We start from the raw sequence: 72,089 nt of genomic DNA on the forward strand, positions 1-72,089 counted from the left end.
GTATTCAGAACGTGAGTTATGCGCGAAAGTGCAAACTTATGCACTTTTTGACACTTTTAGTCCCTGAATGATCCAAAAGTTTGTTTTAGCATACCAAACCCCTCAAAGCCTATTTCTAAGCTATGTAAAGGATATATATGGTATGTTTAACTTATGGACATGTTCCGGAATGTTCGTTACAGTTCAAATTGGCATACTTTCGCAGTTTGTCAAGTTTAGTCCCTGTAAGCGAATTAACTTGTTTTTGCCATACCAAAGCCTTCAAAACTTATTTCTAAGTTATGTAAAGGTTATTTAAGGTATGTTAAGTGTATGATGGTCTCCCGGAGTATTTGTCGCATTAAACTGAGTACGTTTATGCACCAGTTTGCGTATAATTCTCCAGAAAGCGTTGTAGAGTATGAAATTGAACAAGAATTGATATGTGCAAAGCATACACATATTTATACAAATCCCAAGTATGAAATACAATATTTCCTTGGTTTGGCATTTGTTTGATGGTTGGAGTGACACATGTGTCACAGTCTCCCCTACTTTAGGAAATTTCGTCCCGAAATTTAATCCTAGAGGAAACTCGTGAGGACAGCTGTGAAGGTTTCGCCTTATAATAGATCCATTGAACCCTTAGGTAAAACCCTGGGCCATGTTAGGATTCTTAGCGAATTTGTTAACCCTCAGAGTGAATTCCTTGAAATAGTAAAACATGAAATTTTGAACTACTGATTGACGAACGTTTCTTATGAAGGCTTATCATAGGAAAACTTGGTGTGTGATTGAGATCAGAATTGGGGGAGTGTGAGAATAAATGACATTGGTCGAGGTCCGAGACTTCTCCCGTATCATTATTCTTGTCACTAGGTCTTAACACATGATGAAACTTCCTGTGGTTCCTGTGCACTGGATTCCATAATTATGTAGGCCTCCATAATAACGTAATTCCTTGCACAGTCCGCACAGTCCATTTCATAATCCGTAGGAAAAATTTCTTGAATAAATATGAAGCGATTTGACTAGACCACCAAAGGATCCTTTTAATTCGATCAACGAACGATCTTTTTAACTAGATCAACACATGATCTTCTTAACTAGACCGTCGTACGATCTCTTTAAATAGACCGCTTAAGGGATCATTTTTATATCATCACATGATATTTCTAATCAGATTTTCAAAATCAATCTGTTTAAGCAGACCTTTCAAGAGGTCCAATTATAGAACAATACTTTATAACCCGAGTGACTTAACTACACTGTTGAAATCCATTGAGGGTTTAAGATAGTATCTTTGGATATCCCATTATGAATCTCTCGTATGAAGAAATGAAAGATTCTATGAGGATTTGGATGGATCACATACAACCACAAAACATGTAAGAAAATACATAAGCACAAATTTAGTTAACTTGATTCTTTATTTTGTTATCCTTAGGTATGGATATTAAGGCATACTAGGAATCCAACCTATGGATTTCATTTGGCACTTTAACGATTTATGAAGATCTATCTATAAAGATAGAGGGATTCTCAATAAGTGTTTGACTTTGTTTCTTAAAAGAAACGAGAGTTTAAGGTTCTTGGGGAGATCACAAGTGATCATAATATGACAGAACCATACGAGTAGTTTGTTTTTGGGTTGACATCATAAAGTTGCATCAAGCATTCACACAAACGCATAAATTTTGCATAAATAAAAACAACAAATCTTTATTTATGTAGCAACGGGTTTGTCTTGAAGTGTCAAAAGATAGCAACTAAGGAAATACAAAACACTAATTGTTCACTGCTGCCTTATTGTTCATGTTTGCCTCATTGATGTTGAACACTCGTCCACGCGCTGGAGGTATGTTAACAAGCCTTGGGCAATTGTTTCTGTAGTGGGTAAGGTCACCACAGTTATAACATGACCCTGGAGGGAACCGTGCTTGAACAGCAGCAGGGTTTGCAGCAGTTTGATTTGCATAACGACAAACATTGATCAAATGTCCCAACCGCCCACAGTGGGTACATTTGTGACACTGCTCTTGCTCTAGATGATGACGGTTGCACTTGTTGCACAAAGGTGCGGTACCAACATAGTTTTGTCTTTTACGAGGTTGTGCTGGCTGGTTTGGTGCAACTTGTTTGTCTTGAGCAGTTACAGCGTAGCTTTGAGAGTGTTGGTGCATTACGTCTATTGACTTCGTCTTGTATTATGTTATAGGATAGGATAGGTTAGAATAACCATTGCACGAGGTTCGAGAAACGAGAAGTGGTTAACTAGCATATTGGACCGCTTATATGGACATTGTCCATAAAAGCGATCCACACTATCTTACCTGGATCGCTTTTGTGACAGTCCATATTAGCGGTTCCAGATCACTATATATAGGTGCTTGGTTATTTCATTTGTAACGGTTCGGAACTTGTAACGAAGTGCTGCCGATTTGCTTCCAGGTTGTAAACATTGCTAAAATCAATAAAGTGAAGCATTATATTTAGTTTGAGCGTCTAATTCACTGATTCCGCCTTTGAATTGGAAAACGACTCTTCTGATCGACTCATTCAGGGTCAACGACGATCCTACAAGTGGTATCAGAGCACAGGAAGAAGAGTTCAGCTCAAACTTGATCCGTTTTCTGTCTTCTACACCTTCTTTTTCAATCTAGACAAGTTTCCACGGTTAAAATTGGACGAATTTTTCACAGGACGTGTATTATTGGACAATAATAAACCCTTGAAAGTTTCAGACTTAAATTCAATCTAAAAACAGATCAAAACATGTTCGAAGTATGGATCGATCATATGACATCATCATGAACCGCCTTTAGGACACATCTTGGACCGCTTTTTCGTACACATTTGGTCCTGGTTCGCTCCAAAGACAACTCGGACCGCTCGAAATCAAGTCTTGAATCGCTCGAAATTACATTTTAGGGCCGCTTTTCTGAACATTATGAACCGCTTTTTCGGACAATATTACTGTTAGGATCGCTCGAGTGTACATCTCTGAACCGCTCGTTTGTACATTGTTTGGACCGCTCATATAAACAATCTTGGACCGCTTATATAGACAATTTCTGGATCGCTCGAGTGACAATTTTTGGCTCGCTTATTTGGTCCAATCTAGTTCGCTCATTTGTCAAATTGTTGATTCGCTCATTTGTCAAAATATTTGGTCCGCTTATTTGACCAATCTGGTTTCGCTCATTCGTTCAATCTGGTTTTTGTCCAAGTGTCAAGATTATTTCACGACAATCGAGTGTTAGTGTATTCCAAGTTACTTGATACTGTTTAAACTGATTGAGTTTGTTTGTTTGCTTCCAGGTCATTGGTTTCAAGTGATTAAAGATGTCAGATTTTGGAGAAGAGTTTTACAACACATTTTACAATGCATTTACTTCGGAAGATGTACCAATTACTCCAAAGAATGCTACAAAAGTGATATCGGAAAGCTTGAGTTACGATAATGTGTACGGGAATCATCAAAGATCACCAAAGCTCATGAATATTGAAGATTATCACTGGTGGTATGAAAGATTTGAGAATTGGGTTCAAGCATATGCATATGATAGTTGGATTTGTTTGACGCTGGGATACAACAAACCAAGAAATGATAGACGTGAGTTGATTAATCTGAAAGATTTCACAGCGGATGACAAGAAAGAACATTCAGCAGAACTGAGAATGAAGACACTTCTTCAACAATCTATCAGAGAGGATATATTTTCACTGCTTCAGTATGGTGAAACTTCTAAGTCTATTTGGGAAGCATTAAAAGTGAAAGCTGAAGGAGGAAAAGATATCAAGAAGAACAAAATATCTCTGCTGAAGAAGGAGTTTGATATGTTTAGCTGTATGAAGAATGAAACAGTTTGTCAAATGATCGAACGTTTTTGTCATCTGAAGATTGAGTTAGAGAGGTTTGATATTAGAAAAAACAGAGAAGAGTTGGTGGATAAGTTGGTTGAAGCGTTACCTCATGAAGATGATTGGAAGACATATGTGATTGTGTTGAAGAATGATATTAACTTTGATACTATGTCTTTAGATCAATTGATTGAAAAAATAGAGGGGCATGATCTGTTGATTCAAAAGCAAAATAAGATGTCAAGTTCTAACTATCAACAGAATGTTGGGTTGTACTATCGAAAAGGGTTGATACAGAGCCATGAGTCCTCAAGAAACAATGAATCTCCAAGGATTAAAACAGGGTATACAGCTGAAAAGACAAACGAGTTGCCAAAGAATACCTCTTCTAGTTTTGATCCGGGGTATCATGCATCGTCAGCAACAGCATCGTCAACTTCAAATTCCAATGTTGATTGGAAGAATTCTCCTCTGCTGAACAATGAATTTGCTCAACAGCACATGAGCTTCCTAGCTTCCATTCTGGTATCATATGAAGGTTTGATAGCTGGAAAGATTGGAAATCCTAATTTGACAAAAGAGGATTACGATCAGGTGGATCCAGAAGAGATGGAACTCATGGATATTCGTTGGTGCATGGCCAGTGTCATTAGAAGAGCTCAAAGATTTATGGAAATCACTGGCAGGAAATGTTTGGAAGGGCCTAGTACGAAGATGGGTTTTGATAAGAATAAAGTCACTTGTTTTAAGTGTAAAGAAAAAGGTCACTTCAGGAGGGAATGTCAAAACAACAGAGCTGATGATAGTGTAGATCCGTTCAGTAATGATTATTACAAAAAGGCAATATATCACAAGAACTCGGATCAGCCAATCAGAAAGCAAATTGATGGAGCATCATCCAAAGAAAAGAGAGCTGCTTTGTCTTTCTGTAGTCAATCTGTGGAAAGTTTAGAGGATGGCTATGAAGATATGGTTCAAATTTTGGATTTTTCAAAAAATTTGAAAGATGCAGGTTCACCTAGTGGTATAATCTATGATGATGAAGGGTATGATTGGAGTCAGCATGATGATGAGGGTGTCAACTTGGAAGCTAAAGCTATGGTAGCAGAAGTACAGCTGACACGAGAAGAAAGACACGCTCGAATGAGACTGGATGACGTGTACAATGCTTACAGAGAAGCCACATGGGCTGGAAGGTGGAGCAAAGATAAACAATGCTATGTTGATCCTGAAGGAAACCCAACTGTTGATCCAAAGACAGTTGATCTTGAAGCATTGGTTGCTGCTATTCCGACTGTGGATGTCTGGTGTAAAGGTCTTAGAGAGAATCCAAGATACAAGCAGCAAGTTGAAGAAGGAATTAGAAAAGTCATTTTTGCAAGTCTGGAGAAGAAAAAGAAGAAGACTGTCGAGGAAATTGTGATTGAGAGTAAGGAGATGGTGAATGAGGTGAAGAAGGTTGAAAAGAAAATCGAGGAAGGTGCTGAAGAAAAAGAGCTAGTGATTGAAGAAGTTCAGATACAGAAGACTGAGGATACGACAGTGCCAGTCATTGAGGTAATAAGTCAAACTGATACTTCTGTCAAAATTGATAATGAAGCTGAACAACAATGCAAGAAATGCATGGAAACATGCAGTGCTTGTATTGAGAAAGATGAAAAACTCAACAACAGGGACATTGTATTCACTAAAATAGAAAATATTTTCAAAGAAAAATGTCATGAGATGAGTGAAAATGAAAAGTTTTTGAAACAAGAAAATGAAAAATTGAAATTAAAATGTGATGATCTTGAAACAGAAAACATGAAATTAAAAGAAATGTGTTCAGCTGTTTGCAACGAATGTGTTCCAAAAGAAATAAAAATTCAAGAGTTGCAAAAAGAATATGATGTTACGAAATTGTCATATGAAACTGTAAAAGAAGCTTATGAAACGTTAAAGAGTAAAGTCAAAAGTCTAGATGATAGATTGTGTGCTTGTCAAAGAAACACTAAATTTCTTGAAGCAAGATATGAAGATAAACAAAGAGTGGTAAACCAATATATTGATGATGTTGCTAAGCTTAAACAAGAATTGGCAGACAAAGAAAAATTGGTCAATAAATTGCAAAGTTATCATTCATCGTCATATATTCTGGAACGTATTTTCAACATCACACCCGATGAGAAAGCGTCTGAAAAGAACAAAAAGGGAAAAGGGTCTGAATTTCATCAAGTTCCACCACCGTTGGAGAATAATTATACATTCTATGATGGCGAAGAAGTGGAAAAAGTTATCAACATGGTTGATCAGTTACCCGACAACATCGATGTGACTTACACCAAATCTGATGATATCAGTGATTCAGAGGTGGTTGGTAAGGTTGTTGAAAGCATTTTTCAAGAAAACTCGGTTGAAACAAGTAAAACTGAATCACAAGATGAAGATGAAGGAAATCTTCATGATGATTATCTGAAGAACATCAAATCTGAAGAAAATTTGAATGATGATTCAAAGGGATTGGTTTATACCATGATTGGATCAGACAAATTATTCTTGGATGTTGTCTTCCCAATTCAGAATGTGATCTCAGAAAAGGTTGGTAAAGTTTTCAAAATGGTTGAAATTGAAAAATCTGAAATTTCAAAATTTGTTGGGAAAGGTCACAAAACTTTTTATAACAAACCGGGTGGCAACAAGAAGAACATGAAGGCTGGGTTGGGTTATAAAAAGAAACAAAATTGGAAGAAAAATGTGACACCAAATTATCAAGAAAAAATGAGGTTTGTTAAGGGAGATAGTTTAGCAAAAGAAAAAGAAAACAAAATGAAACAATCTAATGCTGAGTTTGAGGTACAAAAGAAAAAGCGACAACCACAGGTCAAAGATGTGTCAATGAAAACATGTTTCAAATGTGATCAATTAGGACATCTTGCTCGCAAGTGTCAGAATCTAAAACTTGTGGATGTTGTTCAAAAGAAGCTTGATGCTACAAAACACCAATCTGAGAATGTGAAATCAAGGTCAACCAAATTTGATTCGAAACAAACTTGGATGTATAACACAAACAAGTTTGCTTCAAATCAAAAATGGAAATCAAATCCGAACAAGTTTGATTCAATACAGACTTGGAGTTCTCACACATCCAAATTGAAAACAACACAGATTTGGAGACCACTAGTTGTTATGTCAAAACTTCAACAAATCTGGAAACCTAAAAGTGTTGTTCAAAATCAAAAGGTTCAAAAAGAAACAAATTTTTACAGACGAGGTACTCCTGAAGGTCAAGTGTGGATGGTTAAGAAAAGTGTTGGGTTGATAAACAATGAAAATGTTGGGAAGGATCTAGAGAAACAACAACAAATTTGGAAACCCAAGTTTGTTTTAAAAGAGAAAGGTTCAACTTCTGGGGTGAAAAAGTTTGAAGAGTCAATTCCAGTTGATTATGACGCAAACTTGCCACCACTTAAGGCTGAAAATTTTAAAATTCAAATTGCAAGAGTCAAGGTTACACCTAAGGCTGATCAAGCCTGGGTGGATACCATGTTTGATTAAACAGTTGGAATTGCCGGAGCTTCCTTTTACGCGAAGCATGAATCGGCATCTATCTCTATTGATTGAAATTATCTGTATATTTGAACAAGTTTGAATGTGCAGGTACTCAAGGGTGGTGAAGACTGTCAAATCCAACAAGTGCCTGGCGTTAGCATATGAAGAAGATTCCCGGTTTGGTCAGACGGGGAAAGTATGTGTTTGATTGTGTGTAAATTGTTGAACAACTTGAGATTTGTTTGTGTGGTGTTTGTTGGTTGGTTGCTTACTTGGTTGTTGGTTGTTGGTTGTTGGTTGATAGACTGTGATGGTTGCAATAGTTGTAGTTTAAATTTGTTTGAATTAGGACTGATGGACTATGCCGAAACCCTCACGGCGGAACAAACATGATTTCTCACAAGTTGAAGCACGGTTTTCTAACGGTCAAAATCAATGGGTTGTAAATCATGGGGGTACGTTATATTTTCTGCGAAACAGAGCATGAGATGCAGAAAATGGATGGCGAGACAAAGCTATCAGTATCGGTTTGTCAAATTTCTTTAATGGTTTTGCATTTTAGGGGGAGAAAAATTGTTAGAAAATACAAAAACATTAGAAAATTTGAAAAATACAAAAACATGATAAAATAAAAAATTTGAGTTTTGCGTAAAAAAAAGAGGAAATGATAGTACATCAGTAGACAGTTACAGTATGCTAAAGATATGTAATGTTTAAACAGCATTAAGCAGTCTCACTGATGATATGTCGATAGGTTTTTATACATTTAGTAAGTTTTTTCGGGATATAAATCTAAATTCAAACTTGCTTATTTTGTGGGGAACACTACTTGGATATATAGGTAACCCCTGAAATCTCGTTTGAAAGGTCTCGTATTCTGATATACTAGGTGTTTATACTCTATGATGTCTGGGGTATTATTCCGGGACTTCTGCTGAACGGTGGTTCTGACCTAGTCCCTGGCTAATATTTTCACCAAAATGCTTGAAATATAGCTTAAAGCCCTCAGCTGATTAGACAATAAAATTGATAATCAGTTGTTGTAGCTGAAAAGATTCTCTAAAGGGAACATACTGCAAAGTCGAAGCTGATATCTCTCTGCTGAACGGAAGTTCTGACCTGAGATCCCTCAGTTCTCGCATACCCTAATTTATGTACAGACATCATTGTAGTATTCTTACCTGTAAGACTGAATATTGGGATTCTGGATACGGGAGTATATTCAAGAGGTGGGACACATGAATAAGTTTAAGTCTTAAAACATCTAAATAGTATCCTGAATTAGTTGAAATTTGTATGAAAATTTAAATGGATCAGTATATCGACAATCTAAGTGAATTGTTTAATTCTGAGTATGATTTAAAGCTTAACGGTACTTGTGACTTGTCATAAACTGATATGATCCTCTGACGCATACTCAAACAAAAATATTGTTTGTAAATATTGTTTGTATATATTTCTTTACAGCTTTATATTTTCAGAAAACACAAAAATATTTTGATGATTGCGTTATTTTCGATAAACCGATGTCTGAGTTGCTGAGTTTCAAAATCGAAGTATGCTGATTGTGTTTCTGGAAACAAAACGAGTACATTAATTTGAAACTTGAAATTTCTTGTAAAATCGTCAAAAACAGGTTGTGAAAATCTTCAAGGTCATTAATTTGAACTTGAATGATAATCTGAGAGGGAATTGGATTCTTGTTTACTGCCATATCTGTTGAGTTCATTGATAGGGGGAGTAGGTTAGAGAATTTGATTACTGGTTTTAAAGTGTTGTTACTTATCATTTGTATGAGTGATTACAGGAAAAATCCAGATTACGATCCCGAAAGCTGAGTCTTAGGGGGAGTCTGAAGACGGTTTTATTGCAAACTAAAGTGTGCAAAGAGCTAGGTATTGTTAGCTGAAAAGCAAGGTGATGATCCCTAAAAGCATGGAAGCTTGACGAAAGGGGGAGCTTACTGATGATGAAGATGATCAATGAGAAAGATTGAAGATTGTTACAATCTGAACAAGTTGGCAAAGATGATCAAGACTGAAGAGGTGGCATAACAGAGAATGTTCACTGAAGACTTCGTCAATATCCGAGGGGGAGTCTGTTGGTGCATTACGTCTATTGACTTCGTCTTGTATTATGTTATAGGATAGGATAGGTTAGAATAACCATTGCACGAGGTTCGAGAAACGAGAAGTGGTTAACTAGCATATTGGACCGCTTATATGGACATTGTCCATAAAAGCGATCCACACTATCTTACCTGGATCGCTTTTGTGACAGTCCATATTAGCGGTTCCAGATCACTATATATAGGTGCTTGGTTATTTCATTTGTAACGGTTCGGAACTTGTAACGAAGTGCTGCCGATTTGCTTCCAGGTTGTAAACATTGCTAAAATCAATAAAGTGAAGCATTATATTTAGTTTGAGCGTCTAATTCACTGATTCCGCCTTTGAATTGGAAAACGACTCTTCTGATCGACTCATTCAGGGTCAACGACGATCCTACAGAGAGTCTTTGCGTTTTTTCTTCTTGGACACCTCAGCACTTTCTTCCTTTGGTTCCACATGAGCAGTCTTGTCAGATGGTCTTAAGTCGCCCTTCCGAAACAGCTTGCGCTTCCTGATTTGGGATTCAGTCAGAGTGGCAGCCAATTCAATGGCTTGTCTGACAGTAGTAGGGTTGCTGCCAGTAACGATATCCTGAACTACGTCAGGAAGCCCATCAATGTATTTCTCAATCGCCTTATCCAGAGGCGTAACCATAGTAGGGCATAACAAGCTCAATTCCTCATAGCGATCAGTATAGGCTCGATGTTCCCCACTGTCTTGCTTTAAATCATCAAATTCCCTTTCCAGAGCCCTAAGCTCATGACGAGGACAGAACTCCTTCATCATAAGAGCCCTAAGCTCGGCCCAAGTCTGTGCTAATGCAACCTCTGCACCGCGGTCTCTCATAACCCCATTCCACCATGTAAGAGCCCTCTTCTGAAACACACTCGAAGAAAACTCGACCTTGCGATTTTCAGGACACTGAACGTGACGGAAAGTGTTCTCAATGCTCTCGAACCATTGAAGAAGACCAGTTGCTCCCTCAGAACCATTGAACTTGAGCGGTTTAGCTGAGTTAAAAATCTTGAAATTGCATGGAGCATTGTTGTTGTTGATGGCTTGAGTTATTTGAGCATAAAGAATTGGGAAGGCAGCAGCCATTTGTTGCGCGATGATTTCCGCCAGTTCGGCATTCGCCATCTGATTGTCGCGTCGAGGAGGCATTCTAAAAGAGGAAACATGAGAGGAAACGAGTGAGAGAATTAGACGAAAAGAATGAGATGGAACAAATCTGATGAAAGCAAGGATAGTGGCCGTCTGTCTGTTACTACAAAGCAACACACGACCTGGTGATTAATAAAAGCAAATAGGTCAAAAATAATGTATCGCGAAGACATGCTCGCCTATAAGTGGACACTCACCCCAAGAGTTCCCAGGTAAGAGTGACTGGTCCGATTATGTGGATTTGTACGAACACTCTAGCCTTAGACAGAAAACTCAGGGTACAGGCACCCACCCTTCCAGTTTGCATGTGTTCACAATATTTAGACCAACTTTGACGAGAGTTTTGAAAATTCAAAGGGGTTCAAAACCTTATAACAGAGGGTTCAAAACCTAGTAATCAATCATCCTAGAACAGATGATTAGTTTTCAACGCGGTTTTGAAATTTATGTTCTTGTTGCGGTCGTCGCCTAAGGATAGGTGACGGTGTTGTTTTATGACTAAACGCAAGTAAACTCGCGTTAGGGTCCTAGGAAGGTTATAGACTAGGTCAAGGCATTACTAATAACCTAATTCCCTATAACCATGAGCTCTGATACCAACTTTTCTGTCACACCCCGACCACGTGGTACAACAAAACGTGGCGGAAACGTCGGGGAGTGTTGTAACAGAATCATTGTTTCATAACACATGGAAATTTAAATATTGTTTTATTGATTAAATGAACTCGTTGTTCTATTACAATCACATAAGTACAACTATGATCTTCCAAGTTTTAAAGTTGCTAAGGCACGAGTCCATCCTAAATGTAGCATGCATCAACAATCATCTCAAGACAGCACCTGAAACATGTGTAAAAATAGGTACGTCAGCATAAAAATGCCTGTGAGATACATAGGTTTTGTGAAAACGGAGTTCATGACTTATGTTTGAGAAAATGTTTAGTCATGAACTTTGTAAATTTGCTTTGTCTTGTAAATCATTTGAAAAACGATAGGATCAGATGATATGTATAAATAAGAGAATAATGTAGGGTTAACTGAATAACCATGTAAAATGAGTTTGTATAAGTTAAGTTGTTTGAAAAACAATGTTTTAATAAAACGTTTATGGTATATATAAAATATACCTTGGTTTTAAGAAAGTTGAATAAGTAATATATTAAAATATATTTCAGTTCCAATATTGTTAACTCAAGTGTGCTAAATAACGCCACGGTATGTAATGCAATGAAAACACTTATATATAAGAAGTACCAGCGGCGTATCTACCATGTTTTCATCACATTACACTCGTTCCGTTATCTAAACACTAACCAAAACCAAATCGTTTGATAGATAGTATATTAAATATACTTTAGTTGTTCAAAATAATAGTTTTCAGTAGTATATTACAAGTATACCTTGGATTTATAAATAACATATTAAACCATGTTTTAGTTTTGTAACTAACATATCAGTATATGCTTTGGATGTGATAAATAACATATTAAACTATGTTTTAGTTATGTAAGTAACATATCACAATATGCTTTGGATGATTACAAAATATATGTTGGTTCTGTACAACACCACACATGAGAGTATATCAAACTATACTTTTTGGGAGTATATCAAAATATACTTTAAATGTGCGATTTAAGAATTCATTCAGACCTGGTGCATCAAACTACACCTTTGAGACTATAGGGATACCACAAAGGAAATCCCTATTTGGATGGAGAAACGAATTGGTTTCAGACATTCCATGACAACAGGAATGGGGTGTCTAGTCCTATAGCGCTATATCATACTACCAATCGGTCTGGTGAACAAAATAAGTACTACTCCAACAATTACTTTTGAAATCTTTGAGAAATCAGTGTATAAACCATAGATAGTCTTTTTGTTTGTCAAAAAGATAAATACTAACATGTATAATCAATTATACTTTGAAATCATGAAAATAACAGATAGGTACACATGCTTCACCCCAAAACAGTTTGGAAAACAGTAAAAGAGGGGTTCAATGTACTCACCTGAGATTGCTTTGGATTCCTTGTTTAATAACCGGATAATGCTAAAGATCACGGAATATCAACGGCACCTAATAGGTAGCTTATGTTAATATACCGGACCAAATCGGAAGGATCGGACAGTATGCGGGTTCGTAAACCAAACGAGTATGGAGACTCGTGTAATATGGCTTAGCAAAGCCTACATACTAAAATGAAACCTAATCTAAGTGCTTACGGTCCATCACGACCCGTTTAGGTAGCTTATGCTACCCTAACGCGTCGTTCGCGTAGAACGCGTTCGGAACGCCTAACCTTGCGGCCACACGGTATAACCTCGGAAGGTTATAGCTATGGTCACCTAATGTGTTTGGTCGGGTCCTAATGACCGACCAAATGGGTCGGGTTCGAAAGTATAAGCGATGGTTTAAATCGCTTACCTTACGACCCTATATAAGCACTAAACTAAAAGTGACGAGCTAAGCATGTTAGAACATGCTTAACTAAGTTTAGAAACAGGTTTGGCATCAAAACAAACGGCTTTGATGCCCACGAGTAGTTTGGTTACAAAATACGCAAGAATGCGCATTTTGGCCGAAACTACGACTCGTCACTGAGCCTAGATAACGTGGTAATCAGTAGGTATGGTCACTATGGACCATAACCATCGTGATCACGCTCACGTTATGAAGTTCCATGAACTTCACATTGACCAAAAGCTGGTCAATGCAGAAAGTCAACAAAACGTTGACTTTCGGACTCGAAAAGCGAATAAAAGAGCGAAAGAAGACTTAAGGAGGGTCCCCGAGTGCAAATCAAGACCAAATAGCTCAGGTATGAAACAATGGTTTCAACTTAGAGCTTTAGATCTGATTTTGTGGGTTTTTACTCAAATGGGGGGGGGGGGTATTTATAGGAAAGGTGGAACCGTTAGGATCGTTTTATCGAATATCGTGCCTTGATCTCGTGCGTACATGTGTCCAGGGGTTAAATTCAGTGAACTTGACCCTTGGCCCTTCATTTGGGTGAAAAGGCATCGCCCTTTGATCGAACGAAAGGCCAGATTCTGCATTAAATGCAAAATCTTCTGTCAGACATGTTTACGCGGCCCGCCTAAGGATTTGGCAAAACCTTACGCGCCCCGCCTAAGGTTCCCAGACCAGAATTTTCAATTTTGGTCCCTGCACTTCAGAAACACGTATTTTGGCCCATTTTTGGCACGTTTAAGCCCCGTTAACCTCATTTCAAGGCTCTAAGATGAAGTTAAAGTGTAGGGGACTTAAAATATGCTCAAAAATATTCCGGATGTCGGTTCGTTTGGCCGTACGATCGCGATGTTTGCTTAATTACGACGGAATGCGCATAAGCGTGAAAGACGATCCAAATGACGCGACAAATGGATTTTTCTCATGCCAAACACTAAGGCATAATATAAGGATGCTTACATAAATTTTTGGATGTCCGGATGTATTCAGAACGTGAGTTATGCGCGAAAGTGCAAACTTATGCACTTTTTGACACTTTTAGTCCCTGAATGATCCAAAAGTTTGTTTTAGCATACCAAACCCCTCAAAGCCTATTTCTAAGCTATGTAAAGGATATATATGGTATGTTTAACTTATGGACATGTTCCGGAATGTTCGTTACAGTTCAAATTGGCATACTTTTGCAGTTTGTCAAGTTTAGTCCCTGTAAGCGAATTAACTTGTTTTTGCCATACCAAAGCCTTCAAAACTTATTTCTAAGTTATGTAAAGGTTATTTAAGGTATGTTAAGTGTATGATGGTCTCCCGGAGTATTTGTCGCATTAAACTGAGTACGTTTATGCACCAGTTTGCGTATAATTCTCTAGAAAGCGTTGTAGAGTATGAAATTGAACAAGAATTGATATGTGCAAAGCATACACATATTTATACAAATCCCAAGTATGAAATACAATATTTCCTTGGTTTGGCATTTGTTTGATGGTTGGAGTGACACATGTGTCACACAAAGAGTACATAACATGAATTAACTAGTTCTTGTCTCGTTTTAAGTCACTAAGGCACAGGTCCGCCTAAGTATGTCTCGATAAGTCCTATGCATCATCTCCTGAAAACACATGTGAAAGTAGGTACGTCAGCATAAAAATGCCTGTGAGATACATTGGTTTTGTGAAAACGGGATTCATGACTTATGTTTGAGAAAATGTTTAGTCATGAACCTTGTAATTTGCTTTGTCTTGTAAATCATTTGAAAAACGATAAGATCAGATGATATGTATAAATAAGAGAACACTGTATGGTTAAATGGATAACCATGTAAAATGAGTTTGTAAAACAATGTCTCATGAAAAGTGTATTATTTGTATAAAATGTCATATGTCTCAAATTGAAATGATTCAAATAACGGTACGATATGTAATACCATACAAACACTTATATATAGGAAGTACCAGCAGCGTATCCACCATGCTTGTATCATATTACACACGCCTCGTTACTTAATCACTTACTCAAACCAAACCATCAAGATGAAATGTTTAACAACGGTAGAAATGTTTATGTATAGTCAAATATCTATTATCAAATGTAAATCATGTCAACGGATACAACTGGTTCACACGGTTCAATGGTTACAAACGGTTCATATAATCAAACGGGTTTAGACGGTTCACATAGTCAAATGGTCACAACGGTTCAAAATGTAGCATAATGTTTTCATATGCTGGATGAGCATATGCAACAGAAATGCAATGTAAAACAATGTACTAAGTACGCACACAATGGGCATAAATAGCATGTAATGTAAAGCAATGTACTAAGTACGCACACAATGGGCATACCTGTAATGTAAAACGATGTACTAAGTACGCACACAATGGGCATACATAGCATGTAATGTAAAACGATGTACTAAGTACGCACACAATGGGCATACATAGCATGAAATGTAAAGCGATGTACTAAGTACGCACACAATGGGCATACATAGCATAAAATGTAAAGCGATGTACTAAGTACGCACACAATGGGCATACATAGCATAAAATGTAAAGCGATGTACTAAGTATGCACACAATGGGCATACATAGCATAAACACAATGAAATCATGTACTATATATGTACTATCAAACATAGCAAGTATATATGTGAAAACAGGAAAGCATGAAAGTAACAGATAGGCACATGTGTTTCACCCCAAAACAGTTTGGAAAACAGTAAAAGAGGGGTTCAATGTACTCACCTGAGATTGCTTTGGAGTTCTTGTATAATAACCAGATAATGCTAAAGATCACGGGATATCAAACGGCACCTAATAGGTAGCTATGTTAATATACCGGACCAAATCGGAAGGATCGGATAGTACGCGGGTTCGTAAACCAAACGAGTATGGAGACTCGTGTAATATGGTTTAACAAAGCCTACATACTAAAATGAAACTAAACCTAAGTGCTTACGGTCCATCACGACCCGTTTAGGTAGCTTATACTACCCTAACGCGTCGTTCACGTAGAACGCGTTCGGAACGCCTAACATCGCGACCACAAGGTATAACCTCGGAAGGTTATAGCTATGGTCACCTAATGTGTTTGGTCAGATCCTAATGATCGACCAAATGGGTCGGGTTCGAAAGTATAAGCGATGGTTTAGATCGCTTACCTTACGACCCTATATAAGCACTAAACTAAAAGTGACGAGCTAAGCATGTTAAAACATGCTTAACTAAGTTTAGAAAACAGGTTTGGTATCAAAACAAACGGTTTTGATACTCACGAGTAGTTTGGTTACAAAATATGCAAGAATGCACATTTTGGCCGAAACTACGACTCGTCACTAAGCCTAGATAACGTGGTAATCAGTAGGTATAGTCACTACGGACTATAACCATCGTGATCACGCTCACGTTATGAAGTTCCATGAACTTCGTGTTGACCATAGGCTGGTCAATGCAGAAAGTCAACAAAACGTTGACTTTCGGACTCGAAAAGCAAATAAAAGAGCGAAAGAATACTTACAGAGGGTCCCCGAATGCTAATCTAGATCAAAATGGCTCAGGTATGAAACAAAGGTTCCAACTTAGAGCTCTTGATCAGATTGTGTGGGTTTTTGGCAACAAGGGGGGGCGGTATTTATAGGAAAAGCATAACCGTTAGGATCGTTTATCGAATATCGTGCCACGATCTCGCCCGTACACTTGTCAAAAATGTGGTGGTTACTGAAAATGGCCTCTGGCCTTTGATTGGGTGAAAGGGCATTGCCCCTTGATCGAACGAAAGGCCAACTGCATTGAATGCAAACACTGAATCTGGTCTGACAGTCCCACACGCCCCGCGTAAAGGTTGGCCTTACCTTTACGCGCCCCGCCTGAGGGTCACAGATCAGAATTTTCAATTTTGGTCCCTGCACTTCAGAAACACGTAATTTGGCCCATTTTTGGCACGTTTAAGCCCCGTTAACCTCATTTCAAGGCTCTAAGATGAACTTAAAGTGTAGGGGACTTGAAATATGCTCAAAAATATTCCGGATGTCGGTTCGTTTGGCCGTACGATCGCGATGTTCAATTAATTACGACGGAATGCGCATAAGCGCGAAAGACGATCCAAATGACGCGACGAATGGATTTTTCTCATGCCAAACACTAAGGCATAATATTATAATGCTTACATAAATTTTTGGATGTCCGGATATATTCAGAACGTAAGTTATGCGCGAAAGTGCAAACTTGTGCACTTTTTGACACTTTTAGCCCCTGAATGATCCAAAAGTTTGTTTTAGCATACCAAACCCTTCAAAGCCTATTTCTAAGCTATGTAAAGGATATTTATGGTATGTTTCACTTATGGACATGTTCCGGAATGTTCGTTACAGTTCAAATTGGCATACTTTCGCAGTTTGTCAAGTTTAGTCCCTGTAAGCGAATTAACTTGTTTTTGCTATACCAAAGCCTTCAAAACTTATTTCTAAGTTATGTAAAGGTTATTTAAGGTATGTTAAGTATATGTTGATGTCCCGGAGTATTTGTCGCATTAAACTGAGTACGTTTATGCACCAGTTTGCGTATAGTTCTCCAGAAAGCGTTGTAGAGTTTGAAATTGAACAAGAATTGATATGTGCAATAGATACACATATTTATACAAGATCCCAAGTATGAAATACGATATTTCATCGTCTTGGTATTCGTTTGATGGTCGCGGTGACACCAGGTGTCACAAACGACGTATCCACCATGCTTTCATCACATTACACCCATCCCGTTATCTAAACACTAACCAAAACCAATCGTTTAACTCGTTAAAATCGTTTTAAAAATTGTTAAGTCGTTTAAAATCGTTAAATCATCCTCGTTTAACCTCGCTTCTCGCTTCTCGAACTAACAAACCACCAAAGGGTAAGTTAACAAACATCAGATTCACTCGCTACCCACAACCCCCACACATAACCATGGGTGTAGTAAAGTAACGGGATTTGTCAGATACTATGGTACCATAACCTAATACTGGTCGGCTTCATCAGTGCTAATGAATGTCATTCGTTATGTAACTACAACCATCAAGTTTGTTCACATTATTGAAATCGTTATTAGTTTTGTAAAAATCGTTTTAATCATTTTTGAAACCATCGTTTAAACTTTGAAAACATTTTGTACATATGAATCACCCCAAAACAATTGAAAACAATAAAGTAGGGGAACTATGTACTCACATGTCGTGCAAAGTATCCTCCATCAAAGAACTTCGACAAACTCAGGCTTATAAACTACTTATCATACAACTACCTAAACTAGGTTAATTACCATTTATGTGACAAAAGTTTAGGTTACATATGCTTAATTACCATTTATGTATGAAAAGGGTATTTTGGTAATTTACCTACGACATATAAACTACTTATCATACTACTATCTAAACTAGGTGACCATAAGGTATAACCTCGGAAGGTTATTCCCTATGCTACTATGGTCACTAAACATGTTTGGTCGGATCCTAATGATCGACCAAACGGGTCGTGTTCGAAAGTCTAAGCGGGTGTTTAGTCCACTTGACTTACGACTCTACACAAGCACTAAACTAAAAAGCGACGAGCTAAACATGCCAAAACATGTTGAGTTAAGTTAGAAAACAGGTTTGGTATTAAAACAAACGGTTTTGATACCTAAAAGTAGCTTGGTTACAAAATACGCGAGAAAACGCATTCTGGCCGAAGCTACGACTCGTCACTGAGCCTAGATAACGTGGTAATCAGTAGGTATAGTTACGAGGGACTATAACCATCGTGATTATGCTCACGTTATGCAGTTCAAACGAACTTCGCGTTGACCATAAACTGGTCAAAGCAGAAAGTCAAACACAATTTGACTTTAACGATAGAAACGAATGAAAAGTACGAAAGAATACTTACAGAAGGTCCCCGCAAGCTCTTGATCCGATTTACTCTCAGGTATGAAGCATAAACTTCAACTTAGAGAGCCAAAATCAGATTCAAGTGTGCTTTGGGAGTGAAATGGGTTTGGGTATTTATAGGAATTCAAGAACCGTTAAGATCGTTCGTCGAAAAACGTGCTTTGATCTAGACCTTACATGTGGGCATATGGTTTTCAAAACCATGGGAATACATAAAACCATCAAATGGTATTACAAAACAAGGATCAAAACCATCAATGTGTGGCACATTGTTTTGAAATACCATGGGTGCCTAAAAAATGGACCAAGTTCAATGTATCTGCCAAAAATTTCAAAAATGGTCCCTGCACTTGTAAAACTTGATTTTTTTGGCACGTTTAAACCTCTTTAACCTCATTTCAAGGCTCTAAAATGATGTTAAAGTATAGGGAACTTAAAATATGCTCAAAGACATCACGGATGTCGGTTCATTTGGCCGTACGGTTGCGTTATTCGGTTAATTACGACGAAAGTCGTAACGAACGCAAAAACTATCCAAATTACGCGACGAATGGAATTTTATCATGCCAATCACTAAAATAAAATATTTTAATGATTTCATAAATTTTTTCTGGAAGTCCGGATATATTCAGAACGTAAGATATGCGCGAAAATGCAAACTTATGCACTTTTTGACGCTTTTTGTCCCTATTGATCAAATAAGTTTATTTTAGCATACCGAACCCCTCAAAGCCTATTTCTAAGCTATGTAAAGGTTATTTAGGGTATTTTTAACTTATGATCAAGTTCCGGAATGTTCGTTACTATACAAATCAGTATAGTTTTGCAGTTTGACATAAATAGTCCATGCGATCGAACAAACTTGATTTCAACACACCAAACCATCCAAAACTTATTTCTAAGTTATGTGGAGGTTATTTAAGGTATGTTTAGCCTATTTCACTATTCCGGTGTGTTCGTTGCATTGAACTGGTTATATTTACGCATCGACGCGCGTATAACCTTCCAGAAAGTGATTTAGAGCTTGAAATCGGAATCGAATTGAATTGAAAAAAAATCACCAAACATAAATACACACATAATAACAAAAAAATACATATAATAACACCAAAGCACATTGTTTTATTAATAACCAACATTGTTTTACATTGAACCACGACTATAGAACACAGTTGTCACAGTCTCCCCTACTTCAGGAAATTTCGTCCCGAAATTTTAACTAGAGGAAGCTTGTGAAAACAAATGCGGATATTTCGCCTTCATCTGGTCCTCACATTCCCAAGTAAACTCTGGGCCACGTTTGGACTCCCAACGAACTTTGACTAATTTAATCTGTTTGTTCTTCAACTGTTTGAAAGTACGGTCCACGATCTCCACGGGTTTCTCGACAAAGTGCATCGTTTCATCGATTTGGATCTCGTCGAGAGGAATGTGAAGATCAGCGTCAGCTAAACACTTTCGCAAATTGGACACGTGAAAAGTCGGATGAATATTACCAAGCTCTGGAGGTAGCTCTAGTCAATATGCAACCTTCCCAATTCTTTCCACAATCTTGAATGGTCCCACATATCGAGGTGCAAGTTTTATTTTTTTTCCAAATCTCACGACTCCTTTCCAAGGTGAAACCTTGAGTAGGACACGATCTCTGACTTGGAATTCTAAGGGCTTGCGTTGCATATCCGCATAACTCTTTTGACGGCTTCGAGCTGTCAGAAGATTATCTCGGATTTTCTTGATTTTGTCTGTTGTTTCAAGAACGAGCTCAGGTCCAGTAAGTGAAGCTTCACCGATCTCATTCCAACAGACAGGTGAACGACATTTTCGACCGTAGAGAGCTTCAAATGGCGCCATATTAATGCTAGCATGATAGCTATTGTTGTAAGAGAATTCTATCAATGGTATATGAGAATCCCAATTACCACCAAAGTCTATCACGCATGCTCTAAGCATATCCTCCAAAGTTTGAATCGTTCTCTCAGATTGACCATCTGTTTGGGGATGATAAGTAGTGCTTAGATTCAGTTGGGTTCCCATAGCAGATTGCATGGTCTTCCAGAAATGAGATGAAAACCGAGCATCACGATCAGAGATGATATCCAAAGGAACACCATGTCGTGTCACAATCTCATCAACATAAATCTTTGCAAGTTTATCAGCAGATAGGTCCTCGCGAATCAGAATAAAATGACATGATTTCGTTAATCGATCGATGACAACCCAAATAGCATCATGACCTTTAAACGTACGCGGTAACTTAGTGATGAGATCCATCGCAATGTTCTCCCACTTCCAAACCGGTATCTCTGGATGTACAAGCAAACCAGAAGGTCGTTGATGTTCAGCCTTAACTTTGAGACATGTTAGGCATTTCGATACGTACATGGCAACATCCTTCTTCATACCAGGCCACCAGCACTGAGTACGAAGATCCTTATACATTTTATCAGCACCAGGATAGATAGAATATCGAGACTTATGAGATTCGATCATTACCAAGGTGCGAAGATCGTCTTGTTTCGGAATCCACAAACGATCCTCGGAATAGAGCAAACCATCACCTTTCGCTTCGAGCTTAAGCTCAAGTTGACGTGGTAATTCCTTACCCATCAAATTTTGTGAAACACAAAATTGCTGAGCTTGAAGGACACGAGATTGAAGATCAGATAGAGTTTGAACAGAATGAAGCTTGACTCGCTCTTTTCGACTAAGCGCATCGGCCACGACATTCGCCTTACCAGGGTGGTAGCGAATCTAGCAATCGTAATCACTTAAGAGCTCGACCCAACGTCGTTGCCTCATGTTGAGCTCTTTCTGATTAAGAATATGCCGGAGACTCTTTTGTGGTCTGTGAAAACCACATACTTCGTTCTATAGAGGTAGTGTCTCCATATTTTAAGCACGAAAACCACAACACCTAACTCAAGATCATGAGTCGTGTAGTTCTTCTCATGAATTTTCAGCTGTCTAGATGCATATGCAATAACTTTACCTCGTTGCATGAGGACGCAACCAAGGCCTAAGTTGGACGCATCGCAATAGACAACGAAATCATCGCTTCCTCGGGCATAGATAGAACAGGAGCATTAGACAGCTTCTGCTTCAGCGTTTGAAACGCTTCGTCTTGTTTGGGTCCCCACTCAAAAGGCTTATTCTTCTGAGTCAAAGCAGTGAGTGGAACTGCAATCTTTGAAAAATTTGAAATGAATCGACGGTAGTAACCAGCAAGACCAAGAAAAGATCGAATCTCTGTAGGCGTCGTCGGTGTACTCCACTCCTTAATAGCAGCAATCTTGGACGGATCCACATGAATACCTTGTTCATTGACTATATGACCCAAGAATTGAACTTCTTTAAGCCAGAATTTATACTTGGAGAATTTAGCAAAAAGTTGTTCCTTCTTCAGGAGTTCCAATGTTAAGCGAAGGTGTTGCTCGTGCTCGGCTTGAGATTTCGAGTAAACAAGAATATCGTCGATGAACACAATAATGAACTTGTCTAAATAAGGTTTACAGACCCTATTCATTTAGTCCATGAAGATGGCTGGAGCATTTGTCAAACCAAAAGGCATGATAGTGAACTCGTAATGGCCATATCTTGTGCAGAATGCAGTTTTGGGAATATCTTCTTCGAGAACATGAAGTTGATGATACCAAGAACGCAGACGATCTTGGAAAAGCATGAAGCACCTTGCAGCTGGTCGAAGAGATCATCAATTCGAGGTAGGGGATATCGATTCTTAATGGTAAGCTTATTAAGCTCATGATAATCGATACACATTCGAAAAGATCCATCTTTCTTTTTCACAAAGAGGACAGGAGCTCCCCAGGGCGAAAAGCTTGGACGGATGAATCCTTTTTATCAGATAACTCTTGAAGCTGTTTCGATAACTCTTGAACCTCTGACGGTGCAAGATGATAAGGTGCTTTCGCAATCGGGTTGGCATTGGGTACAAGGTCAATATGAAACTCGACTTGACGAACTGGAGGCAAACCAGGCAGTTCGTTAGGAAACACCTCTGGATAATCCCGAACAATCGGAATATCCTGAATACTCTTGCTCTTGCTTTTCTCCTCGGTGACATGTGCTAGAAAAGCGATATATCCTTTTCGCAAATACCTTTGGGCTTCCATACATGACATAAGCTTCAATCCACCTGAACGTTTATCGCCACGAACTTCCAAAACATCGCCAGAAGACAAAGGAATGCGAACGATCTTATCAAAACAAACCACCTCAGCATGATGTTTGGTTAACCAATCCATCCCCACGATAATATCGAAACTCCCAAGTTGCATCGGCGTGCGGTCAATGGGAAAAAGATGGTTATCAAGGTTCAATTGACAACCACGAATAACAGAATCGAGAACAAGAGGTTTACTAGAAGCAACTTCAACAGATAAGGGTTTCCTCAGTTTAGTTCTAGGTATCGCAAGCAAAGGCTCAAAAGACAAAGAAACAAAACTTCTATCGGCTCCAGAATCAAAAAAAGAATAGATGCGGGTCGATTGTTAACAAGAAACGTACCGTTCACCAGAAAGGCACCGTCGACAACGAGGTGGTCAGCTCGGGCCTTGTTTGCATTTAGATTGAATGCTCCTCCATGAGCAGGATCGACAATTAGAAAAACACAAGAGGCATCGACAAAACGTAAGAGAGGCGATCATTTGTTCGTTACCTCGGACAAACAAATGACACGCAGAGATTAATCAAAGTAAATGGGTTAATATAATGTATCGCCGAAGACATGCTCGCCTATAAGTGGACACTCACCCCAAGAGTTCCCAGGTAAGAGTCACTGGTCCGATTATGTGGATTTGTACGAACACTCTAGCTTTAGACAGAAAACTCAGAGTACAGGCATTCACTCTTCCAGTTTGCACGTGTTCACATTATTTAGACCCAAACTTTGACGGGTTTTTGAAAATTCAAAGGGTTCAAAACCTTATAACAAAGGGTTTAAAACCTAGTAATCAATCATCCTAGAACAGATGATTAGTTTTCAAAGAAGATTCGAATTTTGTGTTCACATTGTGGTTATCACCTAAGGATAGGTGACGGTATTGTTTTAAAATCTAAACACAAGTAAACTTGCGTTGGGGTCCTAAAAGTTATAGTCTAGGTCAAAGCATTACTAATAACCTAATTCCCTATAACCATTGGCTCTGATACCAACTTCTTATGTCACACCCCGACCACGTAGGACAACAAACCGTGGCGGAAACGTCGGGGAGTGTTGTAACAGAAGCTATCGTTTCACAACCATGGATACAAAAAGAGTTTTGTTTTATTGATAAAATTAAACATTACAGTGTCTTAACATATAACAAACAAGTTTCTTATCGACTATCATAGTTTTAAAGTCACTAAGGCCTCGTCTAGATCCTACGTGACGCATGCATCCTAGAAATCCTATCAGTCAACCACACCTAAAACATATGTAAAAACAAAGTCAGCAAAGAAATTGCTGGCAAGTACATAGGTTTTATAAGAGTATCGGAATCATGGCTCGTTTATATGTTGCAGTACTTTGTTAGACTACAAGAGTAAAAAAACACAAACCTCATTTTGAAAAGTGTATTGCAACATAGTTAACCAACTCAAATTCTGTTGATGCATGGAATGTCTGTTGACTGCGTCTACAAAAAGTCTGAAGTCAAGATTGGTTAACAGGGGGTCAAAGTGTAAATATTGTATAAAATAGTATTGGTTTGGACCGCTCATGTGTCTTAGTTCTGAACCGCTTATATGTCATTATTCTGGATCGCTTTTGTGTCAAGTGTTCTGGACCGCTCATTTGGCATGTCTTATGAGCGGACCAGAAACTCTATAAATAGGCTGAGCGGTTCATTAGTGTGTAATGTATGTGTGTGCTTCGGAGCCGAAACTCTGTCAAAATTTCATCAGAAAGCAATAAAAAGATAGGAATTGAAAGGATATGCTGTTGTAACTTCATATATGTTGATTCCGCCTTCATACATGAAGATGAGCTACTCTGACTGACTTTTCGGGTCAAAGAACGGTCCAACAAGTGGTATCAGAGCACAGGACGAGGAGTTCATACTACTACAGCATAGATCTGCAGAAATCTCTCTTTTCTACTCACTTTCTCTCATACTTTTTAGTTTCTAGTGGTTCCAACGGTCAAAATTGTCTGAAATTTGAGTATAACGTGTAAAACACACTAATAACAAACCCTAGAAAGTTTTAGAGTGAAATTCGGACTAAAAATGGGTAAAACAGGCTAAAAACTATGGATCGCGTTTTCGAACATTCAGGACCGCTTTTATGAACAAAATCTGTTTGGATTGCTTTTTCGGACAATATTACTGTTTGAACCGCTCGAAATATCTGTTTGGACTACCTGGACCGCTCGAACGATCATAGCCTGGACCGCTCGAACGATCATATTCTGAACCGCTCAAATGATCATATTCTGAACCGCTCATACGAATTTTGTTGGTTCGCTCAAACAGACACAATTGACTCGCTTTTTTGGTCCGCTTATTCGGACATAGTTGGATTCGCTTTTTAGTACATCTTATTGGTCTGGTCCGCTCGAGAGAACATTGTTTGGTTCGCCTATTTGGATCAAACAGTTCTGTTTATTTGTCAATCTTACAGATAGATCCGCTTTTGTGGTTCTGTTTTTCAAAAAACTCGAAAATTTTTCTAAGTGTTGATTGATTTTGCAGGTACGATCAAAATGGATGATATTTTCATGAATCCGTTCAGCGATATGTATGCATTCACGGGTAGTTCGGGAAACAACGATACATCTTCGAACAATACAAATGAGAATCAATCAAAGGAGAAAAAGAAGGAAGCTTGGGAGTCTGAGAGTGCATTCGGTACATTCAACAAACCTCCGAAGCTTATGGCAATCGATGAATATAGTCGTTGGTCGAGAAAATTTGAAGATTGGTTGATGGCTTTTGTGTTTGCAAGTTGGAAGAGTTTGAAAAATGGATATGATCATGGAGACAAAAGTGGAGAAACTTTATCATCAGCTGACGAAATTGAATCTTTTGTGGTAGAACAAAAGTGTGTGGCTTTATTGTTTCAGTCGGTGCGGGAAGACATCATTTCGTTGATAGACTACTCCAATGCTAAAGACTTATGGGAAAAACTCAAGAAAAAGTGTCTAGGGAGTAATGAGATTGTAAAAAATAAGACGAAACTGCTTAGAAAAGAATTTGATATGTTTGGTTGTCTTAAAAATGAATCGGTTTGTAAAATGATTGAAAGGTTCGGTCATCTGAAGCTGGAACTTGCACGACATAAGATTACGTATTCTCCGGAAGAACTTGTTGACAAATTGTTCGATTCCTTACCAGATGAAGTGGATTGGAGATATTACGCATTAATGTTGAAGAACACTATTTCTCCTGAAAATTTGACTCTAGATTTGGTGATTGAGAGACTTGAAAGTCATGAGCTTGAATTGAAGAAAACTTACAAAGTCAATCACTAATCCTATCAGCAAAACTTGGATCTTTACTATCCGAAAAGCTTGATGCCGAAAGCTATCTCTCCGAAAACTGCATTTTCTGCTGAGAATGTTTCTTCAGCAAACAAAGAAAGTCAAAGCAGTTCAAACAGTGGAAGCCACAGTGGTTATCACGGTGGATCTTCGTCTTCTGACAAACGTTCTGATGCAAAGTTTTCGTGCAACATCACGATAGATCTGAAGAACGCACAAAATTTTGATGAAGAGTCGGCCAAGCAACAAATGGTTTTTCTGGCGTCTGTGTTGGATTCCTATGAAGGTTTGGTGGCCGGAAAGATCGGAAATACAAATCTGACGAAAGAAGACTACGATCAGATAGACCCCGAAGAAATGGAGCTGATCGACATCCGGTGGGCAATGGCAAGTGCAGTTCGACGTGCACAACGCTTCATGGAGATTACTGGGAGAAAAACGATCGGTGGTCCGTCTACAAAGTTGGGGTTTGATAAATCGAAGGTGACGTGCTTTAAGTGTAAGCAGAAGGGTCATTTCAAGAGGGAATGCAGGAATGCATATGCTGATGAATCGGAGAATCCGTTTCGAGATGATTACTACAAGAAGGCAATCTACCATCAGAATAAATCCGAGCCGCCCAGATTGAAGCAGCAGGAAGAGAACAGAGACAAATCGAGGGCTTTAGCTGTGATTTATGATGATGAGGGTTACGATTGGAGCAAAGAGGTTTTACCGGAAGAAGATGCTGTTGGTTATGTTTTTATGGCGAAGAATGAGCCTATTCCATGGAAAGATAATCGAACAGAGGAACAAAAGTATAAATACCGAAAGATGGTTGCTGAAAACAAGATTATCAGATTGTCTGGTGTATATCTAGAGGCAAAAAGAGCGAATAGATGGGATCCAGACAGAGAGTGCTACCTTGATAAGTATGGCAACATTGTAATTGATGACAAAACGCTTGATATCGAGGCCATCATCAAGGAGTATAAAGAAGAAGATGAATATTGGCAGCACAAGTGGTGGGGAACACCAACGTCAAAGATGATTGATGAAGAGAAAGAGAAAGAGAAAGAGGAGAAAGAAAAGAAAGAAAAAGAAGAGATTGATGAAGTGAAAAAAATTGATACGGGTTTGATCGATGTTACGCAGGAGTTGACAGCTGAAAATCTGGGAAAGATGGCTGACAAAGTGCTAGCTGCAAAAGCACTTGATGTGACAACTCGAACTTTAGACTTGCTTAGATGTAACGTTATGTGTGCTTATATGACACTTTGAGTTAACGAATGATATGATGTTACGTACTATGGGAACTTGATTATATAATTATGTGAGTACGTGTGTTATTATGTGCATTGTGTGATACATGTTTGCATGTTAAACGAGCTAAACCTAAACCGCACATTATAACCGGTCACACAAGCCTTTTGGGCCACACCTTGTATACGGATCCATTAGGCAGCCGAGTGGGCTCGGCCCACTCCCCACTCCCCACTCGCAAACACCAAAACCAAGAGTAGGGGTTTGATTTCATTGTTGTTACAAATCACACACACACAAACCCTAGACACCTCTCTCTCGTTTTGCTTGGAACCCGACGGCGAACAACCATCACTCGGATCAAGGATCTCGGCTCACTTTCCCTTTTGTTTCAATCCGATCGGTTAGTGTTTGATTATTGGTTGTTGATGTTTTGATGCGTGTGCTTATAATAGTCATGCTTGATGATATAAGATACTTGATTAACATGAATGATTAAGCTATATGGTTACTTGACATGAAATCGGTTACATGTATGTTTGGCTATATGAAGATTAGTTCGGATGTTGTTGATTAAACCGGCTGTGATATTGTGATTTCGAAATTACATGGCATGTTACATGATAGTTAAATGATTCGGTCTAGGGTGGTAGGTTGATCCGATTGTTGTCCTTGATGATGAATATGAACAGGTTGAATGTGATATGAAAACTGATTAATTTTCTGTGTTTGATCTGAAATCCGAAACTGCCTAAGTTGTTTGCTAGAATCTCGGAATGATTGTTGCATGAATTATGGAAACCAGTTACACACACACGATGGCGACTCGGTATCACCAATTGCGACTCGAAACCGCACACCAGCAACAGCACGAACCGCAACCATGGTTGCGAGTTATGTTGCGACTCGTAACCAAACCATGACAAGCCGAGACCATCTGTTGCGACTCGTAACCAGCTGTTGCGACTCGTAACTCTCCGTTGCGACTCGAGATCCCTGTTGCGACTCGAGACCACCTTTGCACGTACACTGTTTTGGGCTTTCACTGTCACGGGCCCAATCGTTTGGGCCAAATAATTGGACTTATGACTGTTATGTTATTGGATTGCTTATTCTGGTTGGGCCGATATGTTATTTGGTGGTATATTATTGGGCCGGGTTATGTTGGGCCGAGATTAGAACGCACAAGTTATGCTCTTGACTGCTAAGTGTTACCATGTTCCCTAAGTGCTCGAAACATGTTGACTTGTATGTTTTATACGAGCATTACGTGAAGTCAAAAACCTGACTTGTATTATAACCATGATAGGACGTGGTTGACTATTTACTAGCTTATCTATACTCTTTGTGTATCTGCCGAGCAAACCAAGGTGAGTTCACACAGCCAAGGCATGGGATTCCCGGGTTGGGAATTGGGTTGGATATGTTGATATTGAAAGAGTTACTCGTACTTACGCATTCACTAGACTATAGACCATCATCCTCAGGATAGTCAGGACACGTTACGTAAAGCCTACGTAACCCAGTATTTGCCATTTGTCTCCCGGGTCGGGAGGACACGTTACGTAAAGCCTACGTAACCCAATACCTTCTACTGTCTTCCGGGTCGGAAGGACACGCTGCGTAAAGCCTACGTAGCCCCCACGCGTACCACTGTCCTCGGGGAAGGGCACGTCACGTAAAGCCTACGGGACCCAGTACGTATTCCTGTTCTCGGTAAAGAAGAACACGTGGTTGGAAGTTAGTCTAGTAAGTACCACTAATGAGAAGCCCTCATTAGTAAGGATAAACGTGGGAAGCCCCCACCGGCAATATAAACACAAGGTTTGGGAAGCCCCCGCCTTTAGTACACACTAGTATGGGAAGCCCCCACTAGCTAAACTTATGCACTATGTTATGAACTTACTTTCTGTGAACTCGCTCAACTAGTTTGTTGATTATTTGCTGCATGCCTTGCAGGACCTTAGGTACATTATGGAGCTTGCACAGGGAGGAGCAGGTCGTTGTGGGATTCGGATCGTGAACTTTATCTGAACTTATAACTACATTGAGTTACATTACTATGCTTCCGCTATTTAAACGATGTTTGGTTTTGAAACATCAATCATGTCATGATGATTTACATTAATTACTTTTATTATTAAATGCTATGTTTGATATGATTGATGGCTTGATCCTGGTCATGTCACGCCTCCAAGCGGTGGTCCTCCGCGGGTGGATTTTGGGGGTGTGACAGATTGGTATCAGAGCCATTGGTTATAGAGAACTTGGTTTTAATATGGGAAAACGTTTTTATTAAAACCAGACTATAACCAGAACAGTGCTCTCAACGATCCACAACGACGCTTCGCTCCACGTGCAAGACTCGACATCCTAGGTAATAAGGTTTATGTTTATTGCCTGTTTGCTAGAACTCGCACATTTAGATACACATGATACTATAGCATGAGAATCCCTACGCGCTTACACTTTTCTGTCATCGCCCTACTCGCGAACCACTTTCACTCACGTTACTTTTTACTATGAAGATCATGTCTGGACGAATCAACATGACACAAGCCCAGCTAGAGGCTCTCGTTCAAGCTCAAGTTGCTGCGGCAGTTGCAGCAGCTCAAGCAGGTAGTATATCCTGCAGTATAGGCACACACTAGGATCTTTAGATCCTACATTAACTCTCGTATTTAATCTCGTCCTATTCGTACACAATAGGTCAACCAGCGCAGCAAGTTTGCACTTTTAAGAACTTCATGGACTGTCGTCCAAGTACTTTCAGCGGCACAGAGGGGGCAGTTGGACTCCTCCATTGGTTTGAAAAGCTAGAATCAGTATTCGAAATGTGCGAGTGCCCTGAGGCTCGCAAGGTCAAGTTTGCCACCGGCACCTTGGAAGGAATCGCGCTAACCTGGTGGAACGCGCAGGTGCAGATTCTAGGGTTGGCAGCTGCTAACGCCACACCCTGGAACGATTTTAAGGAACTTATCAAGAGGGAATATTGCACGCGTGAAGATATACACATGCTGGAAGACGAGCTGTATAACTTGAAAATGGTTGGATCAGAGATCGAAGCGTATACTAAACGGTCGAATGAGCTGGCCGTATTGTGCCCAACTATGGTGGACCCTCCATACAAGCGCATCGAGATGTATCTCAAGGGGTTGGCACCAGAAATCCAGAGCCACGTTACCTCGGCTAACCTCGACAACATCCAGGAAATCCAGCGTCTCGCTCATCGCATCACCGACCAGGCAGTGGATCAGAATAAACTGCCTAAGCGTGTCAACGCTACTGCTACAGTCACTCTTTCAGCTACTCCTGCTACTACTAGCGAAAGCAAAAGAAAATGGGACGGAGATTCTAGTAAAGGTTCAGCGACTGTTCAGCCACAAGCTCAGCAGCAGAAGATTGACCACTATCAGAGTCCCAGTCAACAATCCTCTGGTGGTCACAGACAGAGGAGATATCAGGGAAGTCAGCCTAAGTGCTACAATTGCCAAAGACATCACAATGGCCCGTGTAACAAGGGTCGTTGTCAAAGGTGTCTTAAGATGGGCCACGAGGCCAAAGACTGTAGGAGTCCACGGCCTGCGAATCAGAATCAGCAGCCTCAGCAACCAGCTCCACAGAACCAGCAGCAGCAGCAGCCACAGCGTGGAAACCGGGGATGTTTCCAGTGTGGGGCTGAAGGTCATTTCAAACGCGATTGCCCTCAGTTGAACCAGAACCAGAACCGCAACAACAACAACAACCAGGGCAACGGGAACAACAACGGTGGGAACAACAACAATAATGGCAACGAGGCTAGGGGACGCGCTTTTGTGCTAGGTCGAGGTGACGCAGTGAACGATCCCAATGTGGTTATGGGTAAGTTTCTCCTCGACAATATTTACGTTACTGTTTTGTTTGATTCGGGTGCGGATACAAGCTATATGTCTGTGAAAATGTGTCAACTGCTAAAACGTGCACCAACACTTTTACCCACCAAACATGTAGTAGAGTTAGCTAACGGTAAAAGTCTAGAAGCCACGCACGTAGTTCAGGGTTGTAATCTTATCCTAGCTGGCCAAGCCTTCTCTATTGATCTCATTCCCATAGTTTTGGGTAGTTTCGACGTCGTGATTGGGATGGATTGGTTATCCCAACACCAGACATAAATTTTATGCAGCGAGAAGATTATTCGCATTCCACGTTCTGGTCAAGAACCTCTCGAAGTTCAAGGCGACAAGAGTGGTGCAATGGTTGGCATCATCTCTTTCTTGAAGGCTCAGAAATGCTTACGTAAGGGTCACACAGCCATTTTGGCTGTTGTTTCAGATGCATCGGCGCAAGAAAAGAGACTGGAGGATATACCAGTCGTACGTGAATTTCCTCAGGTATTTCCTGAAGACTTACCTGGCTTACCGCCTCATCGTCAGGTCGAATTTCATATCGAGCTCGCTCCAGGAGCAGCACCCATAGCTCGCGCACCATATCGATTAGCTCCATCAGAATTGGAGGAATTGTCAAAGCAGCTACAAGAGCTCTTGGAAAAGGGCTTCATTCGTCCAAGCTCTTCGCCTTGGGGAGCTCCAGTACTTTTTGTGAAAAAGAAAGACGGTACGTTCAGAATGTGCATAGACTACAGGGAACTGAACAAGGTGACGGTGAAGAACCGTTATCCTCTTCCACGCATCGATGACTTATTCGACCAGTTGCAAGGGTCGTGTTACTATTCGAAGATAGACTTAAGGTCAGGGTATCATCAGCTGAGAGTCCGGGATGAGGACGTCTCCAAGACTGCATTCAGAACTCGTTATGGTCACTACGAGTTTCTTGTCATGCCGTTTGGGTTAACGAACGCGCCTGCTGTATTTATGGATCTTATGAACAGGGTATGCAAACCCTACCTAGACAAGTTTGTCATAGTATTCATCGACGACATCCTGATTTACTCCAAGAGTCAGGAGGAACACGAGCAGCATCTCCGCCTGATATTGGAACTCCTTCGGAAGGAACAGCTGTACGCCAAGCTTTCTAAATGCGACTTCTGGCTTCGTGAAGTCCACTTCTTAGGCCATGTGGTGAACAGGGATGGGATCCATGTCGATCCATCCAAGGTAGATTCGATCAGAAACTGGCCTGCACCGCGTACACCGACAGAAATACGTCAATTCTTGGGTCTGGCAGGTTACTACAGACGGTTTATTAGAGACTTTTCGAAGATTGCTCAGCCGCTTACGTTACTCACACAGAAGGGTGTTACCTATCGCTGGGGAGAACCCCAGGAGACTGCTTTTCAGCACTTAAAGGATAGACTTTGCAGTGCACCTATCCTCTCATTGCCAGAGGGCACGGATGACTTCGTAGTATATTGTGATGCATCCATTCGGGGACTTGGATGTGTATTAATGCAGCGCGACAAGGTTATCGCTTACGCCTCTCGTCAACTCAAGATTCACGAACGGAACTACACGACGCACGATTTAGAGCTGGGAGCTGTTGTTTTCGCGCTTAAGATATGGCGACACTACCTGTACGGTACCAGGTGCACGATTTACACCGATCACAGGAGTCTCGAGCACATCCTTAAGCAGAAGGATTTGAACATGCGTCAACAACGATGGGTCGAGTTACTGAACGACTACGAATGCGCTATCAAGTATCATCCAGGCAAGGCCAACGTTGTGGCCGATGCCCTCAGCCGGAAAGACACTTTACCACGGCGCGCGCGAGCGCTACAGCTTACGATTCAGTCTAGCCTTCCTGCACAGATACGAGATGCTCAGGCAGAAGCACTGAAGCCCGAAAACGTCAAGGCTGAAGCCTTACGCGGCTCACGGCAGCAAATGGAACAGAAGGCAGACGGCGCCTACTATGTAACGGGGCGTATTTGGGTCCCACTTTATGGCGGTCTACGCGAACTTGTAATGGATGAAGCTCACAAGTCTCGCTATTCGGTACATCCAGGGTCGGATAAAATGTACCACGACATCAGCACTACTTATTGGTGGCCTAGCATGAAGGCCCACATTGCTACGTACGTTGGAAAATGCTTGACCTGTGCGAGAGTCAAGGTTGAATATCAGAAACCAGCTGGCCTACTTCAGCAGCCTAAGATACCTCAATGGAAATGGGAAGAAATTTCCATGGATTTTGTTACAGGCCTACCTAGATCCCAGCGTGGGAACGATACCATATGGGTGATCGTGGACCGACTCACCAAGTCTGCACACTTCCTACCTATAAAGGAAACGGATAAGTTCTCCACTCTCGCAGACGTTTATCTTAAAGAAGTTGTTTCGAGGCATGGGGTGCCCACATCTATCATTTCGGATCGCGATGCACGATTCACGTCAGAACTTTGGCAAGCGATGCATAAATCTTTCGGCTCAAGGTTAGACATGAGCACAGCATATCATCCTCAGACGGATGGGCAGTCTGAGCGAACGATCCAAACTCTCGAAGACATGCTTAGGGCATGCGTTATTGATTTCGGCAACGGCTGGGAAAAGCATCTCCCTTTGGCGGAGTTTTCGTACAATAACAGTTATCACACCAGCATCCAAGCCGCTCCATTTGAGGCATTGTACGGGCGTAAATGCCGGTCACCTCTCTGTTGGGCAGAGGTGGGGGATAGTCAGATTACGGGTCCAGAGATTGTAGTGGACGCCACAGAAAAGATTGCACAAATACGACAACGCATGGCGGCAGCACGCGACCGTCAGAAAGCCTACGCGGACAAGCGTAGAAAGCCTTTGGAATTTCAGGTCGGGGACCGGGTTTTATTAAAAGTCTCACCCTGGAAGGGTGTGGTTCGTTTTGGCAAACGGGGCAAACTGAATCCGCGGTACGTCGGACCATTCGAAATCATAGAAAAGATTGGCAAAGTAGCATACAAGTTGAACCTACCAGCTGAACTCGGGGCAGTTCACAATGTCTTTCATGTGTCGAACCTAAAGAAGTGCCTATCAGATGAAAACCTCATCATTCCTTTTATGGAACTCACTATCGACGAGCGGTTGCAGTTCGTCGAGGAACCAGTTGAAATCACGGACCGGGATGTGAAGGTCCTCAAAAACAAGAGAATCCCTCTTGTTCGAGTTCGTTGGAACTCCAAACGTGGTCCAGAATACACCTGGGAACGCGAAGACAGGATGACAGAAAAGTACCCCCAATTATTCGAAACCAATGCTACCACTACTGAGGCTGAAGCTACTACTTCGGAATTTCGGGACGAAATTCCAGATCAACGGGGGGAGGATGTGACACCCCAGGAAAATCAGTAAACAAAACAGTTTGCCTAGCTTCCTCAGTGAGTGCATACCAAATTTCGGGACGAAATTTCCAATTAGTTGGGGATAATGTGACAACTCGAACTTTAGACTTGCTTAGATGTAACGTTATGTGTGCTTATATGACACTTTGAGTTAACGAATGATATGATGTTACGTACTATGGGAACTTGATTATATAATTATGTGAGTACGTGTGTTATTATGTGCATTGTGTGATACATGTTTGCATGTTAAACGAGCCAAACCCAAACCGCACATTATAACCGGTCACACAAGCCTTTTGGGCCACACCTTGTATACGGATCCATTAGGCAGCCGAGTGGGCTCGGCCCACTCCCCACTCGCAAACACCAAATCCAAGAGTAGGGGTTTGATTTCATTGTTGTTACAAATCACACACACACAAACCCTAGACACCTCTCTCTCGTTTTGCATGGAACCCGACGGCGAACAACCATCACTCGGATCAAGGATCTCGGCTCACTTTCCCTTTTGTTTCAATCCGATCGGTTAGTGTTTGATTATTGGTTGTTGATGTTTTGATGCGTGTGCTTATAATAGTCATGCTTGATGATATAAGATACTTGATTAACATGAATGATTAAGCTATATGGTTACTTGACATGAAATCGGTTACATGTATGTTTGGCTATATGAAGATTAGTTCGGATGTTGTTGATTAAACCGGCTGTGATATTGTGATTTCGAAATTACATGGCATGTTACATGATAGTTAAATGATTCGGTCTAGGGTGGTAGGTTGATCCGATTGTTGTCCTTGATGATGAATATGAACAGGTTGAATGTGATATGAAAACTGATTAATTTTCTGTGTTTGATCTGAAATCCGAAACTGCCTAAGTTGTTTGCTAGAATCTCGGAATGATTGTTGCATGAATTATGGAAACCAGTTACACACACACGATGGCGACTCGGTATCACCAATTGCGACTCGAAACCGCACACCAGCAACAGCACGAACCGCAACCACAGTTGCGAGTCATGTTGCGACTCGTAACCAAACCATGACAAGCCGAGACCATCTGTTGCGACTCGTAACCAGCTGTTGCGACTCGTAACTCTCCGTTGCGACTCGAGATCCCCGTTGCGACTCGAGACCACCTTTGCACGTACACTGTTTTGGGCTTTCACTGTCACGGGCCCAATCGTTTGGGCCAAATAATTGGACTTATGACTGTTATGTTATTGGATTGCTTATTCTGGTTGGGCCGATATGTTATTTGGTGGTATATTATTGGGCCGGGTTATGTTGGGCCGAGATTAGAACGCACAAGTTATGCTCTTGACTGCTAAGTGTTACCATGTTCCCTAAGTGCTCGAAACATGTTGACTTGTATGTTTTATACGTGCATTACGTGAAGTCAAAAACCTGACTTGTATTATAACCATGATAGGACGTGGTTGACCATTTACTAGCTTATCTATACTCTTTGTGTATCTGCCGAGCAAACCAAGGTGAGTTCACACAGCCAAGGCATGGGATTCCCGGGTTGGGAATTGGGTTGGATATGTTGATATTGAAAGAGTTACTCGTACTTACGCATTCACTAGACTATAGACCATCGTCCTCAGGATAGTCAGGACACGTTACGTAAAGCCTACGTAACCCAGTATTTGCCATTTGTCTCCCGGGTCGGGAGGACACGTTACGTAAAGCCTACGTAACCCAATACCTTCTACTGTCTTCCGGGTCGGAAGGACACGCTGCGTGTCACACCCCCAATTTCCACGTGTCACCGGTGGGCCCGGTGTGGGGTACAGTGACGTAGTTGGCATCGTCATAGACAATCAACACAATATAATGATGCACAGCGGAAGCAGAATAGAAACATTTCAACTTTAAATAAAGTGTAATAATAAAATATCACAGTAGTTGAAATGGATCCACAGGCGGATCAATAAAATAAGATAAAATAATAGTTCAACAGATAAATGTCGTCCGAGTTTGCGAGACTATTGTGGACGCTCTCTAGGAAACAGCCAGCCTATTTCCGTATAGTACCTGCACTTAATCTTTTGGGAAAAATACGTCAGTTTACACTGGTAAATACAAATCAACCGACTCATTTTGAAAATGATTGAAAATTTATTTAAATGCACAAGGCATAAATATTTTATTAACTTGGGATAATCATTTAATATGAACTTGTGAACGAATTACATGCACTTATATCTCTGGTGGCCCGGGATCTACTGTCCGGGCTAGAGATTTAATTGACACACCACATCAAAGAGTTATACACGACGGGTGTACGCCTACACCCCGTGCTCTGGTCGTGGCCATCTCGTAAGATAATGCCAAGGATATCCGGGACACGGTCAACAACCCCCCAAAGCCTTTTAAGTAAGACAAAACTGTTTAAACGAAGTCGCACAAGCTATTCAAGACTGAACACCTATAAGGAGCAGGACTTGTGCGCCCGATCAAGCGGTATTTTAAATACCGTACCCCAAGCCCGTATAGGGAAAATAAGTCAAAATGTATTTACCTGAGCAAGTATAAGTCACAAACGATAAGTGGTGGTAGCTTTTACCGGGCTTCCTAATCTGGAACAAAGGTTTATAATTAACCTATTAGATTCCTAACGGCCTTTTATTTAAGCTTAAGCTTTGACCGGTTAGTTTTAGGAATGATACGGTTTACGCACGATTAAGCGAAAGACCGGATAGAATGTGATTTAGACCCGACAAGTTCGAATACTTGTATAATACGGGTATACTAAATACATTCTGGATTTTGAAGCAAAAACGATATCGTTTGACCCGTTTCGGTCAATTTACGCAAACTAGTTACGTAAACCGAACCGAACGCGAAAAGGGCGATACGGGTAGCCAAAAGATTCAAATGCAAGTTCCCTGAATTAATATGCTTAGAATATGATATTATATCAGTAAGTTATGTTCTATATTGCCCGGGATAATTTTAAACTCAACTTATGCCTTAGAAGGGCATTTTGGTCATTTAAAAGATAATAAAGGGATAAAATTAGAAATCTGAGTTGCGGGTCTGGTTCATACAGTAAATATACTTGATATAACATATTATATCAGTAGGGTATGACCCATATACCAAATATATCACTTAAAGCCAAATTATGCACCGTAGGGGCAATTTAGTAATTTCACAAGGGCTAAAAATGTCAAAACTGGAAACCTGAGTTCAAAATATCATACTTACTGTTATTATATGAAAATATGTGATTTACATCAGTAGGTATAAGTTTTATAGGTTTAAAACAAGTACAACGCTTACTATGCGCTTAAAACGCTAAAAATACGATTTAAGGGCGTTTTCGGGTTTTCACAGTAAATCTGAGATTTTTATATTTCCAGAATACTTAAAATAATTTATTCATCATATAAAATCAGTAGAAAAAGGTTTCGGGTCAAAAGGATGTGTAAAACTCATTTTATGGCTAAAACGGTCAAAACCGACATAAGCCGAAACGGCTAGGTGATCGAGGATCCGTTCAGCCAAAAATTAATTAAAAATCATCAAAATTCCCAGAATATTATATATAATCAGTTGGTAAAAAGTTTTGTACCAAAATGTGGCCAGAAGCGGGTTCTACGCAAAAAGGACCGTTTATGTAAATTTATAATATAGTTTTACGCTAATGGCCATAACTCACAATCTGGACCACCAACTGATCCGAAACTTTCGGTGCAAGTTTATATAATAAAAATAAAGATTTCTATCCTTTCACTTTTCCAAAAATCCCGTTTTAAATCAAAAAGGGCAAAATAGTCAACTTTATGCATAAACCGGAAACAAACATTCGAATAGGCTAAGCATAGACTCAATCAACGAAAATTCCAGAAAGTTTAACTAAAATAAAAATAGTCAAAAATGCTATCCAATACAGATCTCGAAGATGCATGTACGAATCCGAATCGATAGTCTATGAAATAATCGTTTTACAAGACTTTCGGTTCCGATTCGTGGCTATACTATAGATCGTCGAGTTGATGATGATTAAAACACATTCATATATATACTACAAGTTATTTTCAATGATCAATCAGGTTGCATGTCATCTATATCATTAATCATGTCATTTTTCGCAAAAATCACTTCTGTTGACTTTTTAGAAATAGGTTTGACTCGACATTAAGCATGCATGTAGTGGGAATCAGTTAGTACCCTTTAGAGGGTTTGTTTCCCACATAAATACCAATCTATAACAAGTTTCAATTCGAGAAATTACTGAAAGAAATCCGTTTAATCAGAAAGTCAAAGGTTATGAACACCCAGTTTGACTTTTACTAATAATCAAAGCATAAACGGATTATAGAACGAATTGAATGCTTACAAGAGTCCTATAGATGTTAAATGATCACTAGGAGTCGGCCTTGATCTTCAGAAATGCTCCAGAAAGCTTGCTTGAAGTTCTTGAATGTTGAGAGCTTATGTTCTTCAATTGCAAGTGACCAAAAGTGATCAATAATCTGATTTAAACCCAAATTTTCGAGGTTCCTGTAGTAGTAGCCATGCAAGGCTTGTTATTGGTTAATTTGGAGGCAGAAACCAGCTGTTACCAACTCAAATTCGGACCCAATTCGACCCAAACGAATTTTCTGCTCGCTGGCAGTCCCACGCGGCCCGCTTGGGCCTTCCCAGGCGGGTCGCCTGATCCTTGTTTCAGCTAAACAATTTTCAATGTTGACAGCTTTGACCCCTGAACTTGTACGTGATGTTTCGGCTACTTTTCTCGACCCGTAAACCCCCAAACTTGGTTTTTAAGGACCTTAGGACTTTTACCAACATGGTAATGCCCTCGGATAACTTTGCGCTCAACCGAAAAGCCCTGAAATTCGACGTTGACGCTTTTAGTCCTTTAAGTACGGTTTTGGCCATAACTTTCTCATACGTTGACGAAACTTCATGAAATTTTTACCACATATTCTAGTGAGTATATTTTAGCTATACAAAGCTTCGGGTCTGCCAAAAGTTCACTCAGAGGTATAAATTAAACATGTTGACACTTTTGGCCCCTATAGTTTGCAATACTTCACTTTTGGGCAATTTCCGCGTCGTATGATCCATGAACCATCCGTTTAAGGTTATAAACATTATGTAGGGTTATCATAGAGCCTACTTATCCATTGTTGACACTTTGGACCCTTACGTTCCATAGTTTTCACTGTTTGTCACTTTTAGTCCCTCTAAAGTATGTTTTCACATAACGGAACCTTATGACACGTGTCAAGACATTATTGGACGAAATTTTTCGAGGTGTTACATCCTCACCCCCTTAAAAGAAATCTCGACCCCGAGATTTATTCAAACAAATGGGGATATTTTTCTTTCATCGTGGATTCCACTTCCCACGTGTATTCGGGACCTCTACGGGCATCCCATTTGACCTTTACAATAGGCACGTGCTTCCTTCGAAGCTTCTTTACCTGTCGATCCTCAATCGACAAAGGTTTTTCAACAAACTTTAGACTTTCGTCTATGTGTATGTCTGTATGCGGTATAACCAGTGAATCGTCAGCGAAACACTTCTTCAAATTACAGATGTGGAATACATTATGAATGGCACTAAGCTCTTCAGGCAAGTTTAACTTGTAAGCGACTGCCCCGACACGTTCGATTATCTCGAAAGGTCCTATGTATCTCGGGCTTAGCTTGCCTTTCTTTCCAAATCGCATTACACCTTTCCAAGGTGATACTTTAAGCAACACTTTTTCACCCACATCAAAGTGAAAATCTTTGCGCTTAGGATCCGCATAACTTTTCTGCCTATCCCTGGCAGCTTTCAAACGATCACGGATCTGAACGATCTTGTCTGTCGTCTCAAAGACGATATCTGGTCCAGACAACTGGACATCTCCAACTTCCGCCCAACAAATGGGCGATCTACACTTCCTACCGTATAGGGCCTCAAAAGGCGCAGCCTTTATGCTGGAATGGTAGCTATTGTTGTAGGAGAATTCAATCAGTGGTAGGTGCTTATCCCAACTACCACCTAAGTCGATCGCACATGCACGAAGCATGTCTTCCAGAGTTTGAATAGTACGCTCACTCTGACCATCGGTTTGAGGATGGTAAGCCGTACTAAAATTCAAACGAGTGCCCAACGACTGTTGGAAACTTTTCCAAAAATGTGACGTATATCTAGTATCTCTATCCGAGATAATAGATATAGGTATACCATGTAGCGCCACTATCTTATCGACGTATAATTGAGCCAACATATCTGAGCTATACGTCTCTTTGATGGGTAGAAAATGAGCTGACTTAGTCAGTCTGTCAACTATGACCCATATGGTATCATTTCCCTTTTTCGTTTTCGGCAACTTGGTGATAAAATCCATTGTCACCATTTCCCATTTCCACTTGGGAATTTCAGGTTGCTGAAGCAAACCTGACGGCTTCTGATGCTCAGCCTTGACTTGCGCACAAGTCAAACATCTGGCCACATACTCGGCCACGGACTTTTTCAAACCAATCCACCAGTAGTTCGATTTCAAATCCTGGTACATCTTATCAGCTCCAGGATGGACGGAGTATTTAGAGCTGTGGGCCTCCTGGAGGATAACATCCCGAAGTCCTCCATATACTGGGACCCATATTCGTCCGTTTAGGCGTAGCATTCCATCTTTGTCGTGGGATAACTGCTCCTCAGTTACTCCCAACTTTTCTGCAGGATAGTTAGCTTCTAGCACAGCTTCCTTCTGTGCAGCTAACACCCTTTCATTCAAGTTATTCCTTATTTCAATGCGCTTGGCATTGATTCTGATCGGTTTAACCCTTTCCTTTCTGCTTAAGGCGTCGGCAACCACATTTGCCTTGCCTGGATGGTATCTGATCTCACAGTCATAATCATTCAAGGTTTCCATCCATCGCCTTTGACGCATGTTCAATTCCTTCTGATTGAACAAGTGCTGAAGACTCTTGTGATCTGAATAAATGATACACTTGGTTCCATACAAGTAATGTCTCCATAGCTTCAGAGCAAATACAACCGCACCCAATTCCAAATCGTGGGTGGTGTAGTTCTTCTCGTGCACCTTTAGCTGGCGAGAAGCGTAGGCAATGACTTTGCCCTTCTGCATGAGTACACAGCCCATGCCAGTATGTGATGCATCACAATACACCACAAATTCCTCTATTCCATCAGGCAATGTCAACACTGGCGCATTGCTCAGCTTCTGCTTCAGAATGTCAAAGGATTCCTGCTGCTTAGGGCCCCAATCAAACTTAATCTTCTTACGGGTTAACGAGGTTAGGGGCGCAGCAATCCTTGAGAAGTTCTCGATAAATCGCCTATAATATCCTGCCAATCCAAGGAAACTGCGAATTTCCGTAGGCGTCTTCGGCTCCTGCCAATTCATGACTGCTTCGACTTTAGCGGGATCTACCTGGATACCACGCTTGCTTACTACATGTCCAAGGAACTGGACTTCCCGAAGCCAAAATTCACACTTCGAAAATTTGGCATAAAGCTTCTCTTGATTCAAAAGTTTGAGAATACAACGAAGGTGTTTCTCATGGTCAGCTTGGCTCTTCGAGTAGATAAGGATGTCGTCAATAAAGACAATGACGAATTTATCTAGATAAGGCTTGCAGACACGATTCATGAGATCCATGAACGCGGCTGGTGCGTTAGTGAGTCCAAAAGGCATCACTAGGAACTCGTAATGTCCATAACGAGTCCTAAACGCGGTCTTGTGTACGTCTTCCTCCTTGACCTTCAACTGATGATAACCTGACCTGAGGTCAATCTTGGAGAAGTAACTTGCTCCTTGCAACTGATCGAACAGATCGTCGATCCTGGGTAACGGATACCGATTCTTGATAGTGACCTTATTAAGCTCACGATAATCGATGCACAGACGCATCGAACCATCCTTCTTCTTAACGAACAAGATTGGCGCTCCCCAAGGAGATGAGCTAGGTCTAATAAAACCTTTAGCTAATAGATCATCCAACTGCGTCCTCAGCTCCTTCATCTCCGTTGGTGCCAATCTGTATGGTGCTCTTGCTACAGGTGCAGTGCCTGGAATGATATCTATCCGAAACTCTACTTGCCTATCCGGTGGCAAACCGGGTAGTTCTTCAGGAAATACTTCAGGATATTCTGATATAACAGGGATATCCTCAATCTTCGGCTTCGGCTCATCTATGGTAACTTGTGCCATATAAATGACACAACCCTTCTGCATGCATCTGGATGCCTTGAGCATGGACACTTGCTCGGGCAATCCATGTTGGGTATCTCCTTGAATAGTAAGTGACTCACCGGACGGAGTCTTAACTATTACTTGCTTTCTGTTGCACAGAATCTGGGCTTGGTTACTCGACAACCAATCCATGCCTATCACTATGTCGAATCCAGCTAGCTTAAAGGGAAGCAAGGATAACGGGAAGGAATGATTCCTAATGGATATAACACATCCATCTAGAACAGTTGAGGCGGTTTCTAAGGTTCCATCGGCTAATTCCACCTCATATTTCACGCTTAAGGTTTTAACAGGAAGGTTTAATAGTTTACAAAACTTATTATCTACAAACGACTTATCAGCCCCCGAATCAAACAAAACTCTAGCAAAAATATCGTTTACAAGAAACGTACCGGTAATGACGTTATCGTCAAGGACTGCTTCCTTTGCGTCCATTTTGAAGACTCTCGCATTAGTCTTCTTCCCTTCCTCGGCCTTCTTCGCAAACTTTGGACAGTTGGGCCGAATGTGACCTTTTTCGTTGCAACCAAAACACGTTGCATCCTTCATCTTCTTGCAATCTACAGCCTTATGATCGGTGGACTTGCAGATTCCACATCGCTTCTCCGAAGACTGGGATTTTGTTTCAAACCGACACCTCCCAAAGTGGTGTCTCCTACAAAACTTGCATCTGGGTTTTTCACCCGACTGGTGATCATTCTTCCTAGACCCCGACCCTTTCCTGTGGTCGTTGTTCCCTCTATGTCGCTTTTCAGATCTCCGTGAGGTGTCATCCTCACGTTTTCGTTTGTTCTCCTCAGAGCTCTTCATGGCTCTCAATCTAACCACGTCTTGAGTGAGGGAGAGGGATAGATCCGCTACGGATCGAAATGTTGTAGGTCTTGAAGCTTTGACGCTGGCTTTAATCTCCGGTGCCAGACCCCCAATGAATCGAGCAATCCTACGTGGCTCCGGGGTCACCAAGTAAGGCACTAAACGAGACAGCGTGTTGAACGTAGTAAGATACGTTTGACAATCGAGGTTCTTCATGACTAAGGATACAAAATCCGATTCAATTCGCTCGACCTCGTGCTGCGGACAGAAGTTCTCTTTAATCAGGGCCACAAACTGTTCCCATGACAAACCGTACAGTGTGGCCTTACCGGCAGCTTGTAGGATGTTGATACATATTTGTGGACACGACTCACGGAACGAGAACTCGAAGACCAAAGACCATCGAAGTTCGAGACGAGTCTACACCTATAGAGAATAAAGACAAAGCTACAGCCAAGGGGGAGTTTGTTGATGCACTTATGTCTGTACTTTGTCTGTATTCGGTCTATATGTAAACGATGTCCTAGTCAGTCCTGTAAGTTGACCAAGTCAACCGTCCTCCTGGTTTGACCTGGCGCAACAGTTAGAAATATATTATGTGAAGTGTCTGAGTCGAAGGATGAGCAATCGAAGGATTATGTCTATCCTTCGATTGGCTCGAAAGATAAACCACGAAGGATACTGATGGACTTCGAAGGATATGCTATCCTTCGAAGTATATATGGATCCTTCGATGGAAATTGTGGTCGACAGATAGTCCTTCGGACAGTCTGTCTAATCCTTTGACCAGACCTGCTGTGTGTGGGTATAAATACCCATGTAGTGTGTTGTGTTAAGCTAGACAAGACAAGAGACTTGAGAGGCTTGTGAGATAGATGCACACATAGAGAGAGTTTGAGAGCATTCTATCAAAACACACACACACACACTAGAGAGTTTGCAAGTTAGATTTGTAAACATTGTGCTTGTAACCGGAACCTTCATTCGTATTAATACAGTGGTGTTAATCGGTGAATCCTTGTGTGTTTGTGTTTATGCTTGTCTCAACCCGGTTTGCTTGCTAGCTTGGATTCCGCACTCGCTAGTGGGTTCGTATAACAAGGTTTAGGTTCGTCATCCTCCGAAGAGGGACCTACAAGGGACCTACAAGTGTTAATCGAGTTGCCGCTGGCCATCGTCAACACCACAAGGATCTCACTTCATAAAGATAAAGTATTTCACGAGCATAACTCAAGGGGGAGCTTATGTTAAGGGGGAGTTTGTCAACACACTTCCTACATGATACGGGTAGTTTGTTGATACACTCTCTGCTCTCAAGATGTGAAGACTTTCAAGATCCTCCGACATTGAAGACATCAAAGGCTAATCTTGTGAGTAGTGTCCAAGGGGGAGTTTGTTGATACATATTTGTGGACACGACTCACGGAACGAGAACTCGAAGACCAAAGACCATCGAAGTTCGAGACGAGTCTACACCTATAGAGAATAAAGACAAAGCTACAGCCAAGGGGGAGTTTGTTGATGCACTTATGTCTGTACTTTGTCTGTATTCGGTCTATATGTAAACGATGTCCTAGTCAGTCCTGTAAGTTGACCAAGTCAACCGTCCTCCTGGTTTGACCTGGCGCAACAGTTAGAAATATATTATGTGAAGTGTCTGAGTCGAAGGATGAGCAATCGAAGGATTATGTCTATCCTTCGATTGGCTCGAAAGATAAACCACGAAGGATACTGATGGACTTCGAAGGATATGCTATCCTTCGAAGTATATATGGATCCTTCGATGGAAATTGTGGTCGACAGATAGTCCTTCGGACAGTCTGTCTAATCCTTTGACCAGACCTGCTGTGTGTGGGTATAAATACCCATGTAGTGTGTTGTGTTAAGCTAGACAAGACAAGAGACTTGAGAGGCTTGTGAGATAGATGCACACATAGAGAGAGTTTGAGAGCATTCTATCAAAACACACACACACACACTAGAGAGTTTGCAAGTTAGATTTGTAAACATTGTGCTTGTAACCGGAACCTTCATTCGTATTAATACAGTGGTGTTAATCGGTGAATCCTTGTGTGTTTGTGTTTATGCTTGTCTCAACCCGGTTTGCTTGCTAGCTTGGATTCCGCACTCGCTAGTGGGTTCGTATAACAAGGTTTAGGTTCGTCATCCTCCGAAGAGGGACCTACATAGGAGTGACCTCCACCATGCTAACGCATCTCCTTTGAATGACTGGGACACGTACTTAACGACGTCCCTATCAGCACACCCGCTGATATCAACTACAGTGTCCATCTCGTCAATCCACGTCATGCAGTCGACGGCTCCTTTTTCCCCAGTGAAATCCCTGGGCTTGCAGGATACAAAATACTTGTACGTACAGGACCTGCTGTACGTGTCATGCTTCAGCTCAATCTCCTGCTTTGGGACGCTGCTGTGGTTGGAGGAATGATTATCATCCTCAACTTTCTTTGGCTCACTCTTTTTAGACGGCGGCTTACTATGAGCCCCAGAATGAGTCTTAGCCTTGACATGCGTCACTGAGCGGGTTCTACTCTGAGTACCACTAGATTCTTTGAACTGCCTATCCATAGCCTTGGCGACAGCATTATCAATCAGTGCTTGCAATTCTGCACCGGTAACGTGAATCTTTGCATTATCTGAGCGTTCCCCAGAATGACTGTTGGTTTCTTCCGATTTGGCCATTGTAGCTTTAAGCTACAATAAAGGACAAGGTCTTATTTAGAACCTAACAGTATTATCGTTCTAGACGATTTATTAACCATGGTATCAAGAACCTTAGCAGTTAATTTAATAGATTTCATTCAGGCTCTTAATAGCAATCAAGGAATGAAAATATATATATTGGCACCATAGGCCTAGTCACATGGACAATTACTAAATTATAAATTTAGATTTTTATAGGATTATAAATTGTATAATTAAACAAATAATCCTTTACTAGACAGAGAGTCATAAACCACAACTGTCATTATATAACATAGTTATAACCCGTAGGTATCAAGCCATTAATAGACTTGTGTACAGATAAAATCTGTAGATATTTCTTTACTAGGCAGGGGGTCATAGACCACAACTGCCACTATATGACATAGTCATAACCCGTAGGTATCAAGTCATTAATAGACTTGTATACAGATATAATCTGTAGATAATTTATTAAAAAGGGTGGCTTGTGTGATTCTACAGATCACGCTTGGCCAGAATGTTAACATGTTCTCAGATGTTAACAGGGAGTTGAATCCTTTCAACCAGGTTTTACCATCAGAGCCAGGCCTGTTAATAAGGCATTCAAGCTAGGTTATACCTTACTAAGATTCTTATAAAATGGCAAATCAAATAAAAATTGATATTTTCCATTATTTTAATATTATTCATGCATATAAATAAAATGATAAATTCAAATTAACCATTTTAAATTTCCAATAAAATACCAGTACATAATTGCCCTAAACGGGACTTTGAAATAACATAACTAGCATGAATAACATGCCCGCGCAGGGGCTAAACAAGTACAACAATACAAAATAAAATAAAACAAACCCACGCAGGGGTTAACAAGATAACATACCCACACAGGGGTAGAGAAAGATAGATATACCCACGCAGGGGTAGAGTACTGGAATAAATGTCCACGCAGGGACATGAGTACACGAAATAATAATCAAAGGATTCAACGATCCTTCTTGCTCTTACCCTTGAGCAAATCGAATACCTTCTTAAACAGGCCACTGGTGCGTCGGCGATCCTCTCGCATATTGTGCTGAAACTCGCGTCGCATGCTATCAATCCCCTGCAGGATCTCCTGAACCTGCGGCGGCGACATCATAGGCGCCGGTGGTGGTGGCTGGTAGTGCTGCGGCTGCGGCGGCTGGTAAGGCTGCGGCTGCGGTGGCTGCTGGTAACCCGGAGGGTAACCAAAAGTAGATGGGCCAGCAGCCCAAGGGTCTCCAAGTGGACCACTATGTGGGAGTGAGCTGTAGTTCACAGCTTGCCAATAAGGGTCTCCCGTGTAATCATAACCCTGAGGGAATACCTGCTCGAACGGGTTGAACTGAGCGGCACTAGCATAAGCCGGAATCGGCTCTCCAAAATTCTGCGGCGGCAGAGGCGGGATCGGAACAGAAGTAACCTCCGATACGGGATGCTGAGACTCCCCTGTCTCAGACTCCCCGGGTAGCGACGTGTAGCGGCTGCTACTAGCACGTGGAGGGGTGCCTATGCGAATCCCTCCGCGCGTCGACATGCGCGCATTCCTCCTAGGCCTCTGAGGCGGAGGAGGCAAAACTGGCGGCGGCGGTGGTGACGGAGTGATCACGTCACGCCACAGGGCCTCAGATAGGTCCTGCGGTAGAGGCGGCTGCTGCTGGAGCTGCTGCTGCTGCGAGTGGTGCTGTGAGTGCACCGGCGAACCATGGAGCGATTGAAGCATCGGAGTACCATGGAGTGATTGAAGCATAGGAGAGTTGTGGCTAGGGGTGAAGTACCAATCATGCTGCTTGAACCTCTCCTGGAAGCTGTCCACACCATTAAATGGTGATCCTGTGTATGGCGACCCATCCGATATCTCAATCGGGTGGTTTGGTGTACCTGATGGTGGGAGCGAAGGGTCCGTCTCCTCGTCTACGTCCATCTCGTGACCACCGGAAAAGTGGTCCTCCTGTCCAAGTGGGTTATGGCCCACTGGCTCCTCCACATAAGCATTAGGGTTATACAAACCCTGGTAGGCTGGCGCTGGATGCTGGTGCGGTGACTGGTGCAACGGTATGTATGATCCAAGCGAATCATGGGGCCCGTTCTCCGAATGGGGCCCAAACGAGTGGGGTAATGACGGAGAAGTGCTCGCGGAAACCGAATGCCTAGCAGGCTCGGCAATAGACCTCCAAAGGTCGTTGGCGGCTGTGTGGTGTGTAGCAGATGGGGCCCGCCTATGCGAGGGGCCAGCCTCATGATCATGGGATGTAGGAAATCCTCCACGACCTCTCATCCTTGGCGGCATCCTGATCCTGTCAAAAGTCAACAAGTTGCGCAACAAAATATATAAGACAATGCATTAATAAATAAAATAAATTAAACGAAATGTCGAACATTTCCTAAGTTCTTTGTCTAGACTCGAAAATCGAGGAATGTGCAATTGTGTAACTGAGATTAAACACATTAGGATAGTGTTTAATTCACTCAGCGTTGGCTCTGATACCAACCTGTCACACCCCCAATTTCCACGTGTCACCGGTGGGCCCGGTGTGGGGTACAGTGACGTAGTTGGCATCGTCATAGACAATCAACACAATATAATGATGCACAGCGGAAGCAGAATAGAAACATTTCAACTTTAAATAAAGTGTAATAATAAAATATCACAGTAGTTGAAATGGATCCACAGGCGGATCAATAAAATAAGATAAAATAATAGTTCAACAGATAAATGTCGTCCGAGTTTGCGAGACTATTGTGGACGCTCTCTAGGAAACAGCCAGCCTATTTCCGTATAGTACCTGCACTTAATCTTTTGGGAAAAATACGTCAGTTTACACTGGTAAATACAAATCAACCGACTCATTTTGAAAATGATTGAAAATTTATTTAAATGCACAAGGCATAAATATTTTATTAACTTGGGATAATCATTTAATATGAACTTGTGAACGAATTACATGCACTTATATCTCTGGTGGCCCGGGATCTACTGTCCGGGCTAGAGATTTAATTGACACACCACATCAAAGAGTTATACACGACGGGTGTACGCCTACACCCCGTGCTCTGGTCGTGGCCATCTCGTAAGATAATGCCAAGGATATCCGGGACACGGTCAACAACCCCCCAAAGCCTTTTAAGTAAGACAAAACTGTTTAAACGAAGTCGCACAAGCTATTCAAGACTGAACACCTATAAGGAGCAGGACTTGTGCGCCCGATCAAGCGGTATTTTAAATACCGTACCCCAAGCCCGTATAGGGAAAATAAGTCAAAATGTATTTACCTGAGCAAGTATAAGTCACAAACGATAAGTGGTGGTAGCTTTTACCGGGCTTCCTAATCTGGAACAAAGGTTTATAATTAACCTATTAGATTCCTAACGGCCTTTTATTTAAGCTTAAGCTTTGACCGGTTAGTTTTAGGAATGATACGGTTTACGCACGATTAAGCGAAAGACCGGATAGAATGTGATTTAGACCCGACAAGTTCGAATACTTGTATAATACGGGTATACTAAATACATTCTGGATTTTGAAGCAAAAACGATATCGTTTGACCCGTTTCGGTCAATTTACGCAAACTAGTTACGTAAACCGAACCGAACGCGAAAAGGGCGATACGGGTAGCCAAAAGATTCAAATGCAAGTTCCCTGAATTAATATGCTTAGAATATGATATTATATCAGTAAGTTATGTTCTATATTGCCCGGGATAATTTTAAACTCAACTTATGCCTTAGAAGGGCATTTTGGTCATTTAAAAGATAATAAAGGGATAAAATTAGAAATCTGAGTTGCGGGTCTGGTTCATACAGTAAATATACTTGATATAACATATTATATCAGTAGGGTATGACCCATATACCAAATATATCACTTAAAGCCAAATTATGCACCGTAGGGGCAATTTAGTAATTTCACAAGGGCTAAAAATGTCAAAACTGGAAACCTGAGTTCAAAATATCATACTTACTGTTATTATATGAAAATATGTGATTTACATCAGTAGGTATAAGTTTTATAGGTTTAAAACAAGTACAACGCTTACTATGCGCTTAAAACGCTAAAAATACGATTTAAGGGCGTTTTCGGGTTTTCACAGTAAATCTGAGATTTTTATATTTCCAGAATACTTAAAATAATTTATTCATCATATAAAATCAGTAGAAAAAGGTTTCGGGTCAAAAGGATGTGTAAAACTCATTTTATGGCTAAAACGGTCAAAACCGACATAAGCCGAAACGGCTAGGTGATCGAGGATCCGTTCAGCCAAAAATTAATTAAAAATCATCAAAATTCCCAGAATATTATATATAATCAGTTGGTAAAAAGTTTTGTACCAAAATGTGGCCAGAAGCGGGTTCTACGCAAAAAGGACCGTTTATGTAAATTTATAATATAGTTTTACGCTAATGGCCATAACTCACAATCTGGACCACCAACTGATCCGAAACTTTCGGTGCAAGTTTATATAATAAAAATAAAGATTTCTATCCTTTCACTTTTCCAAAAATCCCGTTTTAAATCAAAAAGGGCAAAATAGTCAACTTTATGCATAAACCGGAAACAAGCATTCGAATAGGCTAAGCATAGACTCAATCAACGAAAATTCCAGAAAGTTTAACTAAAATAAAAATAGTCAAAAATGCTATCCAATACAGATCTCGAACATGCATGTACGAATCCGAATCGATAGTCTATGAAATAATCGTTTTACAAGACTTTCGGTTCCGATTCGTGGCTATACTATAGATCGTCGAGTTGATGATGATTAAAACACATTCATATATATACTACAAGTTATTTTCAATGATCAATCAGGTTGCATGTCATCTATATCATTAATCATGTCATTTTTCGTAAAAATCACTTCTGTTGACTTTTTAGAAATAGGTTTGACTCGACATTAAGCATGCATGTAGTGGGAATCAGTTAGTACCCTTTAGAGGGTTTGTTTCCCACATAAATACCAATCTATAACAAGTTTCAATTCGAGAAATTACTGAAAGAAATCCGTTTAATCAGAAAGTCAAAGGTTATGAACACCCAGTTTGACTTTTACTAATAATCAAAGCATAAACGGATTATAGAACGAATTGAATGCTTACAAGAGTCCTATAGATGTTAAATGATCACTAGGAGTCGGCCTTGATCTTCAGAAATGCTCCAGAAAGCTTGCTTGAAGTTCTTGAATGTTGAGAGCTTATGTTCTTCAATTGCAAGTGACCAAAAGTGATCAATAATCTGATTTAAACCCAAATTTTCGAGGTTCCTGTAGTAGTAGCCATGCAAGGCTTGTTATTGGTTAATTTGGAGGCAGAAACCAGCTGTTACCAACTCAAATTCGGACCCAATTCGACCCAAACGAATTTTCTGCTCGCTGGCAGTCCCACGCGGCCCGCTTGGGCCTTCCCAGGCGGGTCGCCTGATCCTTGTTTCAGCCAAACAATTTTCAATGTTGACAGCTTTGACCCCTGAACTTGTACGTGATGTTTCGGCTACTTTTCTCGACCCGTAAACCCCCAAACTTGGTTTTTAAGGACCTTAGGACTTTTACCAACATGGTAATGCCCTCGGATAACTTTGCGCTCAACCGAAAAGCCCTGAAATTCGACGTTGACGCTTTTAGTCCTTTAAGTACGGTTTTGGCCATAACTTTCTCATACGTTGACGAAACTTCATGAAATTTTTACCACATATTCTAGTGAGTATATTTTAGCTATACAAAGCTTCGGGTCTGCCAAAAGTTCACTCAGAGGTATAAATTAAACATGTTGACACTTTTGGCCCCTATAGTTTGCAATACTTCACTTTTGGGCAATTTCCGCGTCGTATGATCCATGAACCATCCGTTTAAGGTTATAAACATTATGTAGGGTTATCATAGAGCCTACTTATCCATTGTTGACACTTTGGACCCTTACGTTCCATAGTTTTCACTGTTTGTCACTTTTAGTCCCTCTAAAGTATGTTTTCACATAACGGAACCTTATGACACGTGTCAAGACATTATTGGACGAAATTTTTCGAGGTGTTACACTGCGTAAAGCCTACGTAGCCCCCACGCGTACCACTGTCCTCGGGGAAGGGCACGTCACGTAAAGCCTACGGGACCCAATACGTATTCCTGTTCTCGGTAAAGAAGAACACGTGGTTGGAAGTTAGTCTAGTAAGTACCACTAATGAGAAGCCCTCATTAGTAAGGATAAACATGGGAAGCCCCCACCGGCAATATAAACACAAGGTTTGGGAAGCCCCCGCCTTTAGTACACACTAGTATGGGAAGCCCCCACTAGCTAAACTTATGCACTATGTTATGAACTTACTTTCTGTGAACTCGCTCAACTAGTTTGTTGATTATTTGCTGCATGCCTTGCAGGACCTTAGGTACATTATGGAGCTTGCACAGGGAGGAGCAGGTCGTTGTGGGATTCGGATCGTGAACTTTATCTGAACTTATAACTACATTGAGTTACATTACTATGCTTCCGCTATTTAAACGATGTTTGGTTTTGAAACATCAATCATGTCATGATGATTTACATTAATTACTTTATTATTAAATGCTATGTTTGATATGATTGATGGCTTGATCCTGGTCATGTCACGCCTCCAAGCGGTGGTACTCCGCGGGTGGATTTTGGGGGTGTGACACTTGAGGTAGATCCTAATTCTGTTTCTGAGTCTAAGGATCAGGTCAGTCAAAATGTGTCAGCTAATGCGTCAGGTAAGAAGATTGATGGAAACATTGACTGCAAAAATTGCAAAGAATGCAATTTCTGTAGTACTGTCACGTACCTCAACAATGAGAAAATTAAAAACCTGACAGCCAAGGTCAGCAGTGTTGAGGATCAAATACTCGGTCGTGACAAAACTGTGAGAGCTTCAACTGAACGGATCAAAGAGTTAACTTCTCAAATGGAAAAAGATAAAATTGATCATGAAAAGGTTAAAACTGAAAATGAAAAGTTAATTCTTGAAAACCGTAAAATTTCTGAAAAATTTGAAAAACTCAAAACCACAGTTAAAGAAAGTGATGAACGAAATGGTAAAACGTTTAAAGAAAATGAACATCTGCGAGCTGTGGTGAGAATAAAAGAAGAATCAATTAATAAACAACTGGATGAGATTGCTAAATTGAAACTTAAAGTTCAAAAAGCTGAAATAGAGAATGAGCGAATTCAGTTGAAACTTAACAGTTATAAGTCTGCAAGCTTTGTGTTGCAGCATATTGTTCCTAAACCTATAGGAAAAAACAAAGCTGGCGAGGATGTGTTTTCAGATGGTACCGGTGTAGGGTTTCACAAAGTTCCACCGCCGATTTTGCACAATTACACTAAAAAGGAATCTGGGTTGGTTGAACTTGAGGAAGAAAGTGATGTTACACTTCCTGAAAACATTGATGTCATGTTCACGTCTTCCAATGACGAGGGTGTCCAAAGTGATGTGGTGAAAAGTGTGGTAGACAATGTTCTTAAACTGGATTGTGACACTTCTTAGGAGGATGGGTGTTTTCTAGACAAATACATTCCGAAACAAAAGTCCAAGAACAACTTAGATGAAGAATCAAACCTTGTCATGTACAAGATGATGGGTTCGGATAAGTTGTTTTCGGATTCTGAGTTTCCATTAGAGAATGTTAATTTGAACAAATTAACAAATGTTTTCAAATTGGTCGAAGTCGAGTTGTCAGCAGTGAACGATCTGAGTCGAAAGAAAGAGAGGGTTTACAACAAGAAAACTGTTTATCCACCACATTTTTACAATAACAATAGAAACAACTGGTCAGGTGGTTATCAGGGGGGTAAACCATTTCAGAAAAGAAATGTTCCAAACAAGAGGTTTGACGAAAAGAAAAAGTTTGTGAACAGTTCAAGTTCACTTGCTGATGAAGAAAAAGTAATTTTTTCAAAATCGAACAAAGAATTTTTTGAGAAGAGAGCTTCGCAGGCTCAGTCTGAAGGCACGAGTCGGGTAGCTGATATTCGTACTTGTTTTAGATGTGAACAAGTTGGTCATATTGCACGAAAGTGTACATATGTGAAGCCTAGGACTGAAGCTGTGAAGGTTCAACAAAAGAAGGTTGATGTGAAGGGTAAAGCACCAATGTATGTTGAGAAGAAAGTGATTGAGAAGAAAAACATTAAAATCGACAACGTAAAAGCAAAAACTGAACCTGTAAAGAAGTTGGTAACTCAAAATGATAAATTTTATAAAAGGGTTGCAGAAATTCAACAGGTGTGGAAACCAAAAATTGAATCAAAAGTTGAGAAGAAAGTTTCAAATTCTGAAGAGAAAAAGGCTGAAGAGCCAATTATTGTTGATTATGATGCAAATTTTCCGCCACTAAAGGCTGAAAATTTCAAAATTCAAATTGCGAGAGTCAAGGTTGCACCTAAGGCTGATGAGGCCTGGGTGGACTCAATGTTTGACTAAACAGTTTGAATTGTCAGAGCTTCCTGGATCGCGAAGCATGAATCGGCATCTTTCTTGAAGTTGTTTAAGTGATGATTTGTTATGTGCAAGATCTTCCAAAACTTGTATCCAGGTGGATAATGGATAGTGGAGCGTCAAGGCATATGACAGGGAAGACCGCATTGCTGTATGATGTGAATAGCATTAACGGTGGTTATGTGGGTTTTGCGGGTAATCAAGGAGGAAGGATCATAGGTGAAGGAACATTGTCAAATGGCATTATAACGTTTGAAAGAGTGAACTACATCGCTGAGCTGGAGAACAACCTGCTAAGTATCTCCCAGATCTGTGACAGAATGTATACTACTAATTTCACCGACAAAGAATGTTTGATCTTGAAACCAGGATTTGTGATACCTGAAGAGTGGATCATCATGAGGGCACCAAGAGTCAACGATTTGTACGTGTTGGACATGAGCGTTGCTACTACAACCACGGGTCAGGCTCATTGTTTTGTGTCCAGAGCAACGGAGAAAGAGTCGAGGTTATGGCACCGAAAGATGGGGCATATTCACCTAAGGAAAATGAATCACTTAGTGCATAACGACTTGGTCACTGGAGTGAATATTAAAGGTTTTCATCTGGAAGGGGAGTGCATAAGTTGTGTCAAAGGCAAACAGAAGAAAAAGTCACACCCTACAAAACAAGTCAATTCAGTTTCAAGACCTTTGGAAAGACTTCACATGGATTTGTTTGGTCCAGTGAATGTCAAGAGTATCACAGGAGATTTATACTGTTTGGTCGTGACTGATGATTATTCCAGATTTTCTTGGGTGATGTTTTTAAAATCAAAAGATGAGACTTTTGATAGTTTGATGGCATTGTTTAAGAAAATTGAGAATCTGTACCAGAGGCCGATCTGTAGAATTCGCAGTGATAATGGTACTGAATTCAAAAATAGTAAAATGGAAGAATTTTGTGATGAAAGAGGTATACTGCATGAGTTTAGTGCTCCGTACACTCCGCAGCAGAATGGAGTTGCAGAACGCAAAAATCGGACGCTAATCGAGACAACCAGAACGATGCTTGCAGACTCTAAGTTACCAATTAATTTCTAGGCTGAAGCTGTTTCTGCTGCATGTTATACTCTCAACAGAGTTCTTACTGTAAAGAAGTTCAACAAGACGTGTTTTGAGCTACTCAATAAACGCAAGCCGAATTTGAAGTATCTAGAACCGTTTGGGTCATCCTGTACGGTGATAGAGCCTAGAGGAAAGTTTTGTCCGAAGAGCGTTAAGGGAATCTTTGTGGGTTATTCAAGTCCTTTGCGACGCGTTTTCATTCCAAGCGACAAGCAGATTATTGAGGCAGCAAATGTTGAATGTCAAGGTTACACTATGCCGCCACAGAATCCTGGTGATTCATGGCGTTATCATTATGACAAACTTTGGGATTCGTTTGACAAGAAAGAAGAATCAGAGGAAGAAGAAGATTTCTGTGATGAGCTGGATATTTTGCGAGAGTATGAGTCGCAGCTCAAGTTTCCAGCAGAGTATTCTAGAAGACCTCGGGAAACTTCAAATGACGATGAAGCAGGTCCTAGTAATGCTGGTGAACATGATGATGAAGTTGCTCCTGGTAATCAGTCGGAGGTGAATGATGATCAAGAAGTTGAAAATATGCCAGTTTTTGACCATGGTGATTCAGACCTTGAGGGGGAGCAGATCCAGTTATCAAGTCAAACAAACCAAGTTGGTGAACAAGATGCAGAGTAGAATGTTACTAATCTGGAGGGGAATGTAGAAGTTCCAAGCGAAGTGATGCCGCGAACTCTTTCTTATCATCCAGAGGAGTTGATAATAGGAGAATTGCAATCGGGCGTTCGCATGAGACGTCAAATTGACCAGGGCTTAACATGTTTTTATACTACAGTAGCACCTTTACAAACTGAATTTTCATTAAGTTGTTTTATCTCGCAGGTCGAACCAAGAACTTACAAAGAGGCGCTTACTGAAGACTCTTGGGTCATAGCGATGCAAGAAGAGTTAAGTCAGTTTAAAAAGTTGGGAGTGTGGAAGTTAGTTGATTTGCCGGATGGTCAAAGGAAAATCAATACAAAATGGGTTTTCAATTGTAAGAGGGACGATAGAGGAGTGGTTGTAAGGAACAAAGCTCGACTCATTGTTTAGGGCTTTAGTCAACAGGAGGGGATTGATTTTACCGAAGTCTATGCTCCTGTCGCACGACTAGAGGCTATCAGAATTTTCCTAGCATTTGCGTCTTGGAAGAATTTCAAAGTATTTCAGTTAAATGTTAAATCAGCGTTTCTTTATGGGAAGGTCAAAGAGGAGGTTTATGTTGGTCAGCCGCCGGGCTTTACTGACCCAATCCACAAGAACAAAGTTTATCTGCTGGACAAAGCGTTGTATGGTCTACATCAGGCACCGAGAGCCTGGTACGAGAATTTGTCTCAACACCTACTCGCTAACCAGTTCATACGTGGAAAAGTGGATGCCACTCTCTTCACTAAAGTCGTTGATGGTCATCTTCTGATAGTACAGATTTTTGTAGACGATATAATATTTGGGTCGACGAATGAGAAATTGTGCAAAAATTTCGAACAGGTGATGTAGCAGAAATTCGAAATGTCATCAATGGGGGAGATGAAATTCTTTCTGGGATTACAAGTTGAACAACTTCCTGAGGAAATTTTCACTCATCAAACGAAGTACGTGCATGATATTCTGGAGAAATTTGGAATGTCAAGTTCTACTCCAGCTGCTACCCCACTTGCGACTAATCATGGGATTCACCCAGATCTCACCGGAGACAGGGTTGATGAGACACTTTATCGATCCATGATAGGTTCTTTGATGTACCTAACTGCTTCACGTCCTGACATCATGTACCCAACGTGCCTCGCAGCAAGATATCAATCTAACCCGAGAGCATCGCATATGATCATTGTCAAGAGGATTTTACGTTACTTGAAAGGTACACCCACATTGGGGTTGTGGTATCCTCGCAAAGGCGATTTTACGCTCGAAGGGTATTCCGATTCGGATTTCGGATGCTGCAAAGTTAACATGAAATCAACAACAGCAGGATGCCAGTTCTTTGGTTCCAGATTGGTTACCTGGCAGTGTAAGAAACAAACGTCTGTGGCGTTATCTACATGTGAAGCGGAGTATGTTTCTGCTAGCAGTTGCTGCTCTCAGATCCTGTGGATACAGCAACAGATGCGCGACTACGGTTTGCAGTTTCTTAACACACCTCTGTTTGTTGATAATGAGGCCGCAATTAATATAACTAAAAATCCAGTACATCACGCTAAAACTAAACATATTGAGATTCGTCATCACTTTATTCGCGATTGCTTCGAGAAAAAGTTGATACGAATTGAGAAAATCCACACTGACGAACAAAAAGCTGATTTACATACCAAAGCTTTTGATAAAAATCGGTTTCTTTATTTGTTAAAACTCAATGGTATGAAATTGCTTTCGGTGTCGGATGGGGTTGTGAGCGTTGATGAGAGTACTGTTGCGGATGCAGATGAGAAACAATCTGCGATGGTTTGTCGGTTTTTTACGTGTTTTGGTATTTAGGGGGAGATAGATAGTTGTACATAGTTTATTTTGAGAAAAATAAAAAAACAGTAAAAAAATGCAAAAATCCAAAAACATGATAAAATTGAAAAAGAGCTTGTGTATATAGGGAAAATGATAGTACATCAGCTAGACAATTACAGTATGCTAAAGATTTGGAAAGACAAAATGAGTTAAACAGTCTTACTAACGATGTGTCGATAGGTTTTTGTACATTTAGTAGATTTATTCGGGATATAAACCTAAAATTTCAAACTGGTGAAATTCGTGGGGAACACTACTTGGATATATAGGTAACCCCTGAAATCTCGTTTGAAAGGTCTCGTATTCTGATATACTAGGTGGTTATACTCTATGATGTCTGGGGTATTATTCCGGGACTTCTGCTGAACGGTAGTTCTGACCTAGTCCTTGGCTAATACTTTATCCAAAATGCTTGAAATATAGCATGAAGCCCTCAGCTGATTAGACAATAAAATTGATAATCAGTTGTTGTAGCTGAAAAGACCCTCTAAAGGGGACACACTGCTAAGTCGAATCTGATATCTCTCTGCTGAACGGAAGTTCTGACCTGAGATCCCTCAGTTCTCGCATTTAACCCCTAATTTATGTACAGACATCATTGTAGTATTCTTGCCTGTAAGACTGAATATTGGGATTCTGGATACGGGAGTATATTCAAGAGGTGGGACACATGAATTGATCTATGTTCTTAAAACACTTAAACGGTATCCTGAATAGATTGAAGTTTGTGTGAGAATTTAAGATGGATCAGTATATCGACAATCGAGGTGAATTGTTTAAGTCTGAGTATGTAATGTAGCTTAACGGTACTTGTAATCTGTCTGAAAAGCTGATATGATTCCCGGACACGCTCACCAAAAATAAAACTTGTAAATAGTTTACTTTCCGCAATTTAAGTTTTCTATTATTTCATTTCTTAGTTTAGATCATTTTAAAATCCAAAAAGATTTTATTTCTGCTTTATTTTAGACAAACCAGAGTAGAAAGTTGATTGTCTGATTTTAGAAAGATGAAGCAGATGCAGGAGATTCTGAGCTGAAGATTGAGGAGAGCTTACATTGTTGGAAATGTGTTTGTTTTCAAAGTTAAAACGAGTTCATTAAGTTGATACTTGTTATTTTTCAGAAGAAATTGACAATGTTTTTATAAAATCAGTTTGTTTTGTCAAAAAGATCAACCAGGGTCATTAAATTGAACTTGGTAGATTAATCAAGTATTCAGGGTCATTAACTTGAACTTGAAAACTTGAGTGGATTTCTAAAGCTGATTGAATTAGTGTTTATTGCTAGAAAAAGAAAAGATTGTAATGTTATTGGTTGAGTAACAGGTTTGGAGGCTTGTTTATTCCCAACGGAGGTAAATTGTCAAAGTTTGAGTCAGATACCTTAGATCCTAGCAAACTGAGAGGGGGAGTCTGTGAAAGGGGGAGTCTGGATCAACAGCTATTGGAAGATAGAAGATAGAGACAGGTGTTAATGCTGAAACCTGTGAAGAATGCTTGAGAGGATAGACAGAGTTGGTGAAAAGACTAAGACTGAAGACTACGGATCTGAAGATACGAAAAGACTACGTCAACATCCAAGGGGGAGTCTGTTGATGCATGGAATGTCTGTTGACTGCGTCTACAAAAAGTCTGAAGTCAAGATTGGTCAACAGGGGGTCAAAGTGTAAATATTGTATAAAATAGTATTGGTTTGGACCGCTCATGTGTCTTAGTTCTGAACCGCTTATATGTCATTATTCTGGATCGCTTTTGTGTCAAGTGTTCTGGACCGCTCATTTGGCATGTCTTATGAGCGGACCAGAAACTCTATAAATAGGCTGAGCGGTTCATTAGTGTGTAATGTATGTGTGTGCTTGGGAGCCGAAACTCTGTCAAAATTTCATCAGAAAGCAATAAAAAGATAGGAATTGAAAGGATATGCTGTTGTAACTTCATATATGTTGATTCCGCCTTCATACATGAAGATGAGCTACTCTGACTGACTTTTCGGGTCATAGAACGGTCCAACAAATTCAAGTTGATTATAATTTATGAAAATCTCGTAGCCATGATTCTTAACCCAAAAACATTTTGTTTTAGAAAAACATCTTGTAAAACATCTCATTAAAACTCGTTAATAAAACATCGTTGTGTGACATCGTTTTGAAAATCGTTTACCCCAGTGAACTAAATAACGCCACGATATGTAATATGTTGAAAACACTTATATATAGGAAGTACCAACGGCGTATCCACCATGCTTTCATCACATTACACCCGTCCCGTTATCTAAACACTAACCAAAACCAATCGTTTAACTCGTTAAAATCGTTTCAAAATTGTTAACTCGTTTAAAATCGTTAAATCATCCTCGTTTTAATTTGTGAAGACCTATATATGGTCGTCTCGCTAACAACATTCAAACCTTTGTGACTCGATCACCTCGCTTCTCGCTTCTCGAATTAACAAACCAGCAAAGGGTAAGTTAACAAACATCAGATTCAGTCGCTACCCACAACCCCCACACATAACCATGGGTGTAGTAAAGTAACGGGATTTGTCAGATCCTATGGTACCATAACCTAATACAGGTCGGCTTGATCAGTGCTAATGAATGTCATTCGTTATGTAACTACAACCATCAAGTTTGTTCACATTATTGAAATCGTTATTAGTTTTGTAAAAATCGTTTTAATCGTTTTTGAAACCATCGTTTAAACTTTGAAAACATTTTGTACATATGAATCACCCCAAAACAATTGAAAACAATAAAATAGGGGAACTATGTACTCACATGTAGTGCAAAGTATCCTCAATCAAAGAACTTCGACAAACTCTGGCTTATAAACTACTTATCATACAACTACCTAAACTAGGGTAATTACCATTTATGTGACAAAAATTTAGGTTACATATGCTTAATTACCATTTATGTATAAAAAGGGTATTTTGGTAATTTACCTACGACATATAAACTACTTATCATACAACTATCTAAACTAGGTGACCATAAGGTATAACCTCGGAAGGTTATTCCCTATGCTACTATGGTCACTAAACATGTTTGGTCGGATCCTAATGATCGACCAAACGGGTCGTGTTCGAAAGTCTAAGCGGGTGTTTAGTCCGCTTGACTTACGACTCTACACAAGCACTAAACTAAAAAGCGACGAGCTAAACATGCCAAAACATGTTGAGTTAAGTTAGAAAACAGGTTTGGTATTAAAACAAACGGTTTTGATACCTAAAAGTAGCTTGGTTACAAAATACGCGAGAAAACGCATTCTGGCCGAAGCTACGACTCGTCACTGAGCCTAGATAACGTGGTAATCAGTAGGTATAGTTACGAGGGATTATAACCATCATGATTATGCTCACGTTATGAAGTTCAAACGAACTTCGCGTTGACCATAAACTGGTCAAAGCAGAAAGTCAAACACAATTTGACTTTAACGATAGAAACGAATGAAAAGAACGAAAGAATACTTACAGAAGGTCCCCGCAAGCTCTTGATCCGATTTACTCTCAGGTATGAAGCATAAACTTCAACTTAGAGAGCCAAAATCAGATTCAAGTGTGCTTTGGGAGTGAAATGGGTTTGGGTATTTATAGGAATTCAAGAACCGTTAAGATCGTTCGTCGAAAAATGTGCTTTGATCTAGACCTTACATGTGGGCATATGGTTTTCAAAACCATGGGAATACATAAAACCATCAAATGGTATTACAAAACAAGGATAAAAACCATCCATGTGTGGCACATTGTTTTGAAATACCATGGGTGCCTAAAAAATGGACCAAGTTAAATGTATCTGCCAGAAATTTCAAAAATGGTCCCTGCACTTGTAAAACTTGATTTTTTGGCACGTTTAAACCTCTTTAACCTCATTTCAAGGCTCTAAAATTATGTTAAAGTATAGGGAACTTAAAATATGCTCAAAGACATCACGGATGTCAGTTCATTTGGCTGTACGGTTGCGTTATTCGGTTAATTACGACGAAAGTCGTAACGAATGCAAAAACTATCCAAATTACGCGACGAATGGAACTTTATCATGCCAATCACTAAAATAAAATATTTTAATGGTTTCATAAATTTTTTTTTGGAAGTCCGGATATATTCAGAACGTAAGATATGCGCGAAAATGCAAACTTATGCACTTTTTGACGCTTTTTGTCCCTATTGATCAAATAAGTTTATTTTAGCATACCGAACCCCTCAAAGCCTATTTCTAAGCTATGTAAAGGTTATTTAGGGTATTTTTAACTTATGATCAAGTTCCGGAATGTTCGTTACTATACAAATCGGTATAGTTTTGCAGTTTGACATAAATAGTCCCTGCGATCGAACAAACTTGATTTCAACACACCAAACCATCCAAAACTTATTTCTAAGTTATGTGGAGGTTATTTAAGGTATGTTAAGCCTATTTCACTATTCCGGTGTGTTCGTTGCATTGAATTGGTTATATTTACGCATCGACGCGCGTATAACCTTCTAGAAAGTGATTTAGAGCTTGAAATCAGAATCGAATTGAATTGAAAAAAAATCACCAAACATAAATACACACATAATAACAAAAAAATACATATAATAACACCAAAGCACATTGTTTTATTAATAACCAACATTGTTTTACATTGAACCACGACTATAGAACACAGTTGTCACAAGGACAAGTCGAGACAGTTGATGGTTGCGAGTCGAGACCGGAACAGGACAAGTCGAGACAGTTGATGGTTGCGAGTCGAGACCGGAACAGGACAAGTCGAGACTGCTGATGGTTGCGAGTCGAGACCTGCAAAATAGATATGAGATAAAAAATGTTGACTCGTAATCCCTGGTTTTCAGCACTTTTCAAAAATTCAAAGATATCGTAATCTTTGAATTTTCTTTGATCACCAACTCCCGAGAAATCAGCTAAAATTTTTTCTGAAATCACACAAACCAAAATCAGTGATATCTTTCAATAATTTCACGAAGAACAGTTTGAAGATTTAATAATTTTCACTGCAAAACAAACACCAAAAACCAGATCAGTAGTAAAGGAAGTTCTTGAATCCGAGTGATATCAAAAGCGAACCAAGATTGGTTTCTTGGCTCTGATACCAATTGTAAAACCCGTTAGGATCCTTCAATGATATCAGTCTCAAACTTGTGAAGGTGCGGAAAACAATCACAAGCCAATTCAAGAACGAGTAAATAAACAAAACAATAATAATAGAATCACAAACCGGAAATCTTGCATTCAATGATAAAACAAAGACCGATACAAGATCTCTAAGCTATTCTCGGCTCCTTCCTTAGTCGCAACCACTGATCAACCTCAACCAAGAGTTTGAGGTTTGTTTAAATACAAAACAATTGGACTTAAACCTAGGCCCATTGCGACAACTAACAAACTAACCCAACCCTTACAAAATCGGCCCATATGTTAACTAAACCAAACACAGAAACAACCCTTCAACTATGCTAACCTACATGAATAAACCTTCAGGTTCCAACACTTTCACTCCTTATTCAACTACTGTTTTGACTTCTTTGACTATAGCAGTATATTTTATGTTTTCATTAGTTGTATTTTATGGAGTAAGTGTTAATAATCAAAGTAACCGAATGTTTATCGATGCGAAACGCGATACGACTGTGAATGATAGGAAGTAACAATGCCATAAAGTCAATTAATCAATAATCAAGCTAATCAAATCATCATCAAACTCGAGACTCAAATTATGCGAATTTGGTGTTATTACACGTGTGTGTGCCTTATGTGTTACTTGTGCGTGTTTACTTTATGTTAGGTGTGTGGCAATCAATCGAAAGTCGAAACGAAACTCGAAACTCAATCGAACTCAATCGAAATCGAATAATGATAATTGGTGGAAAAGGGATAGTGCGAGATATAGATGCTTGTATTTTAGATATAATGGTTGGGATTAAAAGTAATTTGAATAGGAAACTCTATCGTATACGTATCGTCCTCAATTGAAATCGAAATATCAAAAATCGTCGTACCGAACGCTCAAAACAGGCAGCTGAACGATCAGGCTCTCAGCCGATTGAACAGCCCAGCGGATCGGACTGCTGTCCGATCGGACAGGCTGTTCGATCGGGATGCCTGGCCGATCGGCCAGCCCTTTCCTCTTTTGGCAGCCTATAAATACCCCTGTCATTGTCATCTTTACCACTTTTGGAAAGCTCTGATCGACCAGCTCGTCCTCTCATCCTACTTCTCAGATTTCTCTCGATTCCGGTAAGATTTCATCCTAAACCTTGTACTTTCTTGATCTACACGCACTCCTACACCTTTCTATCTTTCAAATCTTAACTTTTAACCGTGAAATCATCAAGATTCAAGTGTTCTAGGATGATGTAATCATGGTGTTCTTGAAGAAATTCATGTTTTCGCCTCAATCCACCAAGAATAACTTGGATCTAACTGATTTCCACATCAACAAACAAAGATCTGTAATAGATCTAAACAAAAACACGGTGTAATAGATCTAAACAAAAACACGGTGTAAAGGATTGAAAGATGGATTTACTCAATGCCTTCAAACCGATAGAAACGAAGCTTGTGCCGACTCACTGAGCATTCTAGTAGTTGAGCGGTTCAAGATTCAGATTCTATCTACAAGGTTCACGATTTCGGGTTAAACGCTAAACTCCATTCCGAACAGTTCACCGGCCGGACTTAGGTGATTCATGTCCGATCGGGAGAAACAAGTAAGAACGAGGGTTCTATGGTTCGACTCGTTGTCAAAATACCTTGATATAACGACGAATAAACCAGAATAGCCAAGTGTTAGACGAACAGGCCGACCAGGTCAGGAAGCTGACCGACCGGACTGTTGTCCGAACGGACAGCCCAGCCGATCGGACAAGTCAGCCGATCGACCAGGCCAGCCGATCGGCTAGCACATGGCCGCACACTTGAACAATTCATTGAAGTCTAGTATTGAACGAACTGATGTTCGATCAGACTACCGTCCGGTTGGATTACTCTTCGGATCATGAGATACTATGCTTCAACACTTAATTGATTTTCAACTTGTTCGATGCACTAGGAGTGCCACCTGATTGAACAGCCGTCCGATCAGGTGACACCCTGCTAAGAACTTATTTACTGAAGTACCTAACCGATCGGTTATGCCGGTCGATCGAACGGTCCGTTCGATCGATCGACCTAAAAGGTAAGGATACTTCAATGTTCTCAAATACTACAACAAAAACCTCAAAAGGTCAAACCATCATACACAAACACATCTTACATAAAGGAAGAAACAATCCACTCAAACAGCCCATCCGATCGGCCTACCGACCGACCGAACAGGCTGTCCGAACGGACTGCTAACCGAAGGGTCAAGCCGTCCGATCGGACCTACCGTCCGATTGACCAAGCCGTCCGACCCTCCAACACTTGTTTTCATTTTGCGCGTTACTCATCGTTATGCTATCGAACTATTCAGGCTAACCCTACTCTCAAGCGCTCCCTTAATTCCATCAACCGCTGTGTGTATATTCGAACCCGTTTTGCTTTAGCACTTTTGGGTGTTACATACGTTACTTATTCTAAATCACAATTGAACACACTACTCAATTACTTTAAACGCTAACCGTTACTGCATGTATTACGTGACTAAATGAATGCTTGTTGTTATGTTTACACGTGGAATGCTGTCTACCTGCCTTAACGATGTAGTACTATAGTTTGGACTCAGCACCCGTTCACACGAGGGTTGTTAAGGACAATTACTTGCATGGATTACGGTGGTAATCATGTATTGCGAACTGCCTTGGGCAGTCAACCCGCAGTCATTGGTATCGATAGATCCATGTCGATAATTAACATGCTTCGTTTTCCTCTGTGTACGTGCTAGTTATGCGTAAACTATTTCGAACTTGTTGGACCCAGTTTGGCCTTAACAACTTCTTTTTACGTAATATGGCAAGTGATTTCAGTATATGTGAAAAAGATGTGCGGAAATGGAAATCAGACTTTCAAGAAACAAGACCTACAGAATTATCAAGTTTATATCACTTTAAAACAAATTAGTTTAACAAGGTGATTGTAAGATTATTATCTAATACAAATGAATCTTGATTTCTGTGGGTGAGAAGAGCAGTTGGAGTTTGAGTGTTTGTATGTGAATGCTAAGCTTCAAACTCAAGTATCTTCTTTCTCTCGAGCCTTCTATTTATAGATGGCTGTGGACATGAATAAACAATTGTTTATTCATGCAATAAGTCAAGCATAAAGTAGCAATTTGACATATTCATTGAATCCATCGTTCAAGTTGCATTTGTAATCATGAAAATCAATAATGTCATGCTTCGGTCATGGGTGGCAGGATAGAGTTGTGATTTTAGACAAGTGGGTCTGTTATCAGAATTTCTGATAAGCCACTTCATCAGAAATTCTGGTGAACAAATCATCAGAAAGTTTGATGATCAGAATTTGTTAGAAACTTATGATATTTCATCAGAAATATCATTAGATCCATCAGAAACGACCTTCTATGATAATCCAAATCAACTCTTTATCAACTTGAGATTCTTTGTAGTAGATACTTTGCCTTTTAGTTGTCCCAACTATTTTTCTTCATCTTGCTGTGTTCTTCAGGACTGTTATCTTCTTCAGAGATCCAGTTGATTGAGATTTTCTTCAATACTTACAAATAAAGTTTCCTAACAGTTTCCCCCTAAGTATTGTAAGAAAATGAACTATCTCATGAATATAAAATTTCCAAACAGTGGAAACTTAATACTTGCAAAATTTAAACCAGTTACTAAAGTTTTTGAAAAACAAATTACATAAAGGATAAAAATAAACAATGTTTAATTTTGCTTCACTCTCTTATGCATATCTCCTTTCTTTATCTTCTTTTTGTAGGAGATGTTATTTGTTGCAGCTGTCATACATGTCTTTGTACCATTCTCTTGCTTGAATCCATTCTTCAATCATTTGTTCAATTTCTTTCCTGCTTCCTTCCAAGTTCTTTTCTACCTTCTGAAGATGTTCCTATCTCTTGTTCATTGATCTTAAGATATACCTCAGGGTTTGATTTGAGTACTTACAGATGTCAACACTTCTGAACAGAGCTTTGTTATTGTCTTGATCTCTGAAGATTACACCATATTCTTGTTCTCCATCTTTGCTTGTTTGCATAATGATGTCTCTCCAGATCTTGCATCATCCAGTATTTCTGAGGGAACTTTTGTCTTTGGTGATCTAAAGTACACCTTTTTGTTGTGCACATGCTCATAATTGATGCATAGATCAAAGTCTGAAAAAGCCATTCTTTCAAATAGCAATATTCCAGCTTTTAATATGCCATTTAATGCCCTTCTGACATCTTGGTTATTTTTCTTTTCTTTCTCATAGTAATCCTTCATGAACAATATGTCCAAAGGATGCAACTGGTCAGCTATCTCTTCATCAGTCACCTTCTGTTCATCCCCCCCCTCTCTTTGAAGTGTGTATCTGTTTTGTACATAAGTTCCTCCTACAACATCAGTTGCAACTTTCACTTCATCCACCTTTAAAATTCTCCTTACTGGATTCTCATTGTGCTTGTGAATGCTGCACGACCCTCTTTTCATTCTTTCTTCTCTTAAGCCTAGTCTGGTAGGAGATAGTGATCTTGGTATTTCATCTTCTTTTATCAAGTAGTAGTTTACCAGATTGTATTCAGGAAATATCATTACATCTCCGGCAATTTCTTTGACCATGATAGACTTGGATTCTGAGATTTTTCTCTTAACAGTCTTTGATTTTGCTTCTGACTCTCCTTCTTCTTCCCATTCCTTCATTGTTTGTATATTCATATATTTGCGTATTGCTGAGTCATCAGATATTGTTGGATTTGGAACAGTAGCCAGCATTTTCAAATTTGTAATGACATGAGGTTTTGCAGCTGTTAATCTTTTCAACATTTCTTCTTTTGGAATATTTGGAGGTGGTCCCATCACTGTGGTATCAGCTTTGGTGATTGGTATGGTTGTTGATTGTTGAAGAGTTGACCTTGGAGCCTTCTAATGTGAGCTTGAATCAGGAATTTGCTTCATGAGTTTTTGAGGATCCACTTTGGCTAAACTTGCAACATTGAATTGCATTCTCTCCATTAGTTGTTATGTTTCTCTCACCAGTTTTGAGTTGTTGGCCATGTTCTTCTGAGCTTGGTTGAATTCAGCTTAAGTTTTCTTCTGATTTTTAGCCCATTCCTTTGTCATCTTCTCAAGAGCATCTGTGATACTGTTGTTACTTGCCCTTAGAATGGCAATTTCTTCTTCCAAAACTTTATTTCTACTGCTTGACTGTCTTGACTCCATCATATTCATAACTTGTGTTTTGATCTTTTCTATTTCTGTGAGAATCGTTTGAATTTCTGATGCAGAAATGTTTAGTTCTGGTGCTTTTTCTTTCATCTTCTGAAGGGACTTTAATGCTTCAGTGTTATCATTAGTTTGTTTCTTTATTGCTTCCACTAATTCTGATAATATCTTCATTTCAGCCCTTTGACCTTGTATTTCTGACAGCAACATATCAAGTTTTTCTTCCACTGGATTTCTTTTGCAGATTTTGTAAGCTTTTTCCAACATTGTTTCCAGATTTTCTTGATTCATGGGTTTTTCAGGGATAATTGGAACAACAGATGTTCCTGCTAACATACCAGCTGCAAACACATTTGCTGCTGTTTTGGAAATGATGGGATCACTATTTGCTTTACCAGAATTTGGTGCAGCTTTAAGTTTACCAGTATCATCTCCACCAGTGGTGAGTGACATACTCTCATCCTGGATTTCCTTATGTCCTTGAATCACATCAAGATGTGATTCTCCATAAGTTTTTAAGGTAAACATATTACCTTTTTCCAGATTTCCTTGATCAGTTTCCTGATCTCTATCTGTTGAGACCTCATACTCCTCCTCATTTTCTGATTCAGAGTTGAGATTAAAAGCACTAGTAACCTCTTTATCAATTTCAGTTTCTTTATGTTCTAAGTTGTAAGAAACATTTATTGAACTTTTTGAATTAGTTTGTTTTGAGTAAGTGTCAACTAAAACAGTTCTTGAGAAAGATGTACCCGCGATATAAGATTCCTCATGATGTATTACTTCCGTTGTTTCAATTTCAGTGTCACCAAATTGAACTTCTTCATGAATTCTTCCAGCAATTTGTGATTCTGTATGATGTTCTTGTGCTGACTCTTGTAGTATATTAAAATCTGGGTGAATTCTTCCTTTATGAATTTGATCATTTTCAGCATCATTTGACGTGTTGGTAATCATCAGAATTCTCTCTCCTTCTACTTCTTTTGATGATTTTGACTTTTGTTCTTCATCGCCTTCCAGTGATGAAGAGCATTTGAAAACTTCTCTGCTGGCTCTTTCTGATGTGGAGTCTGACTTGTTTAGAAGAGTCTCATATTGTATTCTGAATTGTGAATCTTGTGAAATGAAACATAACATGCTTTCTGGTAATATAGGAATATCTTTGTCAGATTCCCATCCATGATTAGAACTCCAGGCATTCATTGTGTTTGATCTCCATAGATTTTTCAGAATTGGAATTTCCATTTCTCTTGCAGCAAATGTTTCAGAAATAAAAATAGAAATTAATCTCGGATATGGCAAATGTGAGATTATTTTTCCATTTTTGGTGATGAATCCATAATCAATTCTGAACCCAGTTATGAGTCCATACATGATTGTTAGAATAGCTTGATTAATCTGATCAGTTCCTCCAATTTTTGAAGTGAGGCATTTGTTTAATACTTCCATAATCACTTGCCATATTGCTGGTAGTTCATTCCTTCTGATTGGACCAATTTTGTTGACTTTCTTGTTCTTGTATCCAAGTTCAATGATAAATCTTAATAGCTCCTTCCTGCTGGGTGCTTCAACATAGTTATCAAGAATAGGTAGTTCTAGCCATTCTCTTACCCTTGCAGGAGTTAATGTTACGGAAACATTTTCCCATACATGAGCAGAGAGTTGGTTTTCTTCGACTTCATCAATTGTGTGAACAAATTGTTGCAGCAGTTTTTCTGGTACTTCTTTCTCTTTTGTTAGAGCTCCTGTAATTGGACAGTTTACGAGATATTCTATTAGAAGTTGACATCTCACATCATATTCTGAATGCTCTGTATTCATCAGCAAATTGTTTTCCTTCATTGGCAGAAATTCATCGTCGTCAATGAAAGGTACATCATGTTGAATAATTGGGATGTTGAGGTTTACTTCGGCCATTTTTTGCTTTTTGATTAGGGTTTGAAATTTAGGGATTTTTGAGTGAGGAACAAAGTTTTGCTTTTGTTTGAAACTTGTGAGGTGAGTAAGAAAAACAAAGTTTCTGCTATATAGTGAAGAGTGTTGTGGGTTTATGGAGTTGAGAGTATATGGATCGTGTCATGTAGTGGCGTTTAAAGGATCATTAATTGTCTTTTATAACGTTTGATCAAGGGATGTTGGTTTCTGATTCATGATATAACCGTTAGATCGTGGATATCGAAGCTTTAATGATGATTAATCGTGTAATCGTGGTTGTGCCCTTTCAACTTGTTCTTTTTGTAGTTTCACTGAGGTGCTTCATCTGAATTTAAAAAAAACATTATCGGTTGTATGACATCTTTCCTTCTTTGTGGACCCTACTCTTTTAAGGAGGTCCAATTAGCTTTCTTTATCTTCATTTTCCTTTTAAGTCAAAACTTCCATTTCTTTGATCGTCTTCTTCTCTTTCGATCAAATAAAGTCAACAGAAGTCAACAGAATTTGATGTGTTTTCCCCCTCAGTTGGTCACCTTTTTTTAACAAATTTCTGATGAGTTGTATAAAAAATTTTCAGTTTTATCTGGTGAACTTGAATCAAATTCTGATTGTTTGATGAAGTTTTCTGATAAATTTTATCAGATTCTGATGATTTTCAGATCCTATCAGATTTTATTTGATTCTTACCAGATTTTCCTTGAAAAAAAATTTCTTATGTAGCAAAACATGTAGCATTTTATATAAACATATATACTACATACCATCTACACATTTAAGACCTACTTACGATGGGTTTTAATCAATATCTATTCCATCTCCATGTTCAATCTCAAGTAGTACCCATTGTTCGGTTACTAAACCAAAATTTTTATTTGTTGGTCTAAGTAAAGCTATGCTTGTATTTTGTTGAAGAATCAGCTCTGCTCTTTGATAACCAGAAGGAATTCCACCAAAGTCCAGCTGACTTGTGATTATCTTCATTAGAAAGCGTGGATACATCAAAAATGGCCTGCTTGACCATATGTTGCTTGCAAAG

Source organism: Helianthus annuus, chromosome 6 (genome assembly GCF_002127325.2).
Source record: "Helianthus annuus cultivar XRQ/B chromosome 6, HanXRQr2.0-SUNRISE, whole genome shotgun sequence".
NCBI lineage: Eukaryota > Viridiplantae > Streptophyta > Magnoliopsida > Asterales > Asteraceae > Helianthus > Helianthus annuus.